The sequence below is a fragment of the Antennarius striatus genome, chromosome 6 (assembly GCF_040054535.1).
Source record: "Antennarius striatus isolate MH-2024 chromosome 6, ASM4005453v1, whole genome shotgun sequence".
In the NCBI taxonomy this organism is placed as follows: Eukaryota; Metazoa; Chordata; class Actinopteri; order Lophiiformes; family Antennariidae; genus Antennarius; species Antennarius striatus.
The window spans coordinates 4437473-4509561 of NC_090781.1; the positions used below are offsets into that span (position 1 = coordinate 4437473).

Sequence of the window (72089 nt, forward strand, 5' to 3'; positions counted from 1 at the left end):
AACAAAACAACAACAGCAACAGTAACACAAGTTATTGCAATATGAAAAAAAACACATAAAATATACAAGGATGTTGAAGCTCCTGGTCAAACATGACTTAAATGTTCTATTTGTTGTTGTTTTCTCTGGTCAACCGGAGCATAGGTGTGTTTGTGGAACACTGAGTGTTCATAGCAGGACAATCGCAAAATTCAGTTCACACTGCTGCAGTCGTTCCATGGATCATTTTCTCCCTGCTTTTATTTTATATTATTTATTTTAAAGGTTGGGTTAGTTTAGCAAGGGAGTGGCCAATGTATTTAAATGGATAAAGTGGATAGTTCTCTACAAATTGTGCTCTCAAACTCAGAAACACTGACAAAAACCACTGAAGAAAATCATTGGAATCTGCCTAATTCTCACAAAACCTTGTATACTGAGAATTAACACAAAAGCTCTACTTAACAAAATCCCCCAGACGTCCCAATCAAGAGACTCATTTTGAAATTAATAAAAGCATAATTTATTTTCTTTTGTTGGTACAGTGCAACAATGTTCTTCTTGATCAAATTTTTTTCATAGTGTGCACTAAAAACAAAACAAAACAAAAACAAAAATGAAAAAAATCCAATTTTAATACCAATACATAAGAAAATGAATGAATGAATGAATATACGAGTGCAAGTAGATACATATTTTAACAAGAACCAATGCAGTCAGAGACTGTGACATCCCGCTACACCCCTGAATTCAAAATTTTACCCTGATCTACTTGCATAGGTCAAAGATCAAAGCTAGTGCCATGACCTACTTTCATAGATCAAAGCAGTAGCTTTGATCTACGGTCTTACCCACAGTGCACTTCTCTATCATCCTTCTACAGTATCTTATCTAGTTCCCGAACGTGCAAAAGTTAAAATTTGACCTTGAACTAGTTTTCTCAAGGTCAAGGTCATCATCTTCTTTTCATCCCCTTTGCTGCCTGAGTAATGTGTTTTTTGTTTCATCTTTCTATCTACAATGGTTGCGAATATATTTGGTGGACGTATGGACGGACAGACGTACGAACTCTGAAAAAATACCAATACAGTACATCACCGATCGTGGGACGTAAAAACATAATTGCTTACATTTTATCTCACAAACCCAACAGACAAGTCACCATTACCGTACTGTAGAGTCACTTCCCTTTTGCAAAAAAATATAATGAATAAACGTAACAACAGAACAACACTCAAACGCTATCAATTACAATACATCACCGCTTGGAAGCGGAATGTAATGATCGGGCTGATGAAGAAGTATTCTGATCCTACAGGATCACTGTACCTCCGACGGCCCGCCTTAAACGGTGACGTCATCACTTAGTCCCACCCTCGAGAAAATTAGCGGAAGTAGATGGGAACCTGCAGGCCAGATTGTTTCTGACAGCAGGAGACCGCTGACGTTAGGATCTGGATCATAAAATACTCGTCCCGGATGTTTGTTCTTTAATTTTGAATTCCAGATGGTTTCGAAGTATAGGATACATCAATATGGTCCATATTTTGCCTCACCTTTCGACGACGCCGAAACTACGAGTGTCACTTTTCGCCTTTCTTCTTTCTCTTGTCTTCCTCGGTGACGCCAGACTGCTCCGGACACGAAGCGTCAGCTCCACGGCGGAGGATATCGTAGAAACTTACAACAAATACTACAATTATGTTGACTTAACCAAATATTTACAGTCGTTGGCTCGGAAATACCCGCATATAGCTAACCTGTCGAGCATAGGTCAATCTGTGGAGGGCAGGGAGCTCTGGGTGATTAGGATCACCAAGAACCCCGACGTTGACTCACCGGGGAAACCTAAATTTAAGTACGTGGGGAACATGCACGGCGACGAGACCGTGTCGAGGCAAATGCTGGTGTACCTTGCGGAGTATCTTCTCAGCAACTATGAGAAGGAATCTCGTATATCTAAGATGGTGAACAGTACAGATATGTACATAATGCCCAGTATGAACCCTGATGGCTTTGAGAAGTCGGTGGAGGGGGACTGCAGCGGTGACAACGGTGGTCGAGAAAATGCCAAAAATAAGGACCTCAACAGAAGCTTTCCGGATCAGTATGGTAACAAGAGTTTGGAACCCGACAAAATCCCTGAAGTCATGGCTATGATAAAGTGGATCCAAGAGAAAAAGTAAGTTTCTTTTCTTAATGATACGTACACACACACACACACACACACACACACACTAACAAGCAACCAGTGTCCGGTCTTTAGTGTGGATGTGTGAACATATCAGGAAGACTTCAGACAGCGTGTGTCTCACAGCAGATTCATTGTTTCTGTCGATGAACAACTTTCCTCCTCATGTCCTGGTACAGCCACTAGATGTCCTGTGGAAAGGTGGTCTGGAGTCATTCAACATAGTCAGTATTAGGTCAGGGCTCATCAATAGGCAATGCAGATCTATTCTCCAAACAGTGGTTGGTGTTTCCATCATGTCTCACATGTAATCGTTAAACACGTTTAATAGATTCTAGATTATTGCAAGGGTTTACCCAAGGCGTGGGTGATCTCTCTTTGTATTTCTACCCACATAAAGCTTATTCCAGTTTTGATCCTCGGTGTGACATTTTTGCAGATGGCATGCTCGCCCCATGCTTGTGTAAACTGGTGATACACAAACAGCATGAAGTAGTTTTTAACTTACATACGAGTACAGTATGTGTGTTTTGTGTTTAAGACAGACTTATGGTTACTGGTTTGCATGCTTCTTTTAAATGTGAAATTGTCTCTCCAGGTTTGTGCTGTCAGGAAACATACATGGTGGTACCGTCGTCGCCAGCTACCCATTTGATGACTCAGCCACCCACGAGCAGCAGGGCCACTACAGCCGGTCGCCGGATGACAGCCTGTTTCACTACTTGGCCCAGGTGTATTCCCAAAATCACCCTGTGATGAAGACCGGTCAGCCAAACTGTCCCGATACCATGGAAGAAACTTTTAAAGATGGAATCACCAATGGGGCAGAGTGGTATGACGTGCCTGGTAAGATGACGTTTTGTTCATAGAGCAGTTACATTTTAAAAAGCAACAGAACAACTTTATTTGCCAAACCAGCATGCAGATGAATTCTAGTAGTGTTTGATGTTTATGTGTGTTACAACCCGTGTGCATGGATCCAACCAGTTCAGAATCCAGGCACCATCTAGCGGCAAACCATGGATTAAGTACAACTCTTAAAGAGTGGAAGTTGAATTTAAGCTCAAAGTGAGAGTGAAATGTGATATTTTACTAATTATAGCAATTTGTTTATTAATTTTCTTCTGTGATTTGACGTTAACAAGAATTACAACAAACAAGGACTTGAATCACTTAAACACAGTTGGTTCAACTGCATTTTCTACATATTTACCATGATCAGATTAATTTGTTTGACTTATTCTTAACTCTCCAGAGCTATAACCTTGTTTGGTTTTTCGTCATTTGTCACCTTGTGAATAGTTGTCTGATATCCATTGTGGAATTTATTTTGCATTTGTAGTCTGACCTAAAGAGGTGTGGAGTGCTGTCAGACAGTTTAATGCTTGTGCAGGAAGTGAAGTCTTATGAAACGGGTTTGGTGCCATGTGATTGAAACTTTGTGTGACATCATAGAGTATTAGGGATTAGTATTAGGGATTTGTTTGTGGGTTGTAGTCTGAATTTAAAACAGTGACTTAATCATTTTTAAGCTTTTAAATATGAGACTCATCCTTGTGTCCAACACTGGAGGTTAGAGTAGAACGTTCTTTACTTTGAAATGTATTTTGCTTCACATACCATTAAATCCTCTGATAAATAGATCAGCCTTGTGTTTTTGAAAATACACATTGTTGGTTACATACTTTCCTAGCTGTTATGCAAATTTGTAAATGCATTATGTCTTTATTTTTTTTTAATGTTATTTGAATCAGAATCTTAATTTTGTTCTATGGATGAGATTGTACAGGACCTAGTTTAGCATAATTTAGTGTTTGTGTGAAAATCTGGATTAATTCCTTAAAACATGAAATATAATATATCAAATATATCACTTTACTGTTTGATGATGTGACTCTATTGCTGTGATACTCTGCTGGCCCAGAGGCGCCTGTGAGCAATTCAGATGACCGACGCACTGGTTTTCATGCTACTCCATTTTACGCTACAGACAATGATATGACAGTACTGTAAAATGTTTTGTTCAAACAGTATCATTATTCTAAAGGTTGTGTTAAATCTGATATAATACACACATCATAAAATTCACTTCACTGTACATGGCACCACATGTTCAGCTAACAGCTCTAATCTTGACCTCTGGTTCTGTGCTATTGTCAGGGTGTGTCACTGGATCCGGTACATAGGCAGGATATTTAAGTTTCTTGCTCGAGTTGTTTGTTCTTCATGCGCTGTTGTTATATGGGAAGTGACTTTAACTGTTTCACTTGACAGTATTTAAAGTATTCTAACAGTGCATGATGATTAAAACCACGACCCAGACAAAGGATAGTTGTCTTGGATCTGTCTCCACATTGTCTCATTATTTGCTCATCATTAACTTCTGTGATTTGTTTGGTTGACATAGGACCCTACTGTGTCTGTTGCCACCCCAGAGCCTAAAACCTCTAATGAGTTAGTACAGAACAGCTTTATTCAAAATAAGCTCTCAGGGCCTTGTCTTGTTCTTCATGGTATCACACTTTTCTGGACAGACCTGTCTTTGTCATTTGAGCTGGAATGGATACGATCACATAAAACTGATTCTCAAATAGTGAGGTGCGCCGTCCAAGGAGGGGGTTTTTCTGTGTGGAGGTGGGGTGGGGGTGGGAGGTGTGCACGGAGAAACTACCTTTTGCTTTTTCATTGACGTAACAGAATAAAGTGGAATTGCACATCCGCTACAGTAGGTGGCAGTAGAACTTTCACGTCTTCATGTAATGTGCCATAAACCGTAATTAATAGAGCGTGCGCAGAGTATTTTTACCTCCGTTATGGTGTGAGCTTTTAGTTTTCAACGAGCACGCACACACACACGCATACACACAAAGAGCATGTGTGTGTGTATATACTCTGTTCTTTGAGGTTTTAAATGTGACATGGCATCTTTAACATTATGGCTTTACTAAGATGTTGATGTGTTAACTAGGAGGGATGCAGGACTACAACTACCTCCATGGAAACTGTCTGGAAATCACCTTTGAGCTGAGCTGCTGCAAATATCCTTTGGCTGCTGAGCTCCATAAAGAATGGGAAATGAACAGAGAATCTCTTCTATCGTACATAGAAAAGGTAGAGTGAAGCTAAAACAGGAGTGATGACGATCAGCTTTTACTAGTTATTCAAACCCTGTCTCTTACTTTTGAAGCAACAATATTAACGCCGTTGCTATTGTTCAGGTCCACATAGGTGTCCGTGGCTATGTGAAAGAAGCTGTCAGTGGAACTGGTCTGACTGAGGCGAGCATTGTTGTGGCAGGCATTGACCACAGCATAACCACGGGTAAATATGGTGACTACTACCGGCTTCTCCTCCCAGGCTCCTACAACATCACAGCTGTGGCTCCAGGGTGAGTGACACTACTGAACTTCTTTTTCAGAATAGAATCTCAAAAACAGATTGTGCCTTACGGGGTAATATGTATCACACACAAAAATAGCGAGTAGAGGATTTCTAATTTCATCAGAATGATGACAGAGCGAGGTGCGTGTTATTACATCCTGCTTCAAAGCGGTCATGTATTGTAATTGTCAGTGTCCGTGTGTTTATCCGTCCGTCCGTCCGGTAGTCCACCAAATATCTTCACAACTGTTGCAAATAGAAAGATGAAACAAAGAACACATTGTTCGGGCGGCAAAGGGAATGAAAATGACATGATGACCTTAACCTTTAGAAAACTAGGTCAAGGGCAGAGCACCAGCTTTGATCTTTGACGTATGGAAGGTAGGTCAGGGTAAATTTTTGAATTCGGGGGTGTCGCAGGATGTTGCAGTCTCTGCCTGTCTTGTTTTTCTTGTTGTCGCCTTTTGACTACAATGATTAAGCTCAGTTTTCTTTTACATCTTTCTCCAGAGCTGCGCTAAAGAAATTGCATAAAACTAGTTACTTCCTCTTAAGGGTTGCAGATTAACTCTTGGTGATGTCTAATTTTGGTACTTCTTGAGGAAATTAAAGGAAGATTTGAGGCTCTTAGATTTGTGTTTTTTTTTGCCCTTCACAGATATACATCACAGACAGTCCACGGTGTAGAGATTATGCAGAGTGAAGCTACAGAACTAAACTTTACCCTGACACCTGTGTGGAGTCAGACTGTGGGTAGCGCCTCTGTGACTCCAGACTCGGTGTCAAACACCAACGATCAAAACATCGTCGCCACCACTACCAGCTATTTGAACTCCGTCCAGACCAGAGTGGTTCCTTCTGAGGTTAATAAGACTCCCCCACCTTTACTTCCACCACACCCGCCCATCCAGCCCCGGGAATTTCGACACCACAACTACGCCGACATGGAACTGTTTTTACGCAACTACAACAGCGAATTCCCCTCTATTGCTCATCTTTACTCAGTTGGACACTCCAAGGAACAACGTGATCTTTTTGTGATGGTTATCTCTGACAACCCCAAAGTCCATGAACATGGTATGTCATAAGTGACTACTCAAAGTAGTCAGGTTTACGTCAGCTTAATTTATAACTATTTGTATCTATATTTGGACTTTTTTACCTTGATGTTTTTTTGGTTTCCTTGTCAGGTGAGCCAGAGTTTAAGTACATAGCCAACATGCACGGTAATGAAGTCGTGGGCCGAGAGTTGATGCTCAACCTCATTGAGTATCTATGTCGGAACTACGGTACTGACCCAGAGGTTACCAAGTTGGTCAACGATACCCGTATTCACATAATGCCTTCTATGAATCCTGATGGCTATGAGGCAGCCACTGAAGGTAAGACAAACTTTTACTAAGTATGCAATTATCAAGTAACTCAATCATGCATCACGATGTGAAATCCAGACATGAATCTACATCTGTGGTTATTTAGACACACAGGTCTCACAGGTGTTACAAATGTTTTGTGGTTACGTGAGCAACGGTGTAAAGTTACAGAAGCTGAAGAATAATCCTTGAAGGTATTTCAGTAAACCTTTCAAATTGACATCCAACAACATGGTGTCCAGTTAGATTCACATTACGGGAAATTCCGTGTAATCATAAACACGGTGCAATAACCTGTGTTCCTTAACCACTTCAGTGTTAAGGAGGTGGCAAGTTGGAACCTCTGTTTATTTTTAGAAACTTTTTTTGTCACTGATACAATGACGCTGCTCATTTTTGGTGCATAAAAAACAAATGTTAACTCGGAACACAAGGTAAACAACAGGCAGTCTTTGAAATACGTATACTGCTAAATGTAGCTGTCAGCACCAAATGATGTGCTGTAAAGAATTAAGGACATTTCTATTGTATATGAGTCCACTAAGAACGGAATGAGTAGAAGCATGTGAGTTTGTGTGAGAGTTTCAGTCTGTTTTTGTTGAGTGTTGGTGGTGTTTGAGAAGAACCAGTCTCTAAACCCGGGGGTGTGTGTTTTGGTAAGATGTCAGATGAAAGAAACAGCCTAAATAGGCGACGATGGGGATATGTGGAGTCGTTGCTCTGGTATGATAGTGGGAAGTGGCAATGTTACAAAGAGAGGACAGAGAGCAGCTGATGATTTTCTGCACTGTTTGTGACTCTCTTCGAGGGGTCCTTGCCTGCAGCATGCATGTCTTACTGAAATGCAGTATGTTAGTATGTTCTTCATGGATGCATGGTTAAGAAAAAAGCCAGCAGCATCTTTGTCACAAAGTTGTTTTGAGAAGCAGGAAGTGGAAATCCCGGTGTACTTTTGTTTTGACAGTTGCAGTAGTGTTTTCATTCCAGCAGAGGTAATCAGAAATAGGTTGTATTGTTCAATCCAGCAGTAACACGCTGGGGTTAAAAACATGAATCATTATTTCCTCTCAGGTGATGTAAAAGGCTACAAAGGACGAAACAATAGCAACAATTTTGACCTGAACCGCAACTTCCCAGACCAGTTTGTTGCAATCACAGCGCCAAGACAGCCGGAGACTGTAGCCGTGATGAACTGGCTGAAGAGCATTCCCTTCGTCCTGTCAGCTAACCTCCACGGAGGTACGGTCTTTTGAGCATTTATTGTAAAAAATGCACTATTTTAATGATGATAGTCTATGATTTTAAATGTTATTTTAGTTTTTGATTGGAGTTTTTCTTTACACAAAAGTCACATAATTAAAAATTATTAAATCCCTCTAAACAGTTTATAGAGCAGGTCCACTGTAAATCTAAATGTCTGGATAAATTACTGGTTACAACATTTTATGCTTTTTTAACAGCGTTAAATTCATAGATATTTTGACTTGTTGAATTCTTTGTACTTCATGTGTATTTAGGTTCCTTGGTGGTAAACTACCCCTTCGATGACGACAAAGATTTGAAAACCCAGTATAGTCGGTCACCTGATGACAAAGTCTTTCAGCAGGTGTCTAGAGCTTACTCACAGGTAACTGAACACTGTTGTTGTTGAATCTTCTCAGGCTGGAATAATGACTTCTTGTGCTTTTCTGCTGTAATTGAACACAAAACGTGGAGTAATAGCTGACGCTGGCATTCTGTGAAATCTGCACAGAGATAAGGTTTGAAAATGGTATTCATTGTCACTTGTGTGATGTGAGTGCAGGAGAATCCTCTGATGCACAATGGACACCCTTGTGAGGACCTCTACCCTGATGAATATTTTTCAGACGGAATCACCAATGGTGCCAAATGGTACAATGTTCCTGGTAGGTTTACTTCCCTCTTCCTCCTTTTGCAATGCAGCATATTTAGTTTATCTGCTTTGCAGGAGACATAGCTAAAGTTAGTTTTTTTAGTGAAAGTTTTAGTTTCTTACAATAGTCGGATTTATATTTATTTATAATAGTATGATTCAGCTTTTTTAGCCTCAGAAAATAAGAGTATTTATTTGACTGTTACCATTTCAGACTTCAGTAATGTTCACAATGTTGCAGTTCTGATTTATAGTAAATCTACCACATTTATTCTCTCGTCCTGTTTGGAGTCACTGTGATAGTAAACCTACAGTGGATGTAATTAGTTACATGTAATTAGTTACATCCCCTGCAGATCCTGTCTTGGCTTCCAGTGAAGGCCTTCAGGTTTCAAGCTCAACTTTTTCCTTCAGGTGGCATGCAGGACTGGAACTACATGAATACCAACTGCTTTGAGGTCACCATTGAGCTGGGATGTGTGAAGTACCCCAAAGCCAAAGAGCTACCAAAGTACTGGGAGCAAAACCGACGAGCCTTGCTCCAGTTTATACACCAGGTAACAATAAAAACAAGTTTTATTATAATTTCTGTCCTTACTTAACTTACTTACTTTTTAATCCACTTACATTTTAATGTCTTTCTTTAGGTCCACAATGGCATAAAGGGTAGCGTCTCTGACAGCAGGGATGGCACAGGAATTCCAAATGCCACCATTAGTGTGGCGGAGATAGATCACAACATCACCACCGCTCACACCGGAGACTACTGGAGACTGCTGACTCCAGGGACTTACTCTGTCACTGCCTTTGCTCACGGGTGGGTATTAGAACAGAACTGTATTTGCCATGAATTTTCTGTTTCTTTACTTGCTGCTTTCACTTCTCACCTGATTTCCAGTTCCAATAACATTGATTATCTTTATTGGGTATCCAGCTATAAACCTGTGAGGACCTACGCCACAGTCTCAAAGGACAGAGTAGAGGTGGTCGACTTCCGGCTGACACGCTTTCATTCGGACCCTAATGGCCAGTCTCTCGATGGTCCCCAACCCACGGAGAACCCATCTGAGAAGGCGTTCGAGAACTTAATCAAGGACCTTTCACTTGGCCAGGGTTTGGATCAGTTGGTCAAGAGCACAGCCACAGAGAGTAGTTTCCGTTACCGAGGCTATAAAGCGTTGTCTGCCTTTTTGAGAGGCCTCACACTTAACTTTCCCAACATTACATCTTTACGCAGGTAAGGAGATTTTAGGTAAATGTCCATACTTGCTTTGTGTTCATAACGTCATTGACTAAAAGTACTGACCTTCTGGTTTGTTCCAGTTTGGGCCAAAGTGTAGAGTTTAGAACCATTTGGGCTTTGGAAATCTCTAACAAACCAGGTGAAGCTGAACCATCTGAGCCAAAGATCCGCTTTGCAGCAGGGATTCATGGGAATGCACCAGTGGGAACGGAGCTTTTGTTGGAGTTTGCTGCTTTCCTTTGTATAAACTATGGAAAAAATCCAGCCATAACCAGAGTGAGTTTGGAACTCAGCAGGAAATACGTTGTTTGAGAGGCTTTGTTATATTTTGTGAATCATGTGTGTTTAAGATGCATTAATGCTGAAGCTGCAATTTGAAACTTTTCTAAAAATAATTTTTTTCATATTTGATAAAACTCAGTAGATCTTCACAGCGGTAAATAATCCAGATAATTATCCATCTAGTGTTTCCAAGGCCATCTCTGAGAATCCACTGAGGTTGATACCAAACTGTCAATCAGATCCAGGATTGTCATTTAATTGATAATAGAAAATATGATGAAAAAAATATAATTAAGACTAACCTTTTTTTTAAAAAAGTAGAAATTAGTTATTATCACAGCAAAATATTTTCTGCTTTTACAAATTTCTTTTCAGTTTGTTCTGTAATTTTGCTTTGAATAGCAAGAACCAGTCTCAGAAAATAAATATGGTTAAAAGTTATTTGCTCCTTTCTCTCATCCCTTTTTTAGCTGATCAATGAGACCAGGATTGTCATTGTGCCCTCCATCAACCCGGATGGACGAGAACAGGCAGTTGAGAAGCAGTGTACCTCCACCCAGGGCTTGACCAATGCACGTGGGAAGGATCTGGACACAGAATTCTTTGGTCAGACCTGTGTGTGTGTGTGTCTGTACATGCGCGAGTACGTGCTGAATTTAATTGAAAAGGGTTCACAGGCAGAAAACCAACATGCATTCTGTTTAATCAAGACAGATTTGTTCTGTATGATAAATACTAGTGCTTGTACATGCACGTCTCAGACGTACCTGTTTTTTTTCCACCTGATTTCTACCATTTTTAGGCAATGCATCTCAGCATGTGGTGGAAACCCAACCAGAGACCAGAGCGATGATGGACTTAATTCTTGAGAAGGGATATACTCTGTCTGTAGCCCTTGATGGAGGCTCCCTTGTTGCTACCTACCCTTATGACAAGCCTGTCCAGTCTGGTAATGTCATAGAAGCAGATTTTTCTGTGACTCCTTATTGCAGGTTTTAGTCAGTCAGTTTCCAGCTAATTACAGTGTTTAACTTGAACTTACAAAAATGTTTCCAGCTAGTGATAGGTTGTGTGAACATTGTCTTAGCTACCAGTTTGCTGTTATAATGGTGTCCTGTGTTTAAATAGCTTAGTGTAATCTGTCCATCTGCATTTCCAGTTGAAAACGAGGGCACACTGAAGTACTTGGCAAGTGTTTATGCTAACAACCACCCCAAGATGCACCTCGGGGACACTGGATGTTCAAATACTGGGCAGAGTGTGTATTTTAAATGCTATGAATAATGTGTTTGCATTTATGTACTAAATAATAATAACCAAGAGGATGAATGTATTCTGGAGCTGATAGAACTTTTCTGTTTCTCAGTGGGTAACGTTCCAGACGGAGTTATGAGGGCAGCAGAGAGGCAGAGTCACTTAGGCAGCATGAAGGTAAGTCTCTTCACCACAGTGGGTCTGTGAGTGCACCAGCCTAGAATAATGGCTCTGTGATAATGTTCACAGTTTCCAGGTCCTGAATGGGAGAGAGGGAAATGTTCCCAAACCCTGTCTCAAATCCCATCTTGTGTCCTTTAGGACTTTAGTGTGGACTTTGGTCACTGTCCAGAAATCACAGTGTATACTGGTTGCTGTTTGTTCCCTCCTGCTGATCAGCTGGCAACACTGTGGACTGAGAACAAGAAGGCTCTCTTAAGCATGTTAGTGGAGGTAAGATATCACCATAACATGGATCTACTTGAAGGACTTGTTTAACACTGTTGTATATGAATGTTGTATACAGACAATTTTAACATTTATAACCAAAGTTTAATTAAATATTTAAGCTTAAGCTTTCTTATCCAGTCATCTTTAATTAACCATCCTTTTCATACCCCATCCAGGCCCATAAAGGGGTGCGTGGCATTGTAAGGGACAAGAATGGAAAGCCTATTGTTGGAGCAATCATTGTGCTGAATGGAGGAGTGAAAGTCTTTTCTGTAGAAGGTGGCTACTTCCATGCTCTGTTGGCTCCTGGCAACCACAATATTGAAGCTATTGCTGATGGCTACCAAGAACAACGTCAAGAGGTAATGGAATGTCTTTCATCACTCAGTCATGAACCGATAGTCCAGGTAAATGTTGTAGTTTTCACTTGTATTTTAATCATTTAGAGACACATTCAAATTTTTCATCAGATAATAGGAATCATAATGCAGTTTAATATAAGAGGCTTACATTGCCTAGTTTTCGGTATAGATTTTTAACATCTGCTCTGATTAACTGGTGATATCATCACACATACAGTACACTGCATTTTTTACTGGATGACATCAACTTATTACAAATTTGATCACTTTGAACTGATCACGTCAGAAAATGTAACATTTAAGATTTAGTCATTGATTTAATGGCCTGTTAAACTGATTTTAAAGAGGAGCTTGATATTATAATGTCAAAAAGACATGTTTCTTTTGTTAATATTTAAATTACAAGTTTGGTTGCAGCACATTTCAAAGAACATGAAAATTGTCAAAATCAAGTTTGACGAGACAAAAGAAAAACACTCCTGTCAGTCTTTAATATAGTGCTAATATAATATATAACTATAATATAGTTGGTTGGCTGGTTAGTTGACACGCTCCATGAGTTCTCTTCCACAGTGAGGGCTCCATCACTGTGGGGCAGTATAAGATCTGGAAGAACAGCAGCGTTCCTTATATATCTGTCATGCAGGGGTTTCTTTGGGCCTGCTTCACTCTGAGCACACACGGGTTCAGTATCAGTGCTTGGACCTAAAATGTAATTTCTCTCTTTAGTAGTTTCCCCATATTTCTCAGGCCGTAGTGACATTAATTTCACTGGATGTGAATCTTTCTCAGTTTTTGTGTGTCTTGCTGTCAGAAAACAGCAAACAATTCATGCTGATAATGCAAAAAAAGAGAAGAAATGATGAGATGCACTTACTTTCTGGCAACAAATGAGTGGATGTGCGTTCAGACCACATATCTGAATCAGGTTTGAAGTCCCTGTTTCCTGAACTTTTTTGTCAAGTTTCCCAATTTTTAAACCTCACTTAATTAGTACTTGGAATAAATGATTCACTTCCTTTGGAGAAAAACCAAACCATATACTATTTCTGAAATTATTATATTTGACCTCTCAGATGAATGCCAAGGAATTTAGGATTTTCTTGATCCAGTGCTCGAATCCCACATTAGACAAATGAGGCAGCATGCTCCAGATTCCACTGAGCAGTCACACCTACAAATGAAGCTTGTTGATGAGGTCATTGACAACATGCTTCTGTTGGGTGATTCAGCTGACAGAAGGCTGCAATGACACAACCGGATGTGGTAAATCTTAGCATTTTATCCTCTGTTGTTTCATCTAACTTCTGTCTAATCTTTGGGAACACAAAGATTCAACAAAACCCACCTTTATCCACTTTACCCTCCTGAAGATACATATATTACCTTGATTAAAGCTGTTTCATTGAAATGCTATAAGGATGACAGGTTTTTTTTTATTTCCTGAATGAGGAATGTTGTTTTTGATGTTTTGTTTTTGATTTAGTAGTGTATTTAGTGTATTTTAGTAGGGGTTTTTTCGGTGTATTGTATAGGTGTTTTTATTTAGGTGTATTGAGGATTTTGTTTTCTGTGCTGCAGGTGGTTGTATCTTCCTATGAAGCTGCTACCTCCATCATCATTGAGTTTGACATGGACAACACCATCTTTGGTCTGCCCAGAGCATTTGTGGTGGCCAGTGCAGGTACATGCATCTGTTATAGTTTTTTTTGTATTCTATCGAGACTTGTGGTCTTGAAACCTAAATCAAATAGTCTGACTTTTGTCGCTTGATCTTTCTTGATTTTTCGATTGCTAAGCTCTGCTCAAATGTGCTTTCCATATTTAGTTTCATGGCTATGTTAAATATTGCTAAAATTTTGCTAAAACTAGTTTTGACATTAAGAAAATGTTTGTCAACACAGAAGATAGTATATGTCTATAAGATCTTTGTGACTGAGACTTGAAGAGTAGGAAATTTATACCCGGTGTATTAGACCTCTTTCTTATGTTGTTCCCTGCAGTAGGCTGTGTTTGTAGCATGCACCTATCTGATTATTCCTCTTCTTTTCATGCAGCGGCCTCCATGACGGCATTGGTGGTGACAGCATGCATCATCTGGTGTGTGTGCGCAGCCAAGTCTAATTATCAAAAAGATGGCTTCCACCGTTTGCGGCAGCACCGAGATGATTATGAAGATGAGATCCGGCTGACATCTATGGGTTCCAAGAAGTCACTGCTTGCCCATGAATTTCAGGATGAGAGTGAAAGTGATGAGGACACCCTGTATGCCAACAAAATTTGATAAATGTTGCACTAATTTGGCTGTTGGCTAATAATTTATTTTTATGTCCCCCAATAATTGAAGTCATGGCTGTTCCACGAGGACCAGGTTGAACTTTAGGCTGCATTTGTGTCTCAGATGCAAGAGTGGTAATGACAACTTTGTTCTGGCATACCAAAAAGTTTTGAAGGCTCATTCTGTTAATTATTGCTACTAAAGATGTGAAGACATCATTCTGGTGTCTGGACTGAAAGTTTTTTTGTTTTTTTTTGGCCCCATCTCTACACAACAGGATCAGAAGAAAGTGACATTTTAAAAGAAGAAAGAATTAGAATTGTGGAGTTCCGTCCAATTTTTAAGGCTCACAACTTTTAATTTTCTGAGCCATGCTAGAGTGCTCTTTATGGCCACACTCTGTTCTGCCTGGCTGAGCTGAAAGGTTCTATATGAAGTCTTGTGTTGTGGATGTGAAATAACTTTGAAAGTGTCCAGTCTAACAGAATCTCTCAACTGATACCGTGCATTTCTTTAAGTGCTCATTGATTTTTGGAAATGAGATTGATATCTGTTTTACTCACGGAGAGCATTGCCCTTTTGAAGTATCAGTTCCTTGAATGAATGAATTCTATACTGTGCCTTTGCTTCTGTAAAGTGTTTGAGCTTGGTGTGTAGAATGTGGCTGAAAGCAGCATAGTGAATTGATTATATTTGATTCATCCTAAACTCAGGAGGTAAGAAACTAGAGGGACTATGATTAATGAACTGCTGAGTTACAGTGTTTCACTGTTTCTGCACCGATTATTTTAGGCTGGCAGGCCTGACTTCACTAGTTATCTATTTCCCCTCTGAAAAAATTGTCATCCAAAGTCACCAAGGGGCGAGCTTCACAAAAGGATCTTTTACAAATAAAGTGCTTACATTAATCTCCTCTCTGGAACTGTAGGGTTCTCTGTCTGCATGGAGGCCACTTACACTGATGAGAAAACAAGGGGTGTCCCATATCATTTGTTCAGGGAAAAACCATGTGTATGTAAATCTAATCATGAAGATATTTTTTTCCCCTTTATTTACAACTGTGTACATACTGCTGACATGCATGTCACATTGAGTCATTTTTTATTTTATTTTCACCATGTCCAATTTGAATACACCTCAATTCTGTTTTTATTTGAATATTTTAGTTTTTTGTTTTGTTTTGTTTTTTTTACTGAAATTGTTGGAATACAAGAGGTGTGACCATCAAAGATTACTGTGTATGAATCAAATGCAGATCCATTAAAATGATGGCTGCAGAATTGCTGCATAGTGGACCTTTCAATTGAGGCTTTTCTCAGAAAAAGGTTTAAAGCCAGATCACATAACTGTTGTAGTTAAAATTTACTTTCTTTATATTGAGGTTAATATGCACATAGAATCGCTTACAATCATTCAGAGGATTGTGATACTAAAAAAGACTATTGATGGATGGTCTCAGTGTCCTTACAGAATGTTGTCTCATATTGGAACAATATTGCAGATATTGCAAAGTCTTTGCATGATGTGGTAAGTGGACAAATCATGGCATCAGATATGCAAGCAGTGTGGATAGTCATTTAAAGTGTGATGTTAGATCTTTAAGCAACCACAAACTCCCACAAACTTATATTGTGATTGACTTTACATCAGGAATTCATGTTAAAATAATCCCAATTTAAAATTATTGCACTGGATCATTAAATTCAGGGCTTAGTTGAGAATGATGTATGCTTTTTAATCAAACAGGTCCACACAAGAATTTGCATTGATTTCATTGTGCTTTGAAAATAGTTCTTTGCATTTTTAAACAAATGCGGCTGTCATTTAAGTTAAGCCTTATATCTGTAGTTATGTATATATTTCATATGTAACTAAATGAGAGTGTGAATTTTGAAATTCAAGTATGTCAGTGTCAAGCAGTGTTGGTGATGAAATTTTATACAAACTGGAATCAGCAGTAAGTAATATTTGCCGGTGCTGAATGAGAAGTGCAATTCATGTTAACCATGACATACACAAAAACGGTGAAATAAAATATCTCAAATTCTTGCATGTTTCTTTATGGCATATGCTACATCTCACCCTGCACTGAAGAGGAGAATTTCTCACCACTTATCCATTTTAGGGTTCTATCCCAGCTGACAGTGGGTACACCCTGTACAGGTTGTTATCACACAGGGCCTTTGTCCTCACATTCACATCTTTGGACAATGTAGAGCCACAGGTTCACGCACAGTATTTTCTTCTGTTCACAGTGTAAAAACAGTACTGTATACCAAATAATTTAAATGTTATCTTATGTGTTTAGGTTTTTTTTGTCAAAATTCAGGTACTCTAACTGAAAATGACTGCAGTACATGTAGGATCTTTTCGCGTGAACTGTAGGTGGCCTACAGATGGCACTGGCTGTACGACCACTGTTAGTGTACGTGTTGACGGTGCGCTCTTCTTCCTGAGAGACTAAGCTGAGGGCGAAAAATAGCTCCTTCGATTGGTAAATAGACGTCTTTTGCTGCCACGTGACACAACCCGGAAGTGTGACGTGCTGAAACAACAAAGATGGCAGGAATAGGAGGTAGCACCTATTGGGAAGGTAAGGGAGCAAATGTATGCTTGGATATCGTTAAATGTCTCTGAGGTAACGTCAGATTGAATGTCCCGTATGCCAACAGTTCACTAGCAACAGTCATTCAGCGCGTTTGACAATTTTTCGCCGTTCAAACGTTCTTTTCGTGTCATGAACGACTAGCAAGCTAACAAATCGTCATCCACGATAACGTAACTGTTTAATTAGTAGTCGCTACGTCGCCACAGCAAAGTGCTGTGTGCCTCGTTGAATGATGTACGTCTCTTTTTTTTTTCATTGTGTAAAAATGTTTTGTTTCGTCGTGTTTGTGTTACAGACCTGCGAAAGCAGGCCAGACAGCTTGAGAACGAACTTGACCTGAAGTTGGTCTCGTTCAGTAAGCTGTGCACCAGCTACAGCAGCTCACGGGATGGACGGCGAGGCGACACGTAAGATCAAGTCTTCTGTCAAACCCGAAGTCATTCTTATCTGTAGAGGAAGAATGAGTCATTAAGACAAACATGAAATAAGATTACCAAGGATTTAAAGGCGCATCTGTGACAGAGATGCATAACAAATCATCTCAGCAGTTTTGTTGGCAAGGTGTTCATAGGAAGCAATAAATGGAGTAGTGTGGGCAAATTAGCGCAAAAAACAACAACAGTATTGTCATTTTCCAAGAGAGATTTTCCGAAGTAACACAGCTACTTTTTTATTATATAGCTAAATGCATCATTCTGTTATTTCTAAACATGCCCGTGTATTTGGCAGAATGCCGAATGTTGACATAAAAGTGGAGAGGTGGCTGTGGACTGAAATTACTGTGGTAGAAGTGGGAAGTGAACACAATGCCAGCAGATACACCGACCATATTACTTGTGTAATATTCCCACTGAAAGACATGGTGTTCTTTTGTGGGGTTAAATGATAATTTAAATTATTAGTACATTATTATTATTAATGATTCTGTTTCTCTTTTACAAGGTCCGACACCACTCCGTTGCTGAACAACTCTACCCAGGACAGGATGTTTGACACTATGTCAGTGGAGATTGAACAGCTGCTGGCCAAAGTAAGTAAAATGTCACAGGTTAGTGGCCAAAGAACTACGGCCACAGAATTTAAGAACAGCACATCAGCCATGTTCCTTGACTTTCAACATGGGAAGAGCAGGAATCAGACTTCACTTGTCCACCTCACATCAATCTTTTGACATTCATATTGTTTTAATATAGAATTAACTATTTCATTTAGTATTAACTATACAGTATAGTATCTAAAATTAATGACACAAATAGAAGAGACTCAATTCAAAGCCAGTGACTACACTATAACAGTTCTATACAGTTCTATCACGAAGAAGGATAGTACACATTCAACTCTCTAGTGTGTAATATCATTTGACTGTTTTGCATGAGCAATGTGTTATAAAGGGTGAGTACAGGTAGTTCTCAAGATACAACTTATGAACATTCGTAGATATGTGTGCTGCCAAATCTGACCACTCTAGTACGTCCTCTTCCTGCTGTAACCCACACCAAGCAGTACCACTGTGTCCGAGCATCTCCATCATTTCTCTCCCCCATCTTGTTCTTTTAGGTGACTGTTAGCATTTCAGCGTGTCAGGCTTCGTACCCCCTTGGATACTTCACTATTTATTTTGGATGATAAAACAAAAGCTAGTGCTAGTGGCATTGGCAAGAAGTATAAGGAAAGTGATGATGGTGGTAAAGAAATGCGACAATCTCTCCGATGACAACTCTGCTTCTTACCGACAGTAATTCCTCCCTGCAACTCTTCCTCCACTAAAGCTGTGGTTCCCAACCTTTTTGTGTTGCGGACTGGTTTAACATCAGACAATATTTTAACAAACCAGCTTTTAAGGTGTGGCACATTGTACTGGATTTCTGAGTTGGTCTAAAAGCCATATCTTGAATTGTGGATTTTTTAGGGGTTTTAATTTATTTCCATTTCCAGCTAACAGCAGTGAATGACAAGATGGCAGAGTACACCAACACCCCGGGCACCGCGTCTCTCAATGCTGCACTCATGCACACACTGCAGAGACACAGAGATATCCTACAGGTTTGTCCTGTTTTTGTTTTAAATTTTTTGTACATTTTTGCCCACTGTTTTTTTTATCTTAAAAGATATCTTTCAATTTTATTTAAAAGAACACTTGGAGCACCTCTGCTTTTTGAGGCACATCAGTTCCAGTGTTTCCATTGACCCTTGTTGTTCTTAACTGTTTGTTCTTTCAACACTTAACTGTTTATTCACTCCAACACTGTCCGGATGTTTGTTTTTGTTTAGGATTACACACATGAATTCCACAAAACCAAAGGCAACTTCATGGCTATCCGTGAAAGGGAAGACCTGCTGGGGTCTGTTAGGAAAGACATTGAGTGAGTACTTCACACCGCTTCAAAGACTACTTTGATCATTCTGTCAATATACAAGCATGTTTCCCAGATGGTCTGTACAGTTTATTGTCCACACACTAAGGGCTAGTCATGTCTCATATTCATACTCATACTCATTGATGATTCAGTAAATTGCATTGACAGGTAACGCTACAGTAAGTAGGAGGTCAGAGCCAGCGCACTCTCATATTCACCTCAAACAGTCCTTCATAGAAAATGCATGGATTTGTCATGTGTTGGGTCTCATAGGCTGTGCAGGTATAAAAACCGCAGAGCATCCCTTGTTGTCATACTGCTTTGAAGTTGCAGAGCTTACTCCTACCTAGAACATAAGGTTGAACCTTCACTTCCAATGTGTTATACACTTTGAAAAACAAAGATAGCCATTGAAACACAAGAATATTCATAGCCTCTGTAAGAAAGTGTGTCCTATTTTACAACTGACTCAATTGTGAGTGTCTATTAAAATGAGTTGGAGACTCCCTAAGAATATGAATCATGTCAATTTTTTTTTAATGGTGTGTGAATCAGTAAGATGACACAGTGATTACTACATTATTCCGTTCTGATCTGCAGATGTGTCTCACTGTCCATAGACCATAGACCTCATACCATGGTATATCCTCATATTACAAAATAATGTGATTCCTACAGTTGTCATAGAATTTTATCAGGTAAATCAGACTTACAAAATTAGACTTTAACCAGATGTAGTCATTGATTTTATTTTACATAACAGCCTTTTTCAACAGGCCACCATGATGTTTTTTTTGTTCCTAAATGCAATAAAGTGACTTATGAATTAGGAAACTGGAGTTCACACAGACCTTGCAACATTGTTCAGCTAACAGTGGGCGGCAGTTGCTCAGTGGTAAAGTAGGCGGTAGAGCGGGTCGTCCTATGATTTAAGATTGGCGGTTCGATTCCCGCTCCCGCCAACCCCCCAAAAAAAATACCCGGAGGTGAGCTGACAGTGGGAGGTGTCAGCTCACTGCTGAGGCACCCTTGAGCAAGGTGCCGTCCCCTTTACAAATTGCTCATTTGAGGCGCACCAAGAAGGAGCTGCCTGCCACTCTACCTCCCCTGCATGCCTACAGGCCCCCTTGTGTGTGTGTGATACAGGGGCCTGTACTCACAAATATATATGTATCTATGCATTTGAATCAGTAGCTAGAGTGTGCGTTCTTAATTTCCCTTCGGGGATCAAACCAGTATATAAAATTATAAAATGAAATTAAAAAAATTAACATTGTAAGTTGCTAAATTTGGAAATGTGCTTTCAATCATGTACACATATAATGACCTGGGAAAGATAAGGTATATTACAGGGGAGATATACAACTGACATGAATGCAGGAGTTCGTGAGTTTGAATCCCGGTCAGGGCAAGCACTCTCCAGTTAACTTGCTCAAATGCAGGAAGGGGGTGGTTCCAAACCCCAAGCATGGCGAACACTATCCAGTGAGGGTCCTTAGGCAAGACCCTTAATGCAATACCAGTCTACCTCAGTAATGAGCGAACACAACAATGACAGTCATACCGGCACGAATGTCGCCCGGGTCAACAAGGTCCGCGTCAGTTGCTAGGGAACCAGGGCAATCTAAAGAGAAATGGGTTACTGGAAGAAGACACACACGGACAAGGGCAGAGAATACAGAGTTGTTGGAATGCTACTATACTAGTAATCCCAGAGAGAGGGGATATATGGGGCGGATATGGGATCAATGGATGCTTCGAAACCCACAATCAAGGCTAACAAAGAAACAGCTGTTAGCCCAGTGTTCCAACATCCGTAACCGAAAACTGCTATCACAACTAGAGATTGATGAAATACTACAACAATCCTGCGGCAAGGCGGAGCCAGGACGCCAGGTCAGCGGGGGGATTTCACCCCGCCCCCCACAATCCGATATTGGGTACCAAGCCCCAAGAGACATAGATACCCTCCATGGAAGAGACAGTTAGAGGCCAAGATAAAGGCGACACGGAGATAAGTCAGCCAGCTAGCTAAGCTGCAGAAAGGGAACATGGTGAATAAAGGGAATAAAGGGGTACCCAGGAAATACAACAAGCTCTCCATACCTGAAGCACTCGAAACTGCCAAACAGAGACTAGCAACTCTGGCTACCTGACTGAAGAGATACACCAAGGAGATAGAGGCCAGGAGAATAAACAAGACCTTCTCCCCTCAACCATCAAAGGTGTACTCTCAGTGGCAGGGAAATAACAGCAGCCGGTCAGACCCACCAAGAGCTGAGATGGAGAAATACTGGAAAGGCATATGGGAAAGACAAGCATCACACAACACCGATGCTCAGTAGATTGTGGACCTGAGAACTGACCATAGCAGCCGCACAGAACAAGAACCAGTAACCATCTCAATGGCAGACATCCGAGAAAGAGCGTCAAAAATGAAGAGTTGGTCAGCCGGGCCCTGATATGATCCATACATCAGCCAGGCCCTGATATGATCTGTACATACTGGGTATGATCCATACATACTGGCTAAAGAAGCTGACAGCACTCCATGAGCATCTAGTCCTGATCATGAAAGCCCCACAGAAGGGATCCACCCCATCCAACTCCCGGCCAATAACCTGTCTCTTTACAATATGGAAGCTCCTGTCAGGCATCATAGCGGCTAAGATGAGTAGGTACATGGATCAACATATGAGTGGGACACAGAAAGGAGTTGGTAGTAACACCAGGCGAGCCAGGCACCAGCTACTGGTATACAGAGCAGTCCACATACCAACCTGTTCATTGCCTGGATTAACTACCAGACCGCCTACATGGATGACATCAAACTGTATTCCAGGAATGAGCGAGAAATCGACTCACTGATCCACACCACCAGGGTCTACATAGGGATGTTACTCGGATTAGCCATGTGACCGGATGGTATCGAAGAGGCAAGATGATCTGAACTGAAGGAGTTGAACTACCAGGGGGAAGGATAGGAGACATCCAGGACTGTTAGAAATACCTTGGAATCCCACAGGCTAATGGCAATCATGAGGAGGCTGCAAGGAAGTCAACCACAGCCAAATACCTCCAGAGAGTAAGGCAAGTCCTGAGAAGTTGGGTGAATGATAAGAACAAGGTCCGAGCCATTGACATGTATACACTGCCAGTCATCAGATACCCCGCCAGGATAATAGACTGGTCAAAGGAGGAGATAGAAGCCACAGATAGCAAGATTAGAAAGTGCCTCACCATGCATAGAGGATTTCACCCTAAACCCAGCACGCTGAGGCTTTACACTAAGCGGAAAGAGGGAGTCCGAGTACTAGTGAGCATCAGGGCCACTGTTCAGGATGAAACATTGAAAATCCAAGAGTACATCAGGAAGATGGCCCCAAAATATTAAATGCTCGGTGAATGCCTTAGACAGCAGAAACCTGAATGCCTTAGACAGCAGAAACCCGTGTAGGGACAAGCCCCTACACGGCATGTACCACCGTAACATAGAGTAAGTGGCTGATATCAAGAAGACCTACCAATGGCTGGACAAAGCTGGCCAGACAGACAGCACAGAAGCACTGATCATGGCAGCACAAAAACAGGCCCTAAGTATAGAGCAATAGAGGCCAATATCTACCACAGTAGACCTGACGCAAGGTGCAGGCTATGTAAAGAAGCCCCAGAGTCAGTCCAGTATGTGGTAGCAGGGTGTAAGATGCTAGCCAGGTCAGTATACATGGAGAGGCACAACCAAGTACTTGGGTACCCAAATTCCAATGGGAAATAACGCCAAGGGTGGTTGAGAACAACTAGAAAAAGATCCTGTGGGACTTCAGCTTCCAGACTGACAAACAGCTCCTGGCTAACCAACCGTAGTGGTGGTGGACAAAGAGCAGAAGAGAGCAGTGGTGATAGATGTGGCAATACCAGCTGATGCCAACATCAGGAAGAAGGTACACAAAAAGATTGAGAAGTATCAAGGGCTTAAGAACAGCTGGAACATATGTGGAAGGGTAAAGCTAACGTGGTCCCCGTGGTAGTAGGAGCACTTGGGGCAGTGACCACTAAATGGAAGAGTTGCTCCATCAGATTCCTGGAACAACATCTGAAGCCTAGATCCAGAAGAGCGCAGTCCTATGAACAGCCAAGATACTGTCCAGAATCCTCAGACTCCCAGGCCTCTGGTAGAGGACCTGAGCTTGAGGATGACACACAGATACCACCCTATGCGGATGAGAGGGGCATTTTTTTAATAGACTGTATACACTGCGCCCTCATTCCTCACGGTTAATGCGTTCCAGGAACCACACACGATTAACGAATTCTGCAATAGAATGATGAACTATTTATCTTATTGTTTACGGTAATTTAAACATTTATAAACCTCTGTATATCCGTTCTATCTGTATTTTCCCACACACTGATAGACTGTTTAAAGCGCTTTTGTGACTCACGTAAATCTGAGACTCACAGAACATAGCGCACTTCCAGATGCCATCAGATAATAGAATGCGGTATTACGTGACTGCCTACCAAAAATCCACAATGAGGTGAAGTCGCGAGCATTGATGCACAATGCATGACGGCACTCTGTGTATGTGTATATACCGGTATACATGTGTGTGTGTATAATATACAGTATATATAATATAAATATAGTGTGGATATCTCCTCATCAGCTATATACATGCTGTTTTTTTCTGTTCAGAAATTGGGCCATACATGATCATTGTTGTGCTCAGACAACACGGCAATTCAGACTGCTGTATTCTCCATGTGCTCGAGTGTGTGAGCAAGGTCAAGGAGTGACTCAGTGAAATGATGCACATCATGCAGCTCGACAATGAACTGTTATTTTGCTCATATGCTGCATTACATCCGAAATGTGATTTAACATTGTTTGCCTGTGTTAAAACGGCTTTTATGAACATACCAATGCATTATTATTTAATGATTGGCAGTCATCTGTACATAAGTGAATTTGTAAATGTATATTATTCCTTGATGTCAGCATGGCATGCATCATCTCATTAAATCAAATTACCAAGGAGTGTCACTTACCCTGCTAATAGGCACAGTGTTGATGAATCCAGTCAATGCATAGAAATGACCCAGTGCTCAGCCTAACAATGACTAATGTGCAGAGGGACTAAAAGCGAGGAACCATCCGAACTTATAAGGAGAAGAATTACAAGGACTGCTTCAGTTTTGGGAAAGTGCAATGAAATGTTTAGTCACGCTTGATATGAGGGCGATATGACCCTAATCTCCTTCTGCTACCTTTGTTATCATGAAGACATTCATGTCCTGGCCAGACGGAATTTTAGCTTGTTAATTTTCAGTAATGATTTTGACTGAATTGTAAATTGTGAGAAATAAGAAAACTGTGAGCTCAATTATCATCTGCTTTTATTAATGATTCATTTCCCTTCAGATCTTCTCAGAAGGGGTGGTTGGTAAAATAAGTTCAAGTTTACTCAGGAAGGTTTTTAACAAGAATAAAGAAAAAAACTGATTTGACTATATTTTGTAATAGCAAACAAAAGTGGAAGATAAGCATAGATTTCCAGTGATTGCAGAACCCTTAAAACCTTTCAATTTATTTCTGACAGTCGGTGCTTTTGACATTCAGTCAAAAGTACTGAATGTCAGAAATATTGATTTTCATGAACAATGCTGCCTTAGTTTAGATCTTTTTGTCACATCTTACTATGCTAAACGGAAGTATGATTACAAGCACTTTGTGTCAATGCCTTTTATTGACAATTGAACCAATATTTGCAATGTTGACCCTTCAGTTTCTAGATTTTTGGAATTCACCCGAGCATGCTGTCAAGTGACTTCTGGGCCACAACATCCTAACTGATGGCAATGCATTCTTGAACAATTAATGCTTGGAGGTTTTCAGAATTTTTATGGCATTTTTCATTTTTATTTATTTTCTGTCAAGGATTGACCCTAAATTCTGAGTTTTAAGCCCATAAATTATCCAAATAAGAAGATAGCTCAGACTTGCATCTCACAGCAGCAATAGACCAGCAACTCCTTTATGAGAGGTAAAATAATGTTTATTTTACGGGATGCAGGTGATGTAATCGCTGCTCCTGGTGAAACAAAAAGTCAGTTTTTAAATTTGTTCGGTGATCAATTATCATATCAGCCTATGTTTGGAAAAACAAATTAACAGTAATTACTAGAAAAAGATCCTTTGGGACTTCAGCTTCCAGACTGACAAACAGCTCCTGGCTAACCAACCGTAGTGGTGGTGGACAAAGAGCAGAAGAGAGCAGTGGTGATAGATGTGGCAATACCAGCTGACGCCAACATCAGGAAGAAAGAACACAAAAAGATTGAGAAGTATCAAGGGCTTAAGAACAGCTGGAACATATGTGGAAGGTCAAAGCTAATGTGGTCCCCGTGGTAGTAGGAGCACTTGGGGCAGTGACCCCTAAATGGAAGATATTTTAATGGTCGATACCATCCCCCTGGTTAGCAAAATGACCAAAATGTGTCCCTCTTAATTAACTCACCATTCTTCTTCATCCTGAGGTCACCAATAAACAGACTAATGTCTGAGGCAATGCAGTCATTATGGTTACCAACATGGATGTATATGCACTGTATGAAGCAGCCCAGGAGCCTCATTACAGAAACTTCATATCATAAATCCTGTTTAAACAGCCTGCTTGAGGAATTTACCAATTTAAGATGTCCTAGATTTAAAAAAACAAACTGTGCACTGTTGTCAGAGCAATATGGCATTGACCACGAAGCTGGGGGACAGCATGAACTCTTAAATATGATTGAGTGGCTATTTAAACAGAAATTGTCAGATTCTGTTGGAGAAGATGACATGATGTAAGGGAGTAAGATTTAGTTTCTTGGTTAAATGGCCATTTAAGGAAAGTTTAGTTACTTGTTTAAATTTCTTAAAATATGATACCATGAGACAGGGTAGGGTATGACAAGTATGAAACAGATATGAGTTTAGGAATTACTAAATGGTAAGTAAGATTTCTCTTATTAAAGTTAAGGTGAGGAAAGTAGTTACCGTAGGACACATTTGTTTGAAAAGACCCCACATTTAAAATACTGTACAAGAAATCCCCATGAATACACTTGACTTTGCTGTGTAGGGAGTCTGTCAAACGTAATGCTACTGTTAAGTAATGGACTGGTTGCACAGCAGATATTTAGATTTATCACAGCAGGAAACACATCGGTGGACTTTATAACACTAATGGATGTTCACTTCCATTAACCTGAGAAACTACTAAGTGGAACAGAGCAATCATCAATAAAGATGTGAATTTCCAGCTATTACTAGTCAAAACACTGCACTGGGCATTACATTGCTTTGATGAAGTGGAAATGCACTCTTTATTTTAATAAGAGATTGTGCTTATGTAGGGCGGCACGGTGGCGCAGTGGGTAGCACTGCCGCCTCACAACGCGGCGGACCCGGGTTCGAGTCCCGCTCTGTGCGGAGTTCGCATGCTCTCCCCGCGTCTGCGTGGGTTCTCTCCGGGTTCTCCGGCTTCCTCCCACCTCCTAAAGCATGCGCTTCAGGTTGATTGGCTGGTCCCAAATTGCCCGTAGGAGTGAGTGTGTGTGTGAGTGGTTGTATGTCTTTGTGTGTTGCTCCGCGGTGCACTGGCGTTGTGCCCGGAGTGTCCCCTGCCTCACGCCCTATGCCACTGGGATAGGCTCCAGCTCCCCGTGACCCGCTGCGGCAGATATAGCGGTGGTCATATGACAATGAATGAATGAATGTGCTTATGTGCCTATACAGTTTGGGGAGGCCATCCCCACACTGTTAAGAATTTGCATCATAACCACAGCAAGACAATCAAATCGTTGAATAGTAATTTCAGAACATCTTATTGTAATATATCATGGTTGGAAATATCAGTTTGACACAATCTGTTTACAGGGTGAGAAATACAGTACTTAAATCAGATCATATCGAAATTTGCCAACGTTCAGTGATGGTCATTCCTGTGGTCCTGTCTTTGCCAGCAGAGGGCAGTATAGATCATGGCTACGGCGTAAACCTTAACAGGATAACATTCAGTTAGTGCTCCTTATGACACATCTATGCAGTTTACACTCTACACATAAAAATCCATACTGATTAAGACAGGTAGTGCACAGTGTCATTTGTGCTGGCACCCAAAGGAACAATATGACCTTTTATCAATATCCATGTGTGTCCTCTCACACCTTGTCATTTACACTCCACTGCACCATTCATAGCAGCAGAATGAAGCAAAACTCTGCTCCGATCAAACACTCACTCTGCTCTTGCTTTGATTTTAAATGTCAGCAACAAAAATGACATCTAGTCTGTAATTTACATCACTGCCCTTTTGAAAGGGCCTCACTGGAGCAATGAAACCAACTGTCACTACATACAATTCTGTCCCCACTAAGGCATTGATTTTTTTCTGGTGGGGCATCGAGCTTGAGCTCAGGGTTACCATTGTAACACTGAATGGAATATTTATTTTGAAGTAGACATCTCTTGCACCCCTCGTTATTAGGTGGGTGGGCTGTTTATGGGATGTCGGTGTGTCTACTCTTTATAATTTGCAGTTGCTTCCTCATCTTCTGCTTGTCATCTCATTGTTCTTCAATAGCAGGGTGGGGCTGTGTTAAATGATCAGAAACTCTGGAGAGGACTGAAAGTCAGCTGTTCCAATTATTCTGGTAGTTGGAGTTGCCACAGACAAAAGAGAATGGTGTGTTTGATATTTGAGTAGCACAACACTCTCCCCATTAACTTTGACTACTTTGCTACCAGATAGGTCAGCGGAGGAGCATAGTTCCTTTATTAACATGGGATTTTTTAAATTCCAAAATATAATGTTAACAGAAAATCTTACTGAGATAATGTGTAGTATATTTAAATAATTGTAAGCCACATAAAAAAACCCAGTACTTTATTAACCGCTCTAATGCAGATTCCTACCAACCCACTTGGATCAGGCTAAACATTTATCTTGGCCCTTTCTCACTTTCTATTGTGGGTCGTCAAGCCATGTTGTTTCATGTAAAATTGTGATTTTAGGTCTTTCAATTTCTGTACAATTGAATCAGAGACTTCCCTTCTGTATTTGAGCCTGCTCTGGAAAAAGAAGACAAAGTCTATTTTTCCGAATTATCTGCGCTTTTGTTCAGCCTTAGAATTTTAAATCATGATTGATCTTAAAGACTTTCCCAGTCTACTTTCTACTATCTAATCCTTTCATTCTACCCATCGATATCAGGCTGGTTTTAGGATCTGTTTTCTACAACCACACTGTTACTATGTTAAGTTGCTGCTAATGCAATCCGAATACTTCCTGCTGCCGCTGCTGCTTGCTCCACATTAAAAGGTTTCCATTTGTGAACCACAGGAAGGCTTTTTACTGTAAAGCAAATACAGGGAATGGCACTAGAACTGCCGTCGACTGCTATTTGATAAAAATTGATCTACACAGCAATTATGCAAGTGATATTTGTCAGTGGATCAGATTAAATATCACAACGATTTCTCAGGGAAGAAGCTCAACAGAGCAAGCAATATAAGGAGGTGTATGTTTTTTGAGTTAGTGTCAAGCACCAAATCTATTCTGTATCATTAAGTTAAATGAGAGCTTTTACCATGCAGAGTTGTTTTGATGGACATGTAAGACCCTCACTGATGGTGACATCAAAGAAGTAATGTAAAGAAAAGTGAAAATTTGATATGAACTGTGCAGCAAATGAAAAAGCTTTCTCTTACCAAAAAATTCTGGTACTCACTAATTAAAAAGGAACAAAGTAATTTGTACCAGATAAGGTGCAAAAGCCAGAGTCAGTAGTTATAATAGTATCTGGATGGATGTACACTGTAGATGGATAAATATATTTTATTGATCCCAACCTGGGAATTCACAACCTGTCTCAACTTTGCTCTTTAGTTGGTAAGTTTATTAAGCAGGATTGCAGAGAAATTATTGATATGATAAGTGGTGGCAAGGCCTTACCAGCCACCACTGAGGTGAGTCTACTTGAAATGATGTTCTTGGTCAGGTTCTGTTGAGATAGCTTTAACAGCTCTGCCTTCACCTTTATCGTAAATGCTGCCAGTTCACAGCATAATTGAACAGCTTGCGCAGTTTCATTTGAAAAGTTTATTTTAGGTTTTATTACTGCTGACATTCACAGTATATTAAAAACTGCCCATGTGTGTTGTATAACTGTCTACCCCATACCACCAACATGGGACTAAGTCCCTTTGGACTGAGTTACTGTCGACTCTTTATTTTTCTCATACGACTTTGTGTAATTTGTAATGGGCATATTCAATGTGAAAGTCTTGTTTATGGCAATCAGTGAGTTTACCTCTTCATTTCAGGACCTACAAGAGTGGCTCTGGTGTGAACAACAGAAGAACAGAGCTGTTTCTAAAGGAGCATGAACACTTAAGAAAGTAAGTTCACTCTACCTGTCATTTCTTCTTTTGATCTTTTCCTTTCGGCTTTTCCCCTCAGGGGTCGCCACAGCGAATCAATTGCCTCCATCTAACCCTGTCTTCTGCATAATTTTTTCTTTTAATAATACGCTCATTTTCAAGGATTTTTATGAATAGATTTTGGTTTATCAATCCCATAATTCAGTATAGAATATAGCAACCATTTCTTCAGTCAGAGGTTTTCAGTCTTTCTTGGCGTAACCACATAACATAAGCACAAGTACATTAACTCATCTTCATCACACAGCCTCCTGTGGTGCTTAGGTCCACCTGACCTCCAGCCTAACAACACTGCACTGAAACATTCATTCTCAACCTGTAAAAGACTTAAGCAAACCTTTCATACAGGCACTGTAGATGAAAGTGTGACCGGCTAGGAATTTCATTAGTCTCCTGCCATAATTTGACTGACTCTCAGGCACTGCTACAGAATGAGGATATGAGGTTTGCAAAATATGTTAGCGATGTGAGAGACTTCCTGTGAAAAGGAAAAGGTTTTGCCATTGAACTCTTAATGCTCCCCAGACTTGAAGATTGATAGATAATATTAGCCAACAAAATGAGAATTCTCTCATTAGAATAAGGAGAAATGTACTTTATTAATCCCACTTGGGGAAGTTATTTTTCTACTCATTTACTGATTATTGACATCTCCCACTGCCAGCTCACACTCCAAATCTTTCGACCCACACGGGTCTTAAACCAGTGACTTTCGGTCCCCTGTCCAAGACTTGGTGGACAATTGTGCATCATCATGCATTATATGTTCATTAATGTCTATTTGTTTTTTTTGTTTTGTTTTTTTACACTTCAAGTAAAAAAATATTAACATCTTCAGAAGGCAAAAATAAAAAGTGGCTCTTTGAGGGGAAAAATACAAACAGAACTTTCTTCGTGAGAGAAAGGGGCATGAGACTGGCCTGCCAGTCATTTAAATCTTGGAATGGACTGTGTGTCTACTCTTTATAATTTACAGTTGCTTTCTCATCTTCTGATTGTCATCTCAATAGCAGAAGATGACAGGCATGACAAGTAGCTATCATCTGTGATTCTAGAACAGCACTTGGATTCTGGATTAGCAGGAGGAGCTGCTGCCTAAGGCCAAAGCTGTTGAACCTTTTAGTGAAGTTTTGCAACTGAATTATTCTGGCTCTGTAGCTTTAGATTGATCTCACTGATAGATGATGTAATGTCAACCAAAAAGGCAGACGTATTCATCCTGTGCTCATCCTGCGCTTCAAGTTACAATTTTTAATTAATGCTATGTGTTCGGAGCATATGATGCACGATGGTTTTAAACTGCTTGACGGAAGAATAAACATAAATTTGTCCGTATACTCATTATTAACCAGCGGTTTTCCTCATTAACCTCCCTTCATTTGGAGCAAGAGCCCGCCATCTGTAGCCACGACCGTCAGAAAAAATTCTACAAGAAAATCAATTCTTGTGAATTTATCATGGAGTGGTCACGGGTCCGGAGAAAACCATCACGCAGTCTGGATCCGGACTGGGATCTGCCATTTAGTGACCTCTGATATAGGGGCTTGTATAGTTTGCAGTTATAATGCAGTTATAACACCGGGTGGCAAATGAAGGGGATGAAGGGAATTACACCCCCAGCTGGGTTCACAGGGAACTCCTCTTCTGAATTTGATGATGATGACATGATTTGAGATGATTTCTTGATAATGAAGTGTGATAATGTTGGCTTGTTATGTTGTCGCTTACCAGATCTTTATATAATGGCGCTTATAGGAATTCACCTATGACTGCGTCACTTTTGCTGTGAGGGAGTGCATCGTGACTTATGATATATTTTGTTTGGCCAAGGTCCCCATTGATAAAAAAATGCCACCGAAACTTTTGTTTAATTATGTACTTCAAATAACACACCTGGATCATTTTGACTTTCCTGTTCCTTTAAATATATTCCATGAGATTCACATTGGGGTTTTCCAGCAACAATTTTCGTCTAAGTAACAGTCCAATGCAAATACATTTACGGTATATTTACAGTAGAAAGAGATCAATGATGTAATTATACACACATACTGGTTTGATGGACTTTATGTTCATTTGTTGTTAGTGTCATTGTAAAGTAAGTATTTGTGAGAACAGGATTCACCAGTAACACATCGCACTGAACTTCTGGTTAGCTGCAGCCACCAGCTTTCCTAGCAGGAAAGCCTTTGTGCCAATCCAGCACAATTTATCAGGATATTGACAATGAAATTAAACCACAACCCATATTAGAGGGCATCCCTAGGCCATTGACGAGACGGGAGGGGAAAGAGGAGATTGGAGCTGAGGATCGAGTTACATTTGATTGATCCTATTAGAGCCATAAAACAGGAAAGAGGGCCTTAAGAGAAAAGACCTAAAATGTGTTAGTGGCTAGAACAATTGTCTGAAGTCTTGCTGAGGGCAGGGCATAGTCTTTCGATAAAGAGGAGTCATTCCAGTTAAAATTTCTTCCCTGCATGTTCTGCGATGCTCGCTTTCTAAAAGGCAGTTCTATAAATAATTAGAGCTTAAGTGATTTCATTATATCTGAAAAGGTTATATGAAATTTCTAAAGTTCATATTAAAATGTTTTTACAGAAAATGTGAATGTGTAGTAGCAGGTTGGCTTGTGATGAAAAGCTGTTAAGAACCTTTGGCTTTATATCCAGTTATTTTGAGGATTATAACACGGTAATTCTAGGGTAGCTAATACATTTTATAATGAGTTAATGCTAAATGGAAAACAGCGTATTTTGTTTTAATGGCTGGTAGATAACAAGAAGGGAGCAAACGTTTAGTAAAGTTTACAAGCAGCTTGAATACTGTAGCAGGCAGCAGTTAACTTGGGGCAGCTAAATTTGGTATTGTTGATATTTGTATATTTGCCTTAAATTTACCTAATCCATTTTTATGTTTCCATTGTCCATTGTAGTTTTTTTTTCAACCCTCTCTGTCGTAAAGGTCAGTGCTCATGAATAAACCAGAGGGAGGGAGGGGTAGGTTCATTATAAGTTCAAGCTGGAACCACTGTAATGGTAGTGGTCATTCTGATCAGGACTTCCTGTCAAAAATGAGTTTTTGACGTAGCAGTGATCCACAGTAGGAAATGTAGTTCTTTCTCTAATTTTCTGTCTGTGATATGCTATCTGCTATCTAATTATGTTGCCCAAATAATTTTGATTAGTGTGAATATATATTAAGACTGCTCTAGATTTCCCTGCTTCCTTTCTACTGTTCATCATCAGAAGACTCCACTTTCTATATTTAAAAAAAAGTCATAAGACAATTTCTGATCAAATTTAACCAACTAAAATACACCATTAGTTTGAGCAAAGTGAGGGATTTCTATAGCCTTGAACAATGATACCATGGTGCACTTGTAATCTAAGACTTTTAAAATCAATCCAGTCCATAAATTAAAGATAAGTGAGGGTGAAATATGTTTCTAATATATAGAATCTGCATATGTTAGCGTGTCAGTAAGGATGTGGACGTGAATGGTTGTTGAGCAATGAAATGCGATCCCTGCAATTTTGTTTGTTTGTTTTCCATCTGTTCTTTGGAACATTAGCCAAATTGATTCCAATTAGGGAATAAACTGCTGAGGGTAATGTTGTTGATGAGCAACCTGAGACACAAAACTGGTGTTACACACACCTCTTTTGTTGTATGTGTGTTGCTGTGTATGTGTGTGTATGTTCGTGCACCTTCCAATGTTGTCTGTAGGACAAAAGCAATCATTTGGATCTCGCCGTTTAATGTAGCCAAAGGGATAAACTTTAGGATCTCTGATGGGGGGGTCCTCTCTGGAGAACTTGCAGCAATTTATTTTTTAACAGTTGAGTGTCTTTTGTGATCACTAGCATATATTTCACATAGACTTGCATGATGCAAATAAGGTTTTATGAACAACTTAGAAACTAATGGTGGAAAGTGGCATTTATACATTAATGTGTTACTGCATGGGACAGGCTGACATCAGGATTTTTCCAATAACAATACATATTGATATTCTTCCTATTTTCTAAGGTTGTTGGGGCAGCTCACTAGACTTCAGACTTCCCATAGCTATAAACATTTAGGCTATTATTGGTCTAAAATGGTGTTTTCCCATTTTTCTTTGTTTTGTTGGTGTTACCCCAAAACACGCAATGTTTTTGCAGATACTACATTTATATTTATTTTCATTCAGTTTTATAAAATGCAAACGCAAGACTGTCTCTCCTTCTCTCCCACGATGATGCAGATAAGTCTTACCTGCTCCTCTAATTCAAACAATAAATCCAATTTAGACTGAAGTATTTGAGAATGCCAATTTTGTTAGAATTAATTACCGTCATAAGTAATAGTGACACTGTTTGTTCAGGAACTGGCAAAACTAATTTATGCCCGGTTCTGGACAGCCTGATCGAAGTTCCCATGAAGATTGAAATAATTTGTGTTCTGTTCAGTTATTCACTATGTGGGAGCTGATGGGATGGATATGGAGAGGAAGAAAGAAAAGGAAAATTGAATTCTTGACTGCTTGAGACTAAATTCTTATATAGCTTACTGTCACAAAGTAACATGGATTGGACTTTTAATTGAACTTGAGTTGAGTTTTGATCACTGAAACTGATATTGATGTTCTCCCCTGTCTCTTGTGTTTATTATCAATCAATCAAACATCTTTTATTTGTTAAGTGCTTAGTCACACCAACAGACATTTCAAAGCACTTTTACGGAAAGAAAAACCCAACAGAACCCTCCAGAGCAAGCATTTGCAGCAGCAGCGAGGAAAAACTCCCTCATTGGGGAAGCAACTCTGGGCATGATCGAGATTCTGGAAGGCAGCCATCTGTCTTTAACGGGTGGGTGGAAAAGACATACAATACAGAGAGGGACAGGACAAGGGAATGAGAGAGAGAATGGCAGATGGATGGACTCTATTTAATGTTTTTTTCTACAGTCCCTCTTGTCAATATTCAACCTCTTTTTCTCCTCCTGTCTATAGCTCGGACCGGCTAATGGATGACACAATAAGGTAGGACCCACTCTCTGTCCTGTTTATATAGGAATACATATATTTACTTATGTGACAGCTCCCACTCTCTGTTGACTTATTTTCTGCAACATTTTCTGTTGTTGCTCTTTTTTTACTCTTCTTTGATATTAAAAACATTTCTGTCTTTCATTTCTTCATTTTCTATTTTTCACATTTGTTTTGTTTTTATTTCGGCTTCCAATTAAATTTATTGCTATAGCATATGCCCAAGCCCATGTACATTTAACAATCAATCACCTATTCATTTGTAAAAATCACATCAACAGACATTTCGAAGAGCTTTTACAGGCAGAGAAACCCAACAGAACCAATAGATTTAAAAAGCCTTGGGATGTTTCTTAAAATATGAATATAAATTGTACCTAAATTCTTGCAAATCACCCCATATATAAATTTAAAAAAAAAACAGCACAAAAACATTTCAAAACAAATATTTACTGGTTTTTGAAAATTATGTCCTCATTTAGAATTTGAAGTCAGAAAACATTTTTTTAAAATAATGCTGGGACAGGTTCATGTCTGTTTTTTGCTTTCTAGGGCCCTGAAAGTCACAACCATCCAGTATTTGTTTTCAGCCTTGTCTCATGCATAGAGATTTCTTCAGATTCGCTATATAAATTTACACAATGACTTCACTTGATAGGACATTGGACAAATTGAGGCCCCTCCTCCAGACCATTTTGAAGCAGGAATAATTCTTATCCTCCAGCTCTGATTATCATGAGTTGGTTCATGCTGAAGAAAAAAACGTGTTGAGGTTGCTGCAGTCAGCAAAGGGTTTCCTCCTGACTGAGGAGAACACGATCCCTGACACACACGCACGCAAACACACACACACACACACACACACACACACACACACACACACACACACACACACACACACACACACACACACACACACACACACACACACACACACACACACACACACACACGTCTCTTGCTCTTTCTCGCCCGCTCTCTCCCTTTGGGCCACTGCTTATTTCTTGTCACCATATCCTAAAGAGATCATATGTTTTACTGATACACCAACTGTATTTTGAGCAAAAACAAAATGTGTTGTTTTTAATGAGATGCTTGTACTTTTAAAGGTCAAACAGTGGTTTTCTGTCCTTAGTTTTATAACATAATTTAAAATACTCTATAGAAGACATATATGGAGCCCAAAATATTTCATGTCAGCAGCAAGAGCAGCAAAGTTAGACTTTCCCAGGGAGGCTGAGCAGTGTGTTCCCCTACAGTTGGAACACAACATAGCTGCATTTAGACTCCCACAGGCTAATCATGCCCTTTAGGACTCCTTCAGCCTAATGGCATCCCTCACCTCTGATGTTCACCAGCAGGTTCGGGGATTACCCCCACGACTAGCAGTGGCAGTCTTCCCACCACAACTATATGCAGCCACCTCAGTAATGGCAGCACAAAACATGGACCAGCCTAATTCGATGTACCCCGCCACCCCCTGAATGTCATCAAGGCTTTACCGAAGGTGGAAGTTGTAGACCAACTTGACTGGGTCTTCAGCCAGATGTTCCTAGCAGACCTTCACTATCCATTTGTGCCTCCCTCTCCAGCATCTTCCCCCACCACCCAATCCAACTCCCCACCAGATGGTGATCAGTCGACAGCTCAGTGCCTTTCTTTACCTGAGTGTCAAGAACATATGGCTGTATATCGGATTATACAACTGCAAAGTCAGTCATTGATCTATGAACTACGGTGTTCTGGTACCAAGTGTATTTATGCTGGAATATGTTGTTATGAACAAAATTTGACTAGCACAGAAATCCAACAACTGAAACCCATTTGAGTTCAGGTCCCGCAGACTGTTCTTCCCAATCACACCCCTCCTGGTTATGCTGTCATTGCCCATGTGACCATTGTAGTCCCCAGGCACATGAATGGAGTCTGGCTCCAGGAGGGGCCCCCGGTGTCCATTCAAATCTAAAAAAAAAGAAAGAACAATTGCAAAGTGCCCCAGATAACACAGCTTTTAGGCTCATTAGACTACTCAAACCTCTCCATCATGATAAGGTGGAGGTTGATGGAGGAGTTCCATCTCAGTGTGTTTTTCTAACCACCCCAAGTGATTTGAATTTCTAATCCAATGGAGACTGACTGGTTTTGAGACACACTTAATAAAAATAATGATTGCAAAAACATGTAGCACAGTATTGTGTCATTAATTAATTTATCTTTTTTCTGCAGTATTGCCATGGCAACCAAGGAGAACATGACTTCTCAAAGGGGTGTGCTGAAATCCATACAGAGCAGGGTCAACACCCTGGCTAGTATCCTTTATGTGATATACGTCCACTGAACTGAACAGAGGACAGGAGGCTATGAAGTCACTGTTGATCCTTCAGATATCAATAATCATATTGGTTCAGTGTTGATGAGACTTTTTGTTATCATGATCCCTTTGGATGCACCAAGTAGTAATTAAAATAATGCAGAAAAGCTGCATTGGTGTTTTTAAATTAAAATGCACCAATGATGTATTAGCATTGATAGATTATATTAGAACTATTAACATTAAAGTCTTTCACGTTTTTTCATCCACCCAGAGGTTATTCTGTGAGGTGAATTTAAACCGTAAAACCAAATGTAAACCAAGCAATTTGTAAAAATGTTTCCAATCAGGTTGGAAATCAAAAACTACAACATTTGTGGTCTTCCTTAGCTTTTTGACTTTCACAGATCGTTTCCCAACCATCAACAATCTCATCCAGCGAATCAACCTGCGGAAAAGACGGGACTCTCTCATCCTTGGCGCTGTGGTTGGCGTGTGTACCATTCTCCTCCTGCTCTACGCTTTTCACTGAAAGCACCAGCTGGATGACATCTTGGAAGGAGTGGGACTCTGCTCCTTTTTTATTTTTAGCATGGTGACCTCAAGGAGATTCAGCTCAGTGATCGGAGGATCCAGACGGATTCTGAATAGAAAGACATTAAGTTGGTTCATTTCTGAGACGGGAACAAATTTGACCAACATGTACTCCTGAATGTATTTAGAGGAGGTAGATGGGTGCTCTTCTCTCGACAATGGAATTTCAACAAAAACCGAAGTATTGAAAACTGGATCAGAAAAAACTGAAGAAGAGACTTAAGAATGTGTGATGTTTTTTTCACAGGTGGATTTTATTTTATTTTAGCTGTATTTTTTAATTGATGGAGTAGGATTGATATTTTGTTGTGGGCTGTAAAATATGAATTAATAAATTATTCACGTCAGTAAAAAGGTGTATAACACAAATAGATATCTAGTGGGCTTTGTCTTTTCTGAACAAGGTTAGCCACGATGATGCTACAGCAGGGCTCATGAAAATGATTAATACTTTTACACTTACAAAACTCAAATACAGTTGCTATTTTTTTCTGTTTTCTGTTCCTAAGGATTTAGTATGTCAGAAAATTAATGTTGCAGGGAGGATTTGAACCTTTTGGTCACTGTGATGTCCTCCAGGGAAGGCTTCTCTTCAAGTAGTGGAGAACTGGTTCATCGGATAAATGAAGACACAATGGACCATTTTCATTCATTGTTATGTTATGTATTTTTTGTTGATTTTACTTCTTGTAAAGTACAATAAACCAAATATCTTTTTCTGCTGCTGAAACAAGACAAGTGATGTGAATATATCACAGGGCTCCGCACAATTTAAATGCAAACTCTTTTACTTTATTTCTGACAGACAAAAAGAAAAAAACAGATGAATTAATAAAATATAAGGTCCAGGCCTATTTAAATTCGGGTAACTTACTGAATAAAAAAACATAAGGTCAGCTGTTAAGTGTGTGAGTGTATAGATCTCACAAAATTGGCTAAGAAGGATGCTAAAATACACCAAGTTAATTTTTTAAATTTTCTTTGGTAGTTTTGCGTATGAAAGTGACTTGCGCCTTGTCCCCATGAACTTTTAATGATCATCTAAATTTAGTGACATAAACAAGGAGACCAAGAGAACTTTTAAACATAAATATATTTCTCAAGACAGTTGTTACTGTGTTCGTCATCAACATTGGTTACAGCAGTAATCCTCCAGATGGAAGATGGATCGATCTGAGGGATGTCCTCAGTGGGATGGGGGCCCACAGCTCACTCATGGAACTTTAACAAGGCTCATTGCTGAACATTCTATAACTGTTTCCAAGTCCATCGTGGTTTGATTTCTTATTGTGTTCGTCTTGTGCTGCAGGTGGTTATCTTAATCCTGATTCTACTACGTTGACGTACGACTGACCATGGTATGGTTAATCCATATTCATTCCACTGCACTCCATTGTTGAATGGAAAGCGTTCATCACCCCGAGCGTGTCAACTGCATGATGCTGTCGTGTTGCTCCACTGTGGCGTTTGTGCAGAAAACATTTCCTCCAGGCGTCACACCCATAAATAAGGGTGGGGTTGTAGGGATGGATTTTGTCCTGTTTTATTCTCTATTGTTACTATATTAAACTATAATTTTTATTCACAATGTCTACTAAACACAAAGTATTTAGGAAATATTTTTTGCATTTTGTCTTCCTTTCCACAGCTGGAAGATTCTATTATTATGATTTGAATGGGTTTTTGTCTAATATGGTCATTGAAACTGTATTTCACAAAACGCTGTGTAAACATCGAGCGTGTATTGGAGAGGAAGTTTGGGATTTAAAAAAAATTGTTTTTCTTGTTTTGAAATGAAAAAAGAATTACAATTAATAAGAAAAACTCAAAGTTTTTCTAACTTGAAAGAAGGCAGCACTGAATTTTTCCTGCTCTTTAAACAAGGTCATTATTTTGGATTACTTCATGGAAACTTCATGTGGTTGTTACAATCACAAAATGTACAAGTTTTATTTGAACTTAAAATTTGAAAGTTTAAAATTAGGCATTCTCTCAAAAAGGACAAAACATGTTTTTTCAAATATATAGAGTATATTTTGTTTCACTTTATCATTGATAACTTGCACTGTGAAGAGATTTAATTTCAGTCGTGTCATATGATCATATGAAGTCTTGGATTAAGTGAAGTGGTGGAATATCTCCATTCCTAAATCGACCTATTGGCTCCAGTGAAATATACTGTACTTGTGGCATTCTTAAAAAAAGAAATGGAAACACACTGAAGGAATTGATTTGAACTGATTTTTCTTTATTGTACCTGGCAGAGTCTCTGAGCTTTGATTTAATTTCAGTACAATTGGAACCAATGGGACAGGTGCGTCTGAGTGTGAAAGCTGAAGTATTCATCTCGGACAGGAGTCACTGCAAACCGTGCTTGATTTGGTTTGAAGGTTTCTTTGGAGGAGGTGTAAAAACATACTGGATGTGTTTTCTCTCATGGTTTCAGGCAGTTACTCGATTGAAGAAAACAGGCTCTCTTCATTGGACTGAAGAGGATGAATGTACTTCCTTGTCTTCTCCCCCTGTGTTCGACACTCTTCATAAGAAAAGCTAACCAATTTCAGCTATTGCAAAATAACATGATTAACTTGCAATATTTTCAATTTTTCAAGAGGCATTTATTTGTACAGCAGGAAGAAAATGATTTTAATCTTTCCTTGAATTCCTGTCTTCCTTTTGGAAGCCTGTGCTGGAGGCTAAATTTGGTTCAGATATGTGTACATGCTATCCTGCAGAGGTGCTGATGCATTGAACTCCTGAATATTTCAGCCGCTCAAACTCAGTGCAGCTGCAGAACCAAGCACCAGATCCTCTCACTTAGAAAGGTCACTCTGCAGAGGTTTCTAACAAAGTCGCCCGCAGAAGTCAGAGTACAGCTCGTGGCCTCTGTTTATGAAGAAAACAGACGGCTGGGCTGTGTAGATATGGTGTGTCTACATTATCCTCTGCCACTTTTCTCTGCAGATGTTGCTGATGACTTCAAAATAGTTTGACTTAATATTAGTTGTGGCATATTAAGTGCCTCAAAATAGAAAAGATGTATACTTTTGTGTTGTAGTTGGGTTGTGTTAAAGTTTGGGTCACGACCATCCAAGTTCTTATCAGCATAAAAACTGGCTGTGGTATCCAGTCTTCATGGGCGGAGAAGCTGACTCCTGAATTGCTTATTTTCTTTCTTTCCAAGGTCATCTGTCACCTGTAGTTGTGACATCCCTGATGTTTTATATATTAGGGGCGGATCACAATGGTTTAGTTATAAAACCAACGTCTGTAAAGTAAACTGAATTCCAAATTTCCAGTGCAACACTTTTAATAATCAGACTTAGTAACAAGACTGACACTCATAAATTTTGTATATTTTGTATTACATTGCACAAATGAAGCTCAAGTCATGTCTAGTCCCTGCATGTCTTATGACTTAAGTGATATGGACATGCCATTATTCTGCTTTAATGGTTGATTGGCTTTATGCTCATGAAATCAATGGTTCACTTAGTCCAAGTTTGGTCCAGGGTGAAATATCTCCAAAATGGATACTAATATTTTTACACACGTGTCTGATTTTCTTCAAATACCACCTTTAGATTGACAGTTCTCCTTCTAGTTGAAGTTCACCTGAGATTGGATTCTATTGTTATTTGATATGCTTACTTGGTGTTATCATTGTTATACTTCACTGTACATGCTACCATTGCTACATAAATGTTATCTAACCATGACCTCACAGAGCTGCTTGGTGGTTACCGACTCTTCCAGTGGGGGCTTCTAATCCATTTTTTAAAATCCATTTTTGGCATTCCTGATCAACAGCATCATTAGAAGGCAAAACTTGGACCATGCACAGTAACATTTATTCCAGACATGCAAAATGTATTCCACAGAGATGAAAACTGGCACATACAGTATTCTGAAGAAGAAACACAGTAATATGTAGGAATGAAATGAAGTTTTTAACTGTTTTACTGACAGGGAAAACATAATGTAACATGCATCATTAATTGGTCATAAAAATTAGGACTTTTGGAATTTTTCTGCTTTCATATGTTCACATAAACAGTGCCATCATGTCTGAAAATTAGATGTAAAGTTGATATAAACTCATTTTGCATAAAACATTGTGCATTTGTGATACTCAATATGATTGCAGTTGTTCAGCTTTATATTAATGTTCAGTTTAGGATTTGGAAGATTCGCTTTAGCTGCATAGTTAGATGAAGTTTATTATCTTAACTAGCTGGTGTTTCACTATTTATACTTGTATGAGCTATTAAACAAATTATTCTTACAAAATATAAGCAATTCTCATTTGAGAAGGACTTCAATCAAATGATTACTGATTTAAATTGCATAAGATAATCAATAATCACTAATGACCAAAGAAAAGCACTGGATTTCATGATGCTACATTGCCTTTGCAGTAATAATTGAATTTTTATTATAATCCTGTAATGTGTCACTCTAACTGTCCTATGTGTCCTGAGGCCTTTAATACAGTGACTCGTCAAGTGATGGATACAGACAATTTGTCGGGCTTTCATTTTAAAGGAAGATTACTTAAATGCTTTTTGCTGCTACTCAATCTCATGAAATTAAATAGTGTGTGTAAGCCTGTTTGGCCCATAGCATGCATACATATTGCATATATATATTATCCCATTTAAATACAGTTTATACCAGAAGAATCAGAAAGGCATTCAGTGAGCAAAGACATGTAACATTCCATGTATAACAACATAAGGGTTGTATTGTAAAATTGTGAACAAAGGTTTAGAGAACTGGAACAAAGTCATTTATAAAACGGGGTTCCAGCATATAAAGTTAAGGGAACAAAACTGAAAGACAGCAACCGCTTAAGAGCTGCTGCTAAAAGCTGTTTGAGGACTGTGATCACAGTCCTCTAACATTAAACACTGGCAGAACTCACAATACTTCAAATGTCCGTGTGCAAATCTGTTACCCTCTCAGAGTCTCCCATCAATACACAAAAACAAAGGCAGGGCTTTGGATATCAATATGGAGGCATGCAGTTGGTCTCATTTTTTTGCTGAAGAAAATTGTAACAAAAAGGAAAAACATATTTCCCCTCCCTTTTCACAAACCCTCAACAGAGAATGCAAGTGCTGATAAAGTGTTCATTGTGTCTTAACAAACCCAGCATCACTTGGCATACAAATACTTTTAAAAAATGTACATCTATATATATTAATATATCCATATTTCAAATACATTTCCAGCTGTATATACTTTGAATGCACGAAGATCACTAAAGAGTATATGAGGATTATATGCAACTTTCAATATTCATTAATCCATTATTTTTCCAAAGCCCCGTCTCTGACACTAAAAACATCTGTTGTCCTCATTTGGAGCTCATTGTCCATTGTCCAAGTCCAGTTTTCCCAAAATGAAGCATTTGTGAATCATTCTGTCCCCATATATATATGTGTATTCTTCCTCCTCTATTAACCTGAACTCTTCTACGTCAGGTTTGTCAATATGTTTGTTAAGCAGTTGTTACTGGATTCTAAGACATGCATTTCTGAATGATTCATTTCTTTTATTTACTTTCTGTAGTACCAATGTTCATAAGTTACCTATAATTGCATTCTGAGGGTGGTCATGATGTAAATATCACATGGCATTAAATTATGATTTGTGTTTCTTTTCCTTTCTCTCTTTTGTATGGAAAAAGAGTTTTTCTTTTTTTGCTCTTTGTTGCATCCATGTTTTGGCTTTCACGCTTGATTTTCTTCCCTCAGGTCCTCCATCACTTGCTGACTGTAACAAAATAAAGGATTAATAAATAAAGTATTTAATTATGATCATTATTCATTATAAAAGAAAAGGGGACAAGTGCAGCATCATGAGAAAAAGTCAGAGTAGACAAAAAGACCACTTCTTTATTGTGACTGGTGTAGTTCAGCTGTCGAAGGCTGTGAGTACTAGCCGGGCTCTTTTTGCTGCACAGTCAGCTGACTGTCTTCGCTGCAGTGATAAATCAATCCACACACACAAATGTGCTGAGTTTGGACACATATCTCATGCTTGTGAGCTAGTGTCATGTATCACCCTGTAAATGTAATGCAGTAGATATTCTTTCTTGCTGAACACAATATCTGTGTGTGTTTCTGTGAATGAGAACATGCACACACACCACACACATTTTTCAAATGTTTGTCCCCCTTTGCAGATTGTTAAACATAAAAACGTGAAATTAATTTTATACACGGGAATGTGCATGCTTTACCAATCTCAATATTTAAATGTGAGTCCTCATTACAAACATTAAAACAGGTGTTTGTGAGATATATGGCAAGCAGGTTTGCATTTATCATTTACAGTTCAGACTAAAATAGAATAGAAAAAAAATGTCCTTTACTGTTATTATACTAGGTGTATGACGAGATTAGAGATATTCTGGTTCCAGTGAGAGTAAAATCATTTCTTTAAATATTGTTCTTACTGTACCTGAAACGGAGACCCAGACGGTGATGATGACGATGCCCAGGACAATGGAGACGATACTGAGCCGACGAGCCAGTCGGCCAAGCCTCCGAGCCCCATCAACATCCCCCACTTGGAGATTGTTTCTGGACTGGAGACACAGAGAAGCACTGGTATTACCATAAGGAAAATATTCAAAGATTGACGACTTAACAAAAAAAATGAAAATGAAACTATGCAGAAATGAAACAGTATTTTTCAGCTGTTCTATGAATTGTAATGCTTCGACTTTAAGAAGAAAGAAGAAAAAACATTTTTATCATCCCCTTGGGGAAATTACTTTAAGCAAAAAAGTGCATAATACATTATTAATTTTTAAAAATGTCAAATTTCACTATGTGCATTTGTTAGCATTTAAAGATAAAAATATGTCATTGTACATACTCTTAGTATTCAATGTGAACATATTACTTATTGGAAACTTTAAATGGTAAAATATAAAGAAGACTCAATGTTTTGATAGAAGTCTTAAATGGGACGAGCTTATAAAAGACTTAAACTCCTCTTTTCCAAGAAAGGAATGGCAATATTTATTCACACAATAATTAAGAATGTCTATATTTTATAATTGTTAATAATTATTTTTCATAATTATTAAAAATTATTTTTGTGAGACACTGGATTAAAACATTGAAATGCAGCCTAAAATTGCGAACTTCAGAGGAAAAATCTTTGCTGTTTTACTAACAGGTGAATGACAGCAACTGTAATCCACATGAAAGCAGCATAATTTTATGTCCCTAAAATAACCCAGATAAAACAGGTAACCCATAATGAACTGGTAGAAATGAATCTGGGATTTTCACAGGGTTGGTAGTTGGGTCCGTGACTGCTCCTGTCCTAACCAGATGCACAGGAAATGCATGGCAGCACCGTTTTCATGACTGTGTTTATGTCAGTGGATGAATTGTAAAACACCATAATCATATTTGTGAAACAGAAAAACTATTTTGTCTTAGTACACAAAATAATTTCTGGTTTGATCTTTAATTAAAATAACACAATCAAAAACAAGCATAAAACAACCTAGTGCTATTACTATAAAGGAACACCCTATAAAGTAAAGGGAGGTTCACGATGTGATTCCTTTATATATCTCTGCCTGAGTTACACTTAATTATTTATAACATTTATTATATCTTTTTGTAAAAGGGAAGTGACACTACAGTACGATAATGGTGACTTGTCTGTAGGGTACTTTACAGTCCGTTAGATAAAATGTAAGCAATAATTTATTACATCCCGAAAGTGCGCTATGTTCTTTGAGTCTCGGACTTCCGTGAGACACAAAAGTGCTTTAAACAGTCTATCAGAGTGTGGGAAAAGGTAATACAGATAGAAGGTGGTTTAATATCAGTATGGAGAGGGTTCATAAACGTTTAAATTACTGTAAATAATAAGATAAGTAGTTTGTCGCTATATCGCGGAATTCGTTAACTGTGTGTGGTTCCTGGAACGCATTAACCGCGAGGAACGACGGCGCACTGTTTACCTTTTAAGGTGCACATCTCTGAAACCTGATGAGATATAATCACTAAACAAAAAGCAACATATTCAGGAAGCCAGAACCCCAAAATGTGTAGGTGAGGGTAAAATGTTGAATTCAGAGGTGCCGCGGAATGTTGCAGTCTCTGACTGTTGACAATTTCAACAGCTTAATATAAAGCTGTTGAAATTCTTTTCAGAATGACAAACTGGGATTGATGGAATGATGGGATGTAGCAAATGGGATGGAGTTGATTCAGCAGAGTGAAGGGGTTGTACATCAACCTAATGCTGTTTGTATATTGCTTTCCATACACTGCAGATATGTAGACAGGATGAGTTATGTGTGTGTGTGCAGGTGGATCCTCCATCCGTTTACATGTGAGCTATGAAATAACAAATCTCAAAATTGATGTTAATCATTACTTTTATTGTGTAAAAAACATACTACAACGCATGTAGGTGTGTCTTGACACATCACTGGTTTTAAAATAAAAAACTAGATTAAATTTATTAAAGTCAACTTTAGACTCGAACTGTTCGATCGATTTAAACTGTGACTTCAGCAGGGCTCGGAATTGCGACCATTTTGGTCGCATATGGACCCAAATTTTTATCAGTGCGACTATTAAATATATTTGGGAGCACCGGTGCAACTAGGGAAAATAATCTGGTGCGCCTTTTTCTCCCTCTTCTCTCTCGCTCTTTCTCTCTCCATAGAGCAGGGGTCACTGAATGATGACCAAGTGATGGTTCTGTCCGAACCCGTGACCACTTCATGATAAATTCACGGGAGTAGAGTTTCTTGGCCCATTTTTACTTGCAGTTCGCGGCTACAGACGGCGGGCGCTGCTCCTCCAGTTAATACGGTAATAGCTCCACTCAGTTCAGCCAATCAGACTGTTTGTCTACCCTGCGCTGTCAGCTCACCAGGAAGTGAGACAGCTCGCTACCGCTGTGGGTTTACCGCTACAGGAGCACAGAAGAAGGGAGACAAGCATCGCTCCAAACGAAGGGAGGTTAACGAGGAAAACCGCTGGTGAACAATGAGTGGACCCACTGCGCCACCGTGCCACAAGGATTGAGTTCAGTTTCTTGGAATTTCTGTTTAATTTTCTTTTTTGTAATTTTTGATTTTTATAGAAAATTATCTTGTTGTGGAAAAAAAATCATTTTCTTTAACCACTTAAAAATATACAATATCTCACAATTTTAATAATAATAATAATAATAATAATAATAATAATAATAATAATAATAATAATAATAATACATTTTATTTAAAGACACTCGAGGTCACCGTACAAGATTACACAAAGTCCACTTTACAATCAACAAATAAAAATAAATAAAATTAATACAAAGAGCAATAGATTTCAGCTGGAATAGTTTTATATTTTGTACTCATCCATGTATGAAAACAGTTTGCAGTTATTCACAACTGATCTGAATGAAAGAGACAAAACACAAAAAAATGTTTGTGTTTTTGAAAGACTGTAGCCTTACAATGTGGAATACATTGTGTACCTAAGCTTTCAATTTCTTGCAAATGGACAATAAACATTTATGACAATATAATATTTAACAAATAAATATTTTAAATATTTGTTTGTTAATATATTAATATTTTTTATCTTCTTCTTCCTTTCCTTTCGGCTTTTCCCTTCAGGGGTCGCCACAGCGAATCAGTTGCCTCCATCTAACCCTGTCTTCTGCATTCTCTTCTCTCACACCAACTACCTTCATGTCCTCTTTCACTATATCCATAAACCTCCTCTTTGGTCTTCCTCTAGGCCTCCTGCCTGGCAGCTCATAACTCAGCATCCTTCTACCAATATCATATATTTCTTATAATAATGTTTAAAAACAACTGACCGTTCCAACATGGCCACGCAGGCATGTTCATGAAAGATTGGATTACGTTCTGCAGTTGTTTATCTATTTGTTAAGGGTAACCCTAGATCCTTTGTGATGACAAGAGAAAAATGTCACAACTTTGTGTTACTGAGCTTTTAAAGCTACGTAGAAGACGGAATGTGATCATGAAGGCCATAAAGATTATGCAGCATAGCTCGTCCTCTAAATCTAAACCAGCCCTGATTGATCACCACTAATGACTCTGTCAGATGAACATGTTAGGAACTGTCCCTGGTGCTGAAGACACAGCAAAATAGGGAGGGAGGGGTGTAATTAGATAATAAATTAGATTAGACAGGACATTATTTGGAGTCTATCTGGAATATTACTTGGATTCCAATCCTGCTGTGATGTGTGGGAGATCTAATTAGAATGTCATCCAGTGACGACTTTTTATTTCTCTTATCCTGCAGTGTTGAAGAATCCAGACAACAGCAAAACCAACAGCAAACAGGAGGAGGTAAAAATGTGTGTGTGTGTGTGTGTGTGTGTGTGTGTGTGTGTACGCGCGAGCGTGTGCGCACATGTGTGTGCATGTGTGTGTGTGTGTATATACAGTATGTGTTTCCTCTCACCTTACTCACTTTGTCAGTGCTGAGGATGCATAGCTGAGGTTGCTTCAGTGTGAGATAGAATTACACTGCAGAGACAGGGAGCAATCCATTCTCCCTATATGAGTGACTTCTTTTAATGACAAAGAGTCTCTCCAAAATAAGTTCCCATAATGCACTTGGCGAATGTGGCTGTGGACAGTACAACCCAAGGGGTTCCTCTGAATCAGAATATTTACACTACTAAATTCTAACCTATCAGCAAACATTGTTTTTTGATGTGCGTTCCATGTTGCAAATGTTCTTTACAAGAACACACAACTTTTTAGGAACGTAATAGAGACTATCCTCCTCTCATCCAAATTCCACCAGGACTTCAAAATCGTCTGTCAAAAAACATAATTTTAACAAAAAAGAAATATTTTTTTCATTAAGTGCCAAAATATTTAATATAATCTAAAACTGGGCTTTTATGTCATCGTTTTTATTCAATACAGGTACCCTTTCTCATACTGCAGACGACTGTGTGCATGCGTGTGCCCACGCACAGAAGACTGTGTGTGTGTGTGTGTGTGTGTGTGTGTGTGTGTGTGTGTGTGTGTGTGTGTGTGTGTGTGTGTGTGTGTGTGTGTGTGTGTGTGTGTGTGTGTGTGTGTCTGAGTGTGCGTTTAGTTAGTGGGAGGCACCCCTCTCTTGACTGATAAATGTCTGTATTGATTCACAGCCAGAGAAGACTGGTTAGATTTGTTTTCTGAATGGGAAATTCTACCCTTTGAAGTGTTCATTGCGCTGCCATTGTATATACAGACACACACGCACACACACACACACACACACACACACACACACACGCACACGCACACGCACACACACACACGCATGCACACACGCACACACACAGGAGTCATTAAGTGCTCTTTCTCTCTTGTCATTAATAATGAAGGGGCAGCAACAGCCTGATGCAGAGAAAAAGTGCACAACCAGGAGCTGCTGTGTCCGTCTGTCCATCTGTCCGTCCGTCCGTCTTTCTGTCTGTTTGTTTATCTTAATCATATTAAAGTTGTATACTTGCAAAAACACCCCTTAGTCCCAATAAAAAGTAAAATTTGGTTTGCATGATTTTAATTTTTAATGTAATTTCCCTGTTGTGACAAAAAACCAAAACTTAAAAACCTTAATTTAAAAGGTTTTTTGACTCTAAAGTTGAATTATTTATAATTTAGCAGATGGAGTCAATTTTAAGTCAGAGACAGTAAGGGTGCTGGTTGGTCTTTGTACGTCTGCTGGTCTTCTTGGGTTTGCTGGCTGACCGGAGCATCTCGGCCTCTAGAGGCAGCAAAACATGCTTTCAGACTCGGTCTTGTTACACTAGAATCGCCATTAAAATTTCAAACCACTCAACGTGGTCAGATCTGCCAGCCCATTAAAATAAAGCTCTCCATCTTGAAGCTAAAAAATGCATTCTAGCTACTGAAGCTTGTGCATTTTAATTGTACAATATTTATATCTCAGTTGGCTTGTGAACTAGAAACACAGTAGAAATAAACCAACGCAGTATTAGGACCACAAAAACACAAGTCTTTAGTGGCGTATACCTTATTCCTTATTCCATTTCCCACACCAGTAATAAGTTCATTCTTTTGTCCATAATAGAGAACATTGTTATCTACATAACTGGGGTGTTTTCATCTAAATAAACTTATATCATAAGTGAATTGTACTTCTGCAAAGTGGGTAAACACAACACTGCCATTTCATTAATGTTAAATGAAAAGTACATTTATAGAACTTTTCTAGTCTGACAACCCCAACCACCCTACAATGCCTTTTTCACAATAACATTCATACAGTGGTGGTAACAGGCCCAATAGCTACACTCTGGTAAAGCTAATAGTGAAGTAAAGTGAGTAGCACACCATGCTATGCTTACGCTCACACTAAACCTACAACAATAAGAATGCATAATATTTAAGTTCTTGCATCATATTATTGTAGCATGTGTTAAAACAAAAATAAATAACAAGAATTTGAAATGATAATATATATTAGAATAAACACCTACAAAAAATCTAAGCTTCAGCACACTGGAATATGGCAGCACGGTGGTCCAGGGGTAGCACTCCTGCCTCTCTCTGTTGTTTTATGAGGTCCTGTGATGAACTGGTAATTCATCCAGCTTGTGCCCATAGACAGCTGTGATAGGCTCCAGCGTAAAACCGCAACCCGGATCCAGATAGACTGCTGAGACAGCACAATTACTGATTGTCTCGCCTTCAAGAAAATGAATGAAAAGAAACTGGAATAGCAAAGAGACACATTGTAGGGAATGTTGGCGATGCAGTCTTTTTTGTTAATTTAATATTTGTTATTATTTATTTACTTGTTTTAGTAACTACAAAACATGGAAAAATGAATGTTTGATTGGGGGAACTGTTTCAGGCAACATTCATGTCAATGAACACAACAGGCAGCTTACGCTTGACGTTCCTCTCGCTAAAAAACCCCTTCAGTAAAGTGCTGATAACACCCATCCCCCAACTCTCATAAAGCTGGATGGTGCTCCAACACCACTCCATTCATTACATGATAGTCATAGCAATCCATTTATTTTATTTCATAATAGTAAACTGATAAAATTATCAGTATAATAGGTTTGAAGTTGTAATAAGATATACGTTTGAATATGACGATACAGTAAATATTTCTCTAATAGAATTCACATCGTCTGAAGAATTACGCTATTAATAACAATTAATTTTTCTATCCACACACTATTATATAAATGCACATGCACAGTCATTAATCCAGTACCGCATTACAAGTCCATATTTCACAAGCAAATCTGCTGAGTGTGCAATAATGCTCCTGCAGTTCGGGCCTTCCCATTACTCGGATAAGCAGGTCTGCACAGCGAAGCCCAGCCTCTCCATCCCGTAATTGACTGAACAAAGGCTGTGTTTGCCAGCAAAAGCCTTTCCCACAGAACATCTGCCAGAGATCTGTGGGCAGCAGCCAGCAGGAAGCTCCCTTCGCGGTAGTCCTGATGCTATCACACTGGTGAATGATGATGAACTTTTTATTTATTAGCTGGGCATCTGCCAGTACAGAAAGATGCTTAGTCCTTCATAAACCTAAGAGAGATATCAGCAGATATGACGTAATTCTAGTTCATTTTGGCCATGTAGAAGACACAATTATACAATATTTGATTTTTTTCATGCCATTACCACAATGACAAGGGTCATGTAAGAAGGTAATTTTGCTCGTAGAAGAAGAAAAACAGTTTAATATCATTCTAACGGACATTAAATTATTTAAATTTTTAATGGCCTAAACATTTTACATTTATTATGGACACCTAATGAGTAAAAATCATTTGTAGGAAAAGACAGAAGCTATAAGCTAAAAATGAATTTAGTCCTCTTCAACCTATAGTGTAAAAGTATTGCATAAAGCTTATTCACTCACGATTCCGTCGAAACAAAATCAGCTTGAAATAAAATTAATATAAAAAAGAGGACCTCTAAAGACTCCAAAGAAACTCTAAAGACAAATGTAGATTTAGTTCATTTTAATTATTCCACAGCTACTGCAGCAAAGTGCTGTGAATTGACTCTTTGTAGAATGATGTATGACCTCTTAATAAAAAGGTATTTCCACAACAGCAAAAACAAAACAAAACAAAAAACAAAAACAGAAAAAAATGACATACTCTCTCCATTCATCATATTTAGGGCATAATGAAAATTGTTTTTTCCTTTCATAAACTGCATTTTGGGGCATCGACTCCATAGACAATTTATTTTGGTTGACTTCAAGCAGAGAGAGGACTGTCTCCGTACAACATGCTATCAGGGGACCGTTCTCTCCCCCATTCTCTTTACCCTCTACACATCAGACTTCAAGCACAACTCGGATACATGCCACATACAGAAGTACTCCGATGACACTGCGATTGTGATATGTATCCGGGAGGGTGATGAGGGGGGGTACAGGGCATTGGTGGCTGACTTCGTGGATTGGTGTCAACAGAACCAGCTCCAGCTCAACGTCTCCAAGACAAATGAGATGGTGCTGGATTTCCGGCGGGCACCTCCCTCTCCACAGCCAGTGATCATCAATGGCAGTGAGGTGGAGGTGGTAGAAAACTATAAGTGCCTGGGACTGCAGCTAGACAGCAGACTGGACTGGTCACTCAACTCCAACTGTGTGTACAAGAAGGGGCAGAGCAGGATGTACTTCCTAAGGAGGCTGGCCTCCTTCAACATCTGTCCTATGCTCCTTCTCATGTTCTATCAGTCCGTAGTCTCCAGTGTGCTGTCATATGCCATTGTGTGTTGGGGTGGTGGGGCCAGGAAAATAGATATGGACCGTCTGAACAGACTCATCCGCAGAGCGGGCTCAGTGGTCGGGCTGAGCCTGGACTCTGTGGATATGCTTCTGGAGAGCAGGACCATGTCTAAAATTAAGGCCATCATGAACAACACCAGGCACCCCCTACACACCACCTTCTCCCAGCAGAGGAGCACCTTCAGCGACAGACTGCTGTCACACAGCACCTCCACAGAGAGGCTGAGGTCCTCCTTCGTGCCCCGTGCCATCAGTGGGGGGGAGGTGGCGAGGTCAGCACGTGTTTGAATGGAGGAGATGGGATGTCAGCCTGTGCTGCAGTGTAGTGGGGCCAAGGTGTTGTGATGTTTTGATATTAGATAGTGACGCCTTATATTTTTGATCATTGTGAGATAGATATTAGATTTTGTGATATTATAGTTGTGATATTAGATAGATAGATTTTGTGATGTTAGATAGAAATGAGATGTTATGATATTAGATAGTGACGCCTTACATTGTAAGAAGGGTGTACCTTACCCACTATCTATCTATCTATCTATCTATCTATCTATCTATCTATCTATCTATCTATCTATCTATCTATCTATCTATCTATCTATCTATCTATCTATCTATCTATCTATCTATCTATCTATCTATCTATCCATCCATCCATCCATCCATCCATCCATCCATCCATCCATCCATCCATCCATCCATCCATCCATCCATCCATCCATCTATCTATCTCTAATTTCACACTGAAACAGGAAGTTGTTTTACCTACATACTCCACTGCCATGGCTTTGCTGTTTGGTGTGGGACATTTTGGTATTAAATTAGGTGCCTGTTGCTTTTCAAATGACAAGTCAAGTAATTTATGGACAAACAACAATATAATTATCCAAAAATTTAAGGTGGAGGAGGAGGAATTTGCAGATGGCCAATGTTGAGTCCAAGCTAAGAGCCCACTGAAAATTTGTGTGGTTGTTTATAAAACCCAATGATGGTGGTGTCAGCATTCTCCACAGATGCAGCATCCCAAAGAATGTCACATTTAAAGCTAATTTGAATAATCTGAATGTTGTTTACTTCAGTTGTGACATCTATAATTTTATGATGCTTGTGTTTTTGTCATATTTCTATTACATCGTTTGCACAGTAACTCATGCTCCCTCCCTCTGGTGCCTGTTCCTGATTTCCTTTGCAGTTAGCTGACATCCCTGTGGTATCTCTTTCAATTCTTTTCTAATCCAGTGATAGGAACTACTTTATAGCCATTTTCTCTCGCTCACTCTCCCATCTGCCCTTGTAGTGAATATTTGCAAGGCCCATATCCCCTTTCAATGCAGCCAGGAAAGAGAGAGGATGTAGATGGCTGCCACAGAGTTGGCTAACTCTGCAATCTGCCCTCTGCAGTGAAGCTAAATTGACTTCTCTCGCCTTCTATTGAGTTAGTGGCCAGCTCCAGTTTCTCCCTCCTTCACTTTTCTGCCTTCTGTCCTCTGTCAAAGCCTCTCTCTCTCTCTCTCTCTCTCTCTCTCTCTCTCTCTCTCTCTCTCTCTCTCTCTCTCTCTCTCTCTTTAACACACACACACACACACACACACACACACACACACACACACACACACACACACACACACACACACACACACACACACACACACTGTACGTGCCATTAGCAAGGCAGCTTACTTGTGAATGTCAGTGAGTTCATGATGATGGCTTGGGGAAGTAAAGGCTGTCTCATGGATACTGCCTGATATTCCCTTTGGTGTGTAGTACCCACAGGAGTGATATTACAGAACTAATGGCTTTACTGCATTGCCCTTGTCTTATTTCTCTGTAGATGTGAGTGCTGGCAGCTGTACAGCATCAGAAGTAAAGTGAAAAACTCAGATGGCCATGCCAACAGCAACTAAGCTGCTTCAGCCAATTGCAGTTAAAATCACATCAGTTACTTCTGATTTCCCTAAAAGGCTCCTGGTAGAATTCTACAAGGCACTTAATGCAGACATCAGTCAAAAGTTTATCTGTATTGTTCAGTTACAGTAGATTGACTTCTCTGTGTGCATGAATATTTCATTTTTCTCACATCAGAGTTAAGTAGAAGTCCTGATAATGTCGTACTGTAATTTAATTTTCACGAACCACAGTCATAAAACAAAAATGTCACAAAATAAATGATTTTAAAAATAAGTCTTCATCTAAATATAGTATCATCTGTCAGGGGAAGCCCCGCACTGTAAAACTTTCCACTGTAAATTCTCTAATCAGATTTTCTAGAATAGCACTGAATTTTTATTCAATAGCAATTTAAAGTTTTTCATTTCTACTGCATGGATGAAGAGATACCTACACACATTACAATATGCTGCTCAGCATGATGACAAATATCTTATTGATCACTAAACTGTAAGTCAGATCTAAATACTGAGCTTTTTCCATTTGCAGATCTCATCCTATAAAACCATGACATGTTTTCTACCACATATTGACTTGGTTATTTCTTAGGAACTTGTCCTTGGTAGGCATTGTGATGTCACTGTAAAATTACAAGTTTAAATGCATGCATGTGTCCTAAAGCGAAGAATAGCCTCTGTCAGAGAGGAATGGTTACAAGTATTTATGCTAATTCTAATAATGACAAAACCAAAATTAAATCAAATGTAATCTGATCACAATGTTGTTTGTTTGGCTAAAAATCTTAAAATCACGAATTTAAATTTTAAATAGAGGCATTCCACCATTTTTTCCTGCAGAACTCTCTCCTCTGGCTTTCAGTTCTACCATAAAACAGACTCTATCCTACCTTATGAGCGTGTATCGTGTGAAGAGTCCACACACTCAACAGTAATAGTGAAACATAGCAAAACGGAATGGAGAGTAGCCCTTTATCAGGCAGTCATGGCCTCACCATCTCATCTGCATCTGACTTCAGCATTTCCTGCATCCTGACACTTTGAATAGCGGATTGGTGTCAGCAGCTGGAAAACAGAACAACCAGCAGCTGAGTGGCAGCAGGAAGCCTGGGAGGGCTGATGATGATGATGATGATGATGATGATGATGATGGTGTGTGTGTGTGTGTGTGTGTGTGTGTGTGTGTGTGTGTGTGTGTGTGTGTGTGTGTGTGTGTGTGTGTGTGTGTGTGATTTGTACTTGTGATGGATCAATCGTCCTATTTATTATTGTTAAGGGCAAAAAAAAATTTATTTAATGAAAAGAATGTAGTTTTTGATTTATTGACGCCACTTTCTCTTCTTGTTCTTCTTGTTCTTGATTGAAAGGAGTGTCTCGTTTCTCACGTCAGTTGTGACTCATTTCTCAATGGTGGTATTTACATGGTACACTATGCTTCTGCATCTGTGAGGCTGATCTTCAGCACTAACATGCTGCTTTACGCATCCATCTCTGTCGGTCCAAGTGTTTTTTAGCAGTTTAATACTCGTGTAAAATTAAATAAAATGTCACTCACCATGATTGAAAACACCAGTGCGACAATGCTAACGGGCCAGGCAGGGCAGAAGCAGGACAAGATGACGAGGATGAGGTAGTCCTTGGGCTTCGGGGTCTCCCGGACGGCCGCGTTCCCGGTGGAGGAGCGGCTCAGGCTGGCCTTGGAGGGCGACAGGGGCGCAGAGGCGGCCAGCTGCCCGGCGGAACCCGACCTCAGAGCGACACTGTGCCCGTTCTGATCGGCCTCCAAGCCTTTGTCGTTGTCCATATTGACCGTGAAGGATGTGGACATCTTCATCCCAGTCCCCCCAGGCTCGGAGGTCAGCGCCAAGAGTTTCTCCGTCTCATGGAAATCCGCAGGCGGTGCGCGGCATCCACCCTCACCCAAGTCGGACTTCAGAAAGTCACTGTCCGTGTTGATAGCCATGTTCAAGTCTCAAGTGTCTTAGATTAGATCAGAATATTTTCTTGTAGTCACAAGTGGGTTTAAATGTATTAGAAACCAAGGAATATCGACATCCCAGCGGGATCCACAATCTGTCAAGCCGGTATCAATTTAAAAGAGATGATCACCAGCTGAAGTGTGGAGGTTGTATAAAAGTAGATTTCCGAAAGTTAGTTTGATAGAACTCCTTTAAATAAAGCAATCGGTTTAGAGAGAGATTTCAGTTGTGTGGGTGTCCATTCATCTTGATGCACAGCTGCCGTTTTGTCTCAGAAAGCGTCTAAACTCTGTCGCATCCGGTTAGAAGTCCGCCTTTCTCCCGTCAAAGATTTTTTATTTAAAGTCTGTGTTCAAGGAAAAGTTACTGGAGTTCTTTTCTAAACCAAGACGCATGAGGATGAAGCGTCTCTTTCAGACCAGGTCCCAGAGTGATCGCCTTCTCCTCCCCTCATCCACTGAGTACACCAGCCGCAGGACAGGACTCAACTTGGGATAGCGTCAAGACGCCCGCATTTAAACCCCACACTTCCGCTGTCGCATTACAAAATAAAAGATTTTAAGTGCCTGGAGAATGTTGAGTAAAATATGTATTTTGGAATCATAATTATTATGGCGTATCTGTCACAGTAAAACGTCTTTTATGATGTAAAGTTTTATTTCTTTAAGTTTATAATTTGTTATTATTATTATTATTGTTAATTGTATATGTGTCAAATATTAAATCCTAGACCCGTATTTCCTTTAGAAGTCTCTTCACTATCTTAAATTTGCCCATACGATTTCTGTACATGTAAGCCTGCTTTTGTGATATTTCATAACATTCAAAGTTTCGTCACACTTGACTGATTTTTGTGAATATTCTTGAGTACAAAAATTTTTTTTTGAGCCACTTTTTTTTTTTTTAAATCTGTGTAGTTATAAATAACTTGTCCCTTGGTAAATTGACCCAATAGTAATAAAGGAACAATACATGAAGCCACATCTGCCAGAACAACAAGGCTGAACAACTGGCCGACTGGACGTGAGACGGTTTATCAGACGTGTCAACAGGGCGGTGAATGCTCACCAGCCCACATAAATAATTATAAAAAAACAGAACTACTAAAATAAAAACTTTCAAAAAATTAACATGTGAACTTTAACACGTTATTATTTTGAATACAAGACAAGCTCATATCCGGTAAAAAGACGACTCTCCTTATTCTGTTTTGACGCATCTCATCTTGAGCAGGGCACGCTCCCTCCCTCCTCTCCTCCTCTCCTCCTCTCTTCTCTCCTCAGCATCAGCACCAAGGATTTATGGAGGAAAACCGGAGACAGACTTTGCTGTGAAAATGTTTCCTCGTCGTTTTTTAGTGGTTTCCATCAACACCGACTCAGCCTCACTATAACAACACATAGTTATATATATATATATATATATATATATATATATATATATATATATATATATATATATATATATATATATATATATATATGTTGTGCTTGTACTGTTCTTTTGTGTTCAGAAAATTATGTTGCAAACCCTCGTATTGAATATGAAATGAAGATTCTCCCTTTTCTTCTGCAATCGGCTCCTATTGATTTTCCTCACCATTTGTCCGGTGCCTCATTTCCCAAACTGACTGCCACGCTGCGCTGTGACCTTTGGCACTGAGGTGCGCGGCTTCAGCGATGAGCCGGGATTCCCTGAATGAAACTGACAAGACATAATGACATAATAATCCATATTTTATCTCACTGCCCGAATAGAAACGAAGGCAAAGCATTTGTTTTTTGGACAAACACTTTCTAGTGAGCGACTCTAAGACAGACAGAAACTAGAAACCTAAATTATTTATTTTGTATGTGTCTTACGACTTATCAAGAAAATAAGAATATATCGTTGTAATTTTTGAATCAGTCCTCTGTTTAAGCACAAAAGAAAGACTATGATTAGGGCGCCACCTCGTGGAAAACTCAGAGGACTGATTTGTTTGATTTTTATTTGATTTTTATTTTGTGTAACTGCTAACACCAGAAAAAACAGACCTCACTAATTTGATGTTGTCAATAAAAAATTGCAAAGTGCAGAAAAAAAAAACTTACATGAAATGAGTGGTGTATGTAATTTAGGTGAGTTGGGATTGGTGGGAAGCTGGGAACAAACATTCCAGGGGGTAGTGGGGTCAATAAATCATTAAAAAAAACAACCAACCAATCAATCAAACAAACAAACAAACAAAAAAACAAATAAAAAAACAAAAAGCCCATAAGAAATGGACAAGATCATTGTAGATATGAAAAGTTTTAATTGAAATTAAATGGATTTTCTCAGTCATAATTTTGAAAACCCAGATGAATTTATTGAACTTTCACATTCTATTGGACTTCTAAGTTGTTATGACACAATTTTATTATTCAGCCTAATTCCTCCTGATTCTCCACCGTCTAGGTCCTCTTGGTTAAAACATGCCCTTGTACTTGATCTTGTCCTCCTGGTTCTTCTCCTCCATTCGCATGTTTAGCACAGCCAGCTCTTTCTTGACAGCCTTCTTCATGCCGGGGTCCAGATCCAGCACACGGCTGAAGTCCTGCCGAGCTTCTGCCTCATTCCACACTTCCATGTGGGCCTTTCCCCTCAGGTAGAAGGCTTTTACTACACCTGGATGTTACAGTTGAAAATATATTTGTCTCAAGACGTCCATGAACATGAAGATGTACAGCTCAATGGCATTTAATCAACACAATATCAAAATGTCTATGGACAATAAGATTCATCTCTGTCCCTATGGACACATGCTCTACTAATGTGAATCATACTTGAACCAAACACAATACACAAATGATTAAAACAAATCTGCAACCTCAAATGGATGGTAATTATTCATTAAATAAAGAAAAAAACAGAACTTCATAACTTCTCACCTCATCACAAATAGCATCGTGTTCATTTATTTTGGTGCCATACCTGGGTGCTGGTTAATGATGTCACTGGTGTGTTCAATGACTTCATAGTACTCTTCCATGCGCAGGAGACACTGGCAGTAGTTGAGCGTTAAGGTGTTTGCCATCTTCTCCAGCTTCATCCATGGGACCTCCCATGCTTTCTCCTGAGGGACAAAGTATTGGATGTATTTTTTTTACATCATATTATGTAGAAGCACAAACAATTCTGTTTTGGGGACTTTTTTTTGATCACCTTTGTCTGAACATTTTTGATGCAGATGATGGCCTCCTTGTACTTTTGTGTTGCCTTGTTGTACTCTCCTTGTTTGTAGAGTTTGTTCCCCTGACCATGTAGGACAGGGACAGCCTTCAGCCTCTCCTCATCACTCATAGCCCACGTCTCCCTGTTGTACTCACTGGGCTGCTGCACCTGACAACCGCAAAGAATTATGGGAGCTCATTTATCAGGTTTCCACAAGCTATAGAATTTTAATACAGTAAGGTTTTAATATGGAAGTGTCCTTATGTGTTAGATTCTTGCTGACTGACATTTTCACACACACACACACACACACACACACACACACACACACACACACACACACACACACACACACACACACACACACACACACACACACACACACACACACACACACACACACACACACACACACACACAGTGGTCATATCTGTTCTTTCTCACCTTGAGCAGCTCCAGAACAAAGTAAAGTGGTTTAGGCTCCTTCATCAGCTCATTCAGATCGTCGTAGCCCAGGCTGTGGTAGGCAAACATGTTAGCCATACCACATGTATGAATCTGCCAGTCGACTGGGTCTTTGCCCTCTGCAATGCGCCTCATACTCTTTGCCACAAGTGGATAGGCACCCGTGTGCTAGAGAGGTATAGTAAGAATTGAATGAAGAATTAGAATCACATGACAAAGAGGAACTTCCTCTGTCAGTGACAACTAAAGAGGAATGTGGTTTTGGAAGTTTCTGTATCTTTAGACAAAATGAATGAATGACGTCGAAGCTTGTCTGTCAGGTGAATGAGAAGTTCAAATCTCATAAGCTGTTCGTTGAAACTAATATCAATACTTTTTTCTCTCACTGACATCCCTAATATTTGGTCTCAATTAATGACAGACTATGGATCGTAAGTAAAACTTCTAAAAGACAATATTATACAGGAAATTGGTGGTCATTTATGTAGGAAAAAAAATCCTTTAGCTTGTCCTATCAGGGATGAAGTATGGCATGTCATCCTTTTTCCAATTTAGAGAAACAGTCATATTTTTTGCCAAAGCTTTTTAGGCCAGATGCCCTTCCTGGAACAACCTTATGTAGTTTTCCGGGGTTGGGACCGGCCTACAGGCTGACAAAGCCAAAAGGAAATTAGGAAATGGGGATTTTGTTGTTACATCCTGACATTTTGTTGGTTTTAATCAACAAGAAGAAATAAATAAATAAACAGTGTGCTTTTTTCACATGGCGCAAACTCAACTTTTGCTGGACATTCATTTTCACTAATTTGATCAAAGATTTATTACAATTTAAACTGAAATGATTTGTGTTAGGGCGGCACGGTGGTGCAGTGGGTAGCTGTGTAGCTGTCTCTGTATAGCTCTGCGGTGCACTGGCGTAATGCCTGGAGTTTTCCCCGCCTCACGCCCTAGGCCAGCTGGGATAGGCTCCAGCTCCCCGTGACCCACTACGGCGGATTGAGCGGTCATTAGAAGATGGATGGATGACTTGTGTTTATTATCTTCAGTCTACAGTATATCCCTCTGAGTTTCACTGACAAACGTTGCCCTCCACTGGTTGGGAGTGAAGCTGCAGAAGACACGTGGTTGGGCCAATGGTGCAGCCAAGTTATTTAGAGCAGGGAATAAAAGCTCTAAGCCCCATCAAATCTAATCAGAGTGGAGGAGAGTCGGTTGTGCTGATTTAGCAAGAATCACAGCTGATTATGTATATTTGGTCCTGCAGATTAATGGCAGCATGTCTCAATCTCTCTCTATCTCTCTCTCTTACACACACACACACACACACACACACACACACACACACACACACACACACACACACACACACACACACACACACACACACACACACACACACACACACACACACACACACACACACACAGAACTCAAAGTGACTTACACCACAATACAGTGTATTCGCCACATTTAAATTATTGTTATCCTGCAAGTATTTCCATTTAACAATTATGAAAATGTTGTCAGCATCCCATATTATCCTGTACAACGATAAATTCACTCATATCATCTGCTGCTTTTGCATTTCTTTTCCATTCCGAAAACAGGGAAGTTAACAGAGGTGCCATTTGTGTTATTTTTTTAGTGTTTAAATAAACAACTGATGCACATAAAACCTGTTAAAACTAATTGTGATGTCCCAATGCATGTTATTAGTCCATAACTTCCACATTTGAAGTATGACTTCATTCTTTACATGACGTGAACATTACAACCACCCAACAGAGACTGTGCTAAATCTCAAATGAATGTATCACACAAACAAATGAAACACAGCAGCTGGCAAACATGTACTCACAATGGTGTCACACCAGAATTCAGCCACCTCACCAATCCTCATTGAGGACAGCAGGGTCTCCCAGATGTCCAGTTTAAACATGTTGCCAATGACAACCTCCATGGGTGTCCCGACAACTTTGCTGTCGTCTATCACCGTGCGGTCATCATCACACAGCTGAGTTCGGAAGTGGAACGTCACCTGGGGACAGAGTACATTGTCAGATGAACGAAATAAAAACGTCCTGCTTAAATACATACTGGAGTGTGACTAAAAGTTTGGAAAATTAAAAGGTGTAGCATTCAGAAACAGGGAGAATGACGCCTTCAGGGAACACGAGGTAACTTTGCAAAGTGGGACTCAAACCGGGAACTATCTTGCTGTGCGGCGACAGTGGTACCCACATCAAAATACCACAAAATTAAATTGCATGAGTAACTTTTTTTTCTCAGATAAAATGTGCTAGCAGGCAAACATAACGTTTTACAGAAAAAGCTGAGTAAATACCACAAAAAAAGTCCTTAGAAAAAACCAAAAGAAAACAAACAAACAAGAAAGCCTTACGCTGAGTAATTTGACAGTCAGACAGAAAGGAGAAAAAACAAACAAGCTTAATAGTATTCTGTAGGATTGTCTATTCTCATGTGGTTCAAAGTGTATTGATTAAGCTCAGAAAAATAGTATCCTCATTAAGAAAGAATTGAGTTATATATCCCGCATGTTGTCACCTATAACAATGGTTTAAAATTGCACCAATTTGCTGATGAAATGAATTCAACAAATCTCATGTAATTAAGGCCTTTCAAACCTTCAGGTTATAGATCACAGTCCTGCTTTTCAGTAGACCAGTGACAAGAATGTTATCTATTTCTTCTTTACATCTCATGCATTTTAAAAGAGATCTTCAAGGAGAATTTTCATCTTAAATTGATTCGTTTGATTAAATACCCTTTATTCTAACTGAAGACAGTGATCCTCGACATCTAACAGAAAATGTACATAAAATAGTACCTTTGTCCCAGTGATGAGTTTTGGGATGTCTCCAGTCCCTCCATGCAGGATGGTTTTCTTGATTCCCTCTGAGCCAAGCAACATCGTGTCCTGTGCGCCCAACATCTTTATTCCTCAACAGCGTGGATTACATTAAATTATCATGCATACATAGAGACCTTTTGTGGAGGTTAATATGTTATGTGTGGGGTTTTTGTTGTATGATATGCTATGGATGACTTGGAGGTGTTGTTCCTCATGGATTAGGGATAATAAGATTTGTCCTAATGCTTGATCATCCTCTTGTTTGGTTATCATCAGCACTTTCTCTGAATTCTATCAGAGCCCAGAAGCATCAAGAACGAAAGTGAAACAGTGAAGAAAAGAAACAGGAACAGGATCATTGTTTTTTTGATTGTTGTAGTATTATCTTATTGATGTGTAGGTCATGAATCCAACCACCTTGAAATTGAATGACTGAGGGCTAGAAAGAGAGAGAGAGAGAGAGAGAGAGAGAGAGAGAGAGAGAGAGAGAGAGAGAGAGAGAGAGAGAGAGAGAGAGAGAGAGAGAGAGAGAGAGAGAGAGAGAGAGAGAGAGAGAGAGAGAGAGAGAGATTTTAATTTTTAAAATCACATTTATTAATGAAGTTGGTATTACATTAACAACATCTAAGAGAGATTCACTCAAACATGAACACACACTTCAAACAATGTAATATGAAGAGTTGGACAAAATATACTTAAATTTAAACCAAACAGTGACTCAACATGAGTTCCTCATTTAACACGGAATAAAGGACACTTTTGACACACCATAGGTTCCTAAAAGTGTCTAAATCATTCATAGCTCCGAAATAGTTAAAAATCGATTCTGATTCTTGTTTGACACATTCTTTTTAAAATGGCTTCTGCACTGCAGTCAGGTGAACCATCAACCTTTTCCTTCCTGCTTAGATAAATCGCTATATTTGCTTGGCCCAGAAGAAAATTTAGAATCTGCCAATCCTTATTTTGATTCTTCCTGCGTTTCCAACCTATAATGTATATCTGTTTGTCAAAAAGAAGACCGAATGAGACAAAGATTCCCTCACTCAGTTTTATTGTAGTTTTGGATTCAAAACTGCAACAGAGTCGTTAGAGCAAAGAGACAAACGCTCTACAGGGAAAGGGTCAGCATGAATTGGGTTTGATAGGCCTCTACAATAAGAATTTATCAAAGTTAGTTGCTGTGGGATGAGTTTAGAGAGAAAGAGAGAGAGAGATTGATTTGATTTTTGAAATCACATTTATTCATAAAATTTACTTTTGTCAAATTTCTTCCATCTAAAAACTATGGTTGAGCCAGGTACTTGTTGCACAAGTATCCGGTATGGATAAAGTATTTTTGACGAGTACGAGCAGGATACAAGTAAAACTCGTCAATACTTGTGCTCGTGCTCCCCAACCTTTTTTGTGCAATGGACCGATTTCATCAAAGACAATATTTTCACGGACCGGCCTTCATTTGCTCAGTAATCATTAATGACGAGGACAGCTGTAGTCTAATATTAAATCATCCGCAGTGGTTTTATGTAAAATGCAGACATTAACAGACAATAACCAACCTTTTTTTCATAAATTGATAATCAACATCTCTTTAAACAAAATAATAGTAAGAAATAATTATAATAAAAACTCGATTCATGTGATTGCACTGATGAGGTTTATTTTGAAATATAGAGACTTACAATCAGTGCATTCAACGTAGGAGAAATACTGATCATTTTCAATAAAAGGGTGAACAAGTCAATCAAGTAAAAATAATTACAATAATGAGAATTAGTAGTTGAGGACTGCTGATCTTGGGGTAACGGTAGACAATGACACCTGAAGTGTGTTCCGGACATCTGGTCTACTCCGCAGTTTGGTTTTCTTTATGGTCACTGCAGAAAATCCCACTTCAAGAAGACAGGTGGTTGGAAACGGAAGCAGGGTTTTCTGCCTTGACTTTAATCTAGAACACAGGAGCAGTTGTGGGTGCTTAATTTAGGGGTAACAGCTGGTAACTTGTCATGTGACTCAGACAGACGCAGGCGTTTGTTGGTGCGTCATTCCGCACAGACGTCACTTTTCAAAATAAAACATCTTTAGACTGGTAATCAATAAAAAAAAAGAAAGTCAAACTTTCTGTGTCACCCGGTACCTAATATCCCGCGACCCGCTACCGGGTCACGACCCGGTGGTTGGGGACCGCTGACATAGACGGATGTAACAGAAAATCTCTGCTCTTAGTTTGACATTTTCTCACTTCAGTTCAAATTAATTATTTATATGCTGTATAGATATTTTAACTTTTACCTAGTGCGCACACACACACACACACACACACACACACACACACACACACACACACACACACACACACACACACACACACACACACACACATACACACACACACACGCACACACACACACACACACACACGCTCTGTCTCTATATATTTCTCTCTCTTTATCTCTCTTGCTGTAAAACTTAAAAAAATTAAAAAGACAAAGAAGAAAACATTTAGAAAGTTGTGTTGAGTATGACGATTCTTGTTCATGCATACTTTCTTCCTTTCGGCTTTTCCCTTCAGGGGTCGCCACAGCAAATCAATTGCCTCCCTCTAACCCTGTCTTCTGCATCCTCTTCTCTCACACCAACTACCTTCATGTCCTCTTTCACTACATCCATAAACCTCCTCTTTGGTCTTCCTCTAGGCCTCCTGCCTGGCAGTTCAAAACTCAGCATCCTTCTACCAATATATTCACTATCTCTCCTCTGGACATGTCCAAACCATCTCAGTCTGGCCTCTCTGACTTTTTCTCCAGAACCTCTAACATGTGCTGTCCCTCTGATGTACTCATTCCTGATCCTATCCATCCTGGTCACTCCCAGAGAGAACCTCAGCATCTTCATCTCTGCTACCTCCAGCTCTGTCTCCTGTCTTTTCCTCAGTGACACTGTCTCTAGACCAAACAACATCGCTGGTCTCACCACAGTTTTGTACACCTTTCCTTTCATTTTAGCTGAAACTCTTCTATCACACATCACACCTGACACTTTCCTCCACCCGTTCCATCCTGCCTGTACACACTTCTTCACCTCTTTTCCACACTCTCGATTACTCTGGACTGTTGACCCGAAGTACTTAAAATCCTCCACCTTCTTGATCTCTTCTCCCTGTAACCTCACTCTTCCACTTGGGTCCCTCTCATTCACACACATGTACTCTGTCTTACTGCGGCTAACCTTCATTCCTCTCCTTTCCAGGACAAACCTCCACCTCTCTAGCTTCTCCTCCACCTGTTCCCTGCTCTCACTGCAGATCACAATGTCATCTGCAAACATCATAGTCCATGGAGATTCCTGTCTAACCTCATCTGTCAGCCTGTCCATCACCATAGCGAACAAGAAGGGGCTCAGAGCTGATCCCTGATGCAGTCCCACCTCCACCTTGACCTCCTCTGTCACACCTACAGCACACCTCACCACTGTCTTACAGTCCTCATACATGTCCTGCACCGCTCTAACATACTTCTCTGCCACTCCAGACTTCCTCATACAATACCACAGTTCATCTCTGGGCACCCTGTCATCAGCTTTCTCCAGATCTACAAAAACACAATGCAGCTCCCTCTGGCATTCTCTGTACTTCTCTATCAACATCCTCAAAGCAAATACTACATCTGTAGTACTCTTTTTTGGCATGACACCATACTGCTGCTCACAAATGTTCACTTCTACCCTTAGTCTAGCTTCCACTACTCTTTCCCATAACTTCATTGTATGGCTCATCAGCTTTATTCGTCTGTAGTTGCCACAACTCTGTACGTCTCCCTTGTTCTTAGAAGTGGGCATCAGCACACTTCTCCTCCATTCCTCAGGCATCTTCTCATTTTCTAAGATCCTGTTGAACAACCCAGTCAGAAACTCTACTGCCACCTCTCCTAGACACTTCCAAACCTCTACAGGTATATCATCAGGACCGACTGCCTTTCCACTCTTCATCCTCTTCAATGCCCTCCTCACTTCATCCTGACTAATCTTTGCTACTTCCTGGTCCACAACTTACACCTCTTCTAGTCTTTGTTCTCTCTCATTTTCCACGTTCATCAACTCTTCAAAGTACTCTCTCCATCTTCCCATCACACCCCTGGCACCTGTCAATAGACTTCCATCCCTATCCTAACCTGCTGCACGTCCTTCCCATCTCTGTTTCTTTGTCTTGCCAACCGGTATAGATCAGTCACTCCCTCCTTACTGTCCAACCTAGCATACAAGTCCTCATAAGCTTCTTGTGTGGCCTTTGCTACCTCTACCTTCACCTTACGCTGCATCTCCCTGTACTCCTGTCTACTCTCCTCAGTCTTCTCAGTGTCCCACTTCTTCTTAGCTAACCTCTTTCTCTGTATACACTCCTGTACCTCCTCATTCCACCACCAAGTCTCCTTATCTACCTTCCTTCCAGATGACACACCAAGTACTCTCCTACCTGTCTCCCTGATCACATTAGCTGTAGTTGTCCAGTCATCTGGAAGCACCTCCTTGCCACCCAGAGCCTGTCTCAACTCCTTCCTAAAAGTCATGCAACACTCTTCCTTTTTCAGCTTCCACCATTTCGTCTTCTGCTCTGCCTTTGCCCTCTTCATCTTCCTCACCACCAGAGTCATCCTACACACCACCATCCTATGCTGTTTGGCTACACTGTCACTTACCACTACTTTGCAGTCACTGATGTCCTTCAGATTACACTATCTACACAAGATGTAGTCTACCTGTGTGTTGAGAGGGAGCATCCATCAGAGTAATGTTATTGAACTTACGGCGTACCATGGCGACCCTCGGGGGCACAGCCGGCAGTTGAGCTAAAGCACACTTTTGGTCTTTGAGGGCTGTAAAGTGCCCTGTTTCTCCTGTGGACTCTACTAATGTCTGCAGTTCGGCAATTTGTCTCTCCAGATGTCTCATACACCTGCCAAGTCACCAGAGACATTCTGAGTGTACAGTAGACACAGATTCTTGATCTGGCTTTTGCCTGCATCCCACTTTTGCTGCAGAGAGCTAAAATAACATTTTTGTTTTTAAAAAATATTCATAAAAGCAACAAATGCTGTTTTAAAACATCTGTCAGATAAAGCCGTTGTATTAAAATGCCAGAAAGCACTTCCAGCTTTTATGTTATAAAAACACAACACTGTACAAGAGCGTGATCTGTAATGCCAGCTGGCAATATGGAACAGTTCTTAAAAACACTAAAATGGTGGTTAAAACAATAAAATCTGTCTAATCATGACATGGATAGTATTTTCTCTCTGCAGCCTACCCATGTGTACTGTTGACGTGTGCCATTAAAATTCCTCCACACGTCAGTCAGATCATTTGAATTTATAAACTCTTTCAGTTTTTTGTTCGATGCAGCATGAGCCTCTTGGTGATTCCTGTCTAAAATTTGGATTTTCGTACTATGAAAACCACCTCCTAAAGACAGGTTCTCACCTCATCTGCATTTTTGAACTTCATTATTTAAAATATTTTGAAAAAAAGCCACTCTATCTGTGCCTACAGTTTGAGCATATACACAGATAAAAACCAACGTCTTCCTTTCAACCGTTGCTCGTACTTTTGAAATGTTCCCCGACACGATGTCTCCACTAAAGCAGAGCAAGGTTTATAAGCACAAAAAAATAAATATCCCCACTCCATTCCTGGTGTTGGCTTTGTGGCTAATCACCCTGTGAACTATAATGAACATTATTTGTGCTTTGTGTATCAGTTATCTGTATTGCCATTGTTTTGTCGCCCGTGTCCAGCGTGTCACTCTGTGGCTCCGTGTTGGTGATCAGTGATTCAGTGGGGGACAGGGTTGGAAACCCACGTGTTTGTGGTCGTGGAACCGGTACTGCAGCACTGGAACCCCCTGCAGCCGTGGAAGAAGTGACGGGGCTTTTCCTCTGTTCTGCAGCGGATGCTGCAGCCCCCGTCTCTGCAGCAGTCAGAGCCATCGGCCATGCTGCGGTCAGCGGCCATGACCGCCGGCTACATTGTAGCCAATGGCTGGTTCTCATTGTCCTTCTCCGGACAGGAGCGGATGAGATGTCCCTCCCTCCCACACTTGAATCACTTCATGCTCTCAGTAGTGACATGAACTGTGTAGTCAAAGTTGTCCACTCTGAACACGATGTTCAGCTCTTCATCTGTCTTTTTAGGGACCATCAGAACTTGTCTCTTGAATGAGACGACATGTTTCAAGAGGGGACTCTTGCAGCCGAGCGGAATCATTTTAATAGGAGACTGGATTTGATGGTGTTGGGACAACTCCTTCTCCAGGACCCCATTGCTGATGAATGGTGGTGTGTTTGATATAATCACCTTCTTAGCGGGATTTGCCAGGATGAGGAAGGGGGTGAAGGTGTTCTTAATCACCAAACCGCTCTCAACTACATGGTTCAACTTTCCAATGCTGTCAAGCAATATGACCATTCGGGAGGCTGACTTTATGCTGCTGTACCTGACCTTCTCTCCCACCGCTAAACTCACCTCTTCCACCAAGCAGCTCACTGCCAGTGCCATCTAAATGGCATTCCGATGTGTCAGCCTCTCAAACCCGGAGCTCACCGACATGTCACCCATGTGGGCATACAGATTGTCCCCTAATCCCCCCAAAACGCCCCCAAACTCCCAAACATAGCTGTAATAAACTATTTAACAGAAGTGTGAATAAACATGAAAAAATAAACAAAAAACAGAATGAAAAATGCACTCAGATGCCATACGCTCCTCACACTTCTTCTCACGCCCTTTCCCAGCATGCACCAAGAGAGAGACAGAGAGAGAGAGGGAAATTAAATAGGTTTGTAAGAGTAGGACATGGTTTCCATTCCAGAGGAAATTTCCTGGATTAAAGTGGATGTGGTGAACAATGCGGAGAATACTGAGGAATGGTGGAGCAGACAATTACTGAACGGACTCCTTGACCTTGTGTCTTAAACATCTGTCCCCCATATGGGCAGTGCGTGTGTGTGTAATCTAGGTTCCTGTGGTGTTTGCTAACAAAAGCTGCAAGCAGTTTAGAGTGGCAATTATTCTAAAATATTTCTCAGTGTTAAAGCCTTATTCTGGTGTAATTAAGTGTAGATAACACCATAACATTTTCTGATAGTACTTGTGTGACTTTAGAGCACTGTGTTGAATTGAAAGAGCAAGTTGAGGAAAACAGTGTTTCATCATGATTTACCAGTTGAGACAAATAAAATATTTATATCCAAGACAAGTGCTGCAACATTGAGTTTGCCCTTTTTTCCGCTGATGTGACAGAAAGGATTGGGAAACATTTTGGTATGTATTTGGCATCTCACTAAGGACAGGGAATGAGTAAATTTTCACACTCTTTTGTGTATGAGGTCAGCAGTGCAGCAGGAGTTGTTGTTATTGGGGATGATTAAGGGATGATTTACAAATTTACAGCTATATACTACAAATAGCTGTAAATTTATGGTAAATTATTTAAAATCAGGTAAACTATTCTACCCTCTATAGATTTCCTTCTCCATCCTTATCTGAAGCAACACTGGGCATATGGTGGGGTACTCCTTTAGGGTGACAGATTTGTGTTTCCATAGTTACAGCCTTATACGTCATTGTCAGTATAAAATGAAAAAAGAAACAACGTGGAACTGTCTTACTGGAGACTTGTCTTTAATGCGTAACACGAATGGTCTTGATGTAGTGATACACACTTATGTTGGTATCTGTCCGTCTGGTCATTTTTCCTGGAGTGATGGGAGATATGGCAGCAATCCTCCCAACCTGTTGAATAGGTAATACTGTGACAATGATGGGTATTGTAACTCAGGCTTTGCGTCAGAGTGACTCATGATGCTTGCATCATCCCACCTACTCCATTCTCCACTGCCTCAGTGTGTCTGGGTACATTTCTGCCTACAATTAAACACTCGTACGTGGGAAACATAATGTCAGGTTAATTAACTTCATGCACACATGCATTTGAGAACAAGTTTGGCCACAGGCATTCCTGCCAGCAGGAGTTACGCCCCGGTCTCCATCATATTTTGACCTGTTGCAAACCATTCTGATGCATTAGATCCACTTAAAGAAAGTCATAGACCCTGATCTATTTCTGTAAAGTACAGTCATGGATTTCCTGGGGAGGAGCTGCTCCCTGAGTAAAAGTAATTCATTCATTTACATAACGGAGGGGGAGGGCTTTTTATTCCATGACGCACAGCACACATGCACACAGAATATTTATTAAGGATGTGTGAACCTTTTGTGCCTGTGCTGTGGGAATGAGGTTCAGAGAAGGTGACACACACACACACACACACACACACACACACACACACACACACGGAAAGTTAAAACACAAAAGCCAAATTACAAGACAGTCACATTGACACAAAAAGGAACTCACATTTCAAAAACAAATATTAGTAGGGAAATAAGCAAAATATACATGAATTAAACCAATCACTGACTGAGCATGAATTCCTCACTCAACACGAAACGTAGGACACCTTTGACACACCACAAGTTCATAAAAATGTCTAAATTCATATCTCTGAGAGAGAGCAATGAGTATAATACTGTCATGGTAAATTGCTACAGATGATTGACAGTTGTTTGTTTTTTTATACCTGTTAGACATCAGTAATTAACATGGTCAAATGCCCAAAAATCTTTGAGACAAAAAATATTTAAAATGTTGCATGAATCAAATGACATTTTCAGACCCAGTAATATTACAGGAGAAAACCCCAATAACTGTTAACAGTATGGTACGAGTCTGTATT

At 39.8% G+C, this 72089-nt stretch overlaps 4 protein-coding genes across 4 annotated transcripts; 2 read left to right on the forward strand and 2 right to left on the reverse strand.

Annotated features, from left to right (window-relative positions):
* The first annotated feature begins 1384 nt into the window (after positions 1 to 1384).
* Positions 1385 to 16735, forward strand: cpda (carboxypeptidase D, a). Its single transcript, XM_068317662.1, has 21 exons — positions 1385 to 2161; positions 2769 to 3016; positions 5139 to 5281; positions 5389 to 5558; positions 6210 to 6628; positions 6742 to 6933; positions 7996 to 8163; positions 8442 to 8551; positions 8729 to 8831; positions 9233 to 9375; positions 9466 to 9635; positions 9753 to 10055; positions 10142 to 10337; positions 10814 to 10949; positions 11146 to 11292; positions 11503 to 11601; positions 11710 to 11774; positions 11919 to 12050; positions 12224 to 12409; positions 13991 to 14093; positions 14467 to 16735. The coding sequence occupies exons 1-21, from the start codon at positions 1515 to 1517 to the stop codon at positions 14691 to 14693; spliced, it is 4107 nt and encodes a 1368-aa protein (XP_068173763.1). The 5' UTR covers positions 1385 to 1514; the 3' UTR covers positions 14694 to 16735.
* Positions 16736 to 17221: 486 nt separating this feature from the next.
* gosr1 (golgi SNAP receptor complex member 1) lies at positions 17222 to 38799 on the forward strand. The gene is made up of 9 exons (XM_068318217.1): positions 17222 to 17280; positions 17591 to 17702; positions 18238 to 18325; positions 19231 to 19338; positions 19567 to 19658; positions 30022 to 30096; positions 35135 to 35164; positions 37397 to 37479; positions 37889 to 38799. The coding sequence occupies exons 1-9, from the start codon at positions 17247 to 17249 to the stop codon at positions 38011 to 38013; spliced, it is 747 nt and encodes a 248-aa protein (XP_068174318.1). The 5' UTR covers positions 17222 to 17246; the 3' UTR covers positions 38014 to 38799.
* A 5618-nt stretch (positions 38800 to 44417) lies between these two features.
* Positions 44418 to 56755, reverse strand: trarg1a (trafficking regulator of GLUT4 (SLC2A4) 1a). Its single transcript, XM_068317451.1, has 3 exons — positions 56345 to 56755; positions 44544 to 44670; positions 44418 to 44422 (listed from the first exon to the last, which is right to left on the reverse strand). The coding sequence occupies exons 1-3, from the start codon at positions 56750 to 56752 to the stop codon at positions 44418 to 44420; spliced, it is 540 nt and encodes a 179-aa protein (XP_068173552.1). The 5' UTR covers positions 56753 to 56755.
* A 2350-nt stretch (positions 56756 to 59105) lies between these two features.
* On the reverse strand, positions 59106 to 63498 carry aipl1 (aryl hydrocarbon receptor interacting protein-like 1). The gene is made up of 6 exons (XM_068317961.1): positions 63277 to 63498; positions 62287 to 62466; positions 60408 to 60596; positions 59955 to 60131; positions 59724 to 59865; positions 59106 to 59417 (listed from the first exon to the last, which is right to left on the reverse strand). The coding sequence occupies exons 1-6, from the start codon at positions 63379 to 63381 to the stop codon at positions 59218 to 59220; spliced, it is 993 nt and encodes a 330-aa protein (XP_068174062.1). The 5' UTR covers positions 63382 to 63498; the 3' UTR covers positions 59106 to 59217.
* Between the last annotated feature and the right edge of the window lie 8591 nt (positions 63499 to 72089).

Bases quoted from the DNA above. Each gene is read 5' to 3' on its own strand.
- cpda (XM_068317662.1), top strand. From the start codon at position 1,515: ATGGTCCATATTTTGCCTCACCTTTCGACGACGCCGAAACTACGAGTG. The intron at 11,775-11,918 runs GTAAGTCTCTTC...TGTGTCCTTTAG, and splicing joins GTCACTTAGGCAGCATGAAG to GACTTTAGTGTGGACTTTGG. The intron at 14,094-14,466 runs GTACATGCATCT...CTTTTCATGCAG, and splicing joins ATTTGTGGTGGCCAGTGCAG to CGGCCTCCATGACGGCATTG.
- aipl1 (XM_068317961.1), bottom strand. From the start codon at position 63,381: ATGTTGGGCGCACAGGACACGATGTTGCTTGGCTCAGAGGGAATCAAG. The intron at 62,467-63,276 runs GTACTATTTTAT...CTCTGTCCCCAG, and splicing joins AACTCATCACTGGGACAAAG to GTGACGTTCCACTTCCGAAC. The intron at 59,866-59,954 runs GTGATCAAAAAA...TTTGTCCCTCAG, and splicing joins TCAAAAATGTTCAGACAAAG to GAGAAAGCATGGGAGGTCCC.
- gosr1 (XM_068318217.1), top strand. From the start codon at position 17,247: ATGGCAGGAATAGGAGGTAGCACCTATTGGGAAG. The intron at 17,281-17,590 runs GTAAGGGAGCAA...TTTGTGTTACAG, and splicing joins AGGTAGCACCTATTGGGAAG to ACCTGCGAAAGCAGGCCAGA. The intron at 18,326-19,230 runs GTAAGTAAAATG...TTCCATTTCCAG, and splicing joins TTGAACAGCTGCTGGCCAAA to CTAACAGCAGTGAATGACAA.
- trarg1a (XM_068317451.1), bottom strand. From the start codon at position 56,752: ATGGCTATCAACACGGACAGTGACTTTCTGAAGTCCGACTTGGGTGAG. The intron at 44,671-56,344 runs GTGAGTGACATT...CTGTGTCTCCAG, and splicing joins CACTGGTGTTTTCAATCATG to TCCAGAAACAATCTCCAAGT.